This window comes from Orbicella faveolata, unplaced genomic scaffold (assembly GCF_042242905.1).
Source record: "Orbicella faveolata isolate gen_17 unplaced genomic scaffold, um_ofav_v1 contig_34, whole genome shotgun sequence".
Taxonomy (NCBI): domain Eukaryota; kingdom Metazoa; phylum Cnidaria; class Anthozoa; order Scleractinia; family Merulinidae; genus Orbicella; species Orbicella faveolata.
Genome location: NW_028301563.1, coordinates 12,418,607 through 12,490,695, shown reverse-complemented (window position 1 = coordinate 12,490,695; position 72,089 = coordinate 12,418,607). Strand labels below are relative to the sequence as shown.

The window sequence follows — 72,089 nt, the reverse complement described above, 5'->3', positions numbered from 1 at the left end:
CCTAGTCATACAAAGTCATAGACAGCCCTAGTCATACAAAGTCATACACAGCCCTAGTCATACAAAGTCATACACAGCCCTAGTCATACAAAGTCAAACACAGCCCTAGTCATACAAAGTCATACACAGCCCTAGTCATACAAAGTCATACACAGCCCTAGTCATACAAAGTCATACACAGCCCTAGTCATACAAAGTCAAACACAGCCCTAGTCATACAAAGTCATACACAGCCCTAGTCATACAAAGTCATACACAGCCCTAGTCATACAAAGTCATACACAGTCCTAGTCATACAAAGTCATACACAGTCCTAGTCATACAAAGTCAAACACAGCCCTAGTCATACAAAGTCATACACAGCCCTAGTCATACAAAGTCATACACAGCCCTAGTCATACAAAGTCATACACAGTCCTAGTCATACAAAGTCATACACAGCCCTAGTCATACAAAGTCATAGACAGCCCTAGTCATACAAAGTCATACACAGCCCTAGTCATACAAAGTCAAACACAGCCCTAGTCATACAAAGTCATACACAGCCCTAGTCATACAAAGTCATACACAGCCCTAGTCATACAAAGTCATACACAGCCCTAGTCATACAAAGTCAAACACAGCCCTAGTCATACAAAGTCATACACAGCCCTAGTCATACAAAGTCATACACAGCCCTAGTCATACAAAGTCATACACAGTCCTAGTCATACAAAGTCATACACAGCCCTAGTCATACAAAGTCATAGACAGCCCTAGTCATACAAAGTCATACACAGCCCTAGTCATACAAAGTCATACACAGCCCTAGTCATACAAAGTCAAACACAGCCCTAGTCATACAAAGTCATACACAGCCCTAGTCATACAAAGTCATACACAGCCCCAGTAATACAAAGTCATACACAGCCCTAGTCATACAAAGTCATACACAGCCCTAGTCATACAAAGTCAAACACAGCCCTAGTCATACAAAGTCATACACAGCCCTAGTCATACAAAGTCATACACAGCCCTAGTCATACAAAGTCATACACAGTCCTAGTCATACAAAGTCATACACAGCCCTAGTCATACAAAGTCATAGACAGCCCTAGTCATACAAAGTCATACACAGCCCTAGTCATACAAAGTCATACACAGCCCTAGTCATACAAAGTCAAACACAGCCCTAGTCATACAAAGTCATACACAGCCCTAGTCATACAAAGTCATACACAGCCCTAGTCATACAAAGTCATACACAGCCCTAGTCATACAAAGTCAAACACAGCCCTAGTCATACAAAGTCATACACAGTCCTAGTCATACAAAGTCATACACAGCCCTAGTCATACAAAGTCATACACAGTCCTAGTCATACAAAGTCATACACAGTCCTAGTCATACAAAGTCAAACACAGCCCTAGTCATACAAAGTCATACACAGCCCTAGTCATACAAAGTCATACACAGCCCTAGTCATACAAAGTCATACACAGTCCTAGTCATACAAAGTCATACACAGTCCTAGTCATACAAAGTCAAACACAGCCCTAGTCATACAAAGTCATACACAGCCCTAGTCATACAAAGTCATACACAGCCCTAGTCATACAAAGTCATACACAGCCCTAGTCATACAAAGTCATACACAGTCCTAGTCATACAAAGTCATACACAGTCCTAGTCATACAAAGTCAAACACAGCCCTAGTCATACAAAGTCATACACAGCCCTAGTCATACAAAGTCATACACAGTCCTAGTCATACAAAGTCATACACAGTCCTAGTCATACAAAGTCAAACACAGCCCTAGTCATACAAAGTCATACACAACCCTAGTCATACAAAGTCATACACAGTCCTAGTCATACAAAGTCATACACAACCCTAGTCATACAAAGTCATACACAGCCCTAGTCATACAAAGTCATACACAGTCCTAGTCATACAAAGTCATACACAGTCCTAGTCATACAAAGTCAAACACAGCCCTAGTCATACAAAGTCATCTACAGCCCTAGTCATACAAAGTCATACACAGTCCTAGTCATACAAAGTCATACACAGTCCTAGTCATACAAAGTCAAACACAGCCCTAGTCATACAAAGTCATACACAACCCTAGTCATACAAAGTCATACACAGTCCTAGTCATACAAAGTCATACACAGCCCTAGTCATACAAAGTCTTACACAGCCCTAGTCATACAAAGTCATACACAGCCCTAGTCATACAAAGTCATACACAACCCTAGTCATACAAAGTCATACACAGTCCTAGTCATACAAAGTCATACACAGTCCTAGTCATACAAAGTCATACACAGTCCTAGTCATACAAAGTCATACACAGTCCTAGTCATACAAAGTCATACACAGTCCTAGTCATACAAAGTCATACACAGTCCTAGTCATACAAAGTCATACACAGTCCTAGTCATACAAAGTCATACACAACCCTAGTCATACAAAGTCATACACAACCCTAGTCATACAAAGTCATACACAGTCCTAGTCATACAAAGTCATACACAGTCCTAGTCATACAAAGTCATACACAGCCCTAGTCATACAAAGTCATACACAGTCCTAGTCATACAAAGTCATACACAGTCCTAGTCATACAAAGTCATACACAGTCCTAGTCATACAAAGTCATACACAGTCCTAGTCATACAAAGTCATACACAGTCCTAGTCATACAAAGTCATACACAGTCCTAGTCATACAAAGTCATACACAGCCCTAGTCATACAAAGTCATACACAACCCTAGTCATACAAAGTCATACACAACCCTAGTCATACAAAGTCATACACAGTCCTAGTCATACAAAGTCATACACAGTCCTAGTCATACAAAGTCATACACAGTCCTAGTCATACAAAGTCATACACAGTCCTAGTCATACAAAGTCATACACAGTCCTAGTCATACAAAGTCATACACAACCCTAGTCATACAAAGTCATACACAACCCTAGTCATACAAAGTCATACACAGTCCTAGTCATACAAAGTCATACACAGTCCTAGTCATACAAAGTCATACACAGCCCTAGTCATACAAAGTCATACACAACCCTAGTCATACAAAGTCATACACAGTCCTAGTCATACAAAGTCATACACAGTCCTAGTCATACAAAGTCATACACAGTCCTAGTCATACAAAGTCATACACAGTCCTAGTCATACAAAGTCATACACAGTCCTAGTCATACAAAGTCATACACAACCCTAGTCATACAAAGTCATACACAACCCTAGTCATACAAAGTCATACACAGTCCTAGTCATACAAAGTCATACACAGCCCTAGTCATACAAAGTCATACACAGTCCTAGTCATACAAAGTCATACACAGTCCTAGTCATACAAAGTCATACACAGTCCTAGTCATACAAAGTCATACACAGCCCTAGTCATACAAAGTCATACATAGCCCTAGTCATACAAAGTCATACACAGTCCTAGTCATACAAAGTCATACACAGTCCTAGTCATACAAAGTCATACACAGCCCTAGTCATACAAAGTCATACACAGTCCTAGTCATACAAAGTCATACACAGCCCTAGTCATACAAAGTCATAGACAGCCCTAGTCATACAAAGTCATACACAGCCCTAGTCATACAAAGTCATACACAGCCCTAGTCATACAAAGTCAAACACAGCCCTAGTCATACAAAGTCATACACAGCCCTAGTCATACAAAGTCATACACAGCCCTAGTCATACAAAGTCATACACAGCCCTAGTCATACAAAGTCAAACACAGCCCTAGTCATACAAAGTCATACACAGCCCTAGTCATACAAAGTCATACACAGCCCTAGTCATACAAAGTCATACACAGTCCTAGTCATACAAAGTCATACACAGCCCTAGTCATACAAAGTCATAGACAGCCCTAGTCATACAAAGTCATACACAGCCCTAGTCATACAAAGTCATACACAGCCCTAGTCATACAAAGTCAAACACAGCCCTAGTCATACAAAGTCATACACAGCCCTAGTCATACAAAGTCATACACAGCCCCAGTAATACAAAGTCATACACAGCCCTAGTCATACAAAGTCATACACAGCCCTAGTCATACAAAGTCAAACACAGCCCTAGTCATACAAAGTCATACACAGCCCTAGTCATACAAAGTCATACACAGCCCTAGTCATACAAAGTCATACACAGTCCTAGTCATACAAAGTCATACACAGCCCTAGTCATACAAAGTCATAGACAGCCCTAGTCATACAAAGTCATACACAGCCCTAGTCATACAAAGTCATACACAGCCCTAGTCATACAAAGTCAAACACAGCCCTAGTCATACAAAGTCATACACAGCCCTAGTCATACAAAGTCATACACAGCCCTAGTCATACAAAGTCATACACAGCCCTAGTCATACAAAGTCAAACACAGCCCTAGTCATACAAAGTCATACACAGTCCTAGTCATACAAAGTCATACACAGCCCTAGTCATACAAAGTCATACACAGTCCTAGTCATACAAAGTCATACACAGTCCTAGTCATACAAAGTCAAACACAGCCCTAGTCATACAAAGTCATACACAGCCCTAGTCATACAAAGTCATACACAGCCCTAGTCATACAAAGTCATACACAGTCCTAGTCATACAAAGTCATACACAGCCCTAGTCATACAAAGTCATAGACAGCCCTAGTCATACAAAGTCATACACAGCCCTAGTCATACAAAGTCATACACAGCCCTAGTCATACAAAGTCAAACACAGCCCTAGTCATACAAAGTCATACACAGCCCTAGTCATACAAAGTCATACACAGCCCTAGTCATACAAAGTCATACACAGCCCTAGTCATACAAAGTCAAACACAGCCCTAGTCATACAAAGTCATACACAGCCCTAGTCATACAAAGTCATACACAGCCCTAGTCATACAAAGTCATACACAGTCCTAGTCATACAAAGTCATACACAGCCCTAGTCATACAAAGTCATAGACAGCCCTAGTCATACAAAGTCATACACAGCCCTAGTCATACAAAGTCATACACAGCCCTAGTCATACAAAGTCAAACACAGCCCTAGTCATACAAAGTCATACACAGCCCTAGTCATACAAAGTCATACACAGCCCCAGTAATACAAAGTCATACACAGCCCTAGTCATACAAAGTCATACACAGCCCTAGTCATACAAAGTCAAACACAGCCCTAGTCATACAAAGTCATACACAGCCCTAGTCATACAAAGTCATACACAGCCCTAGTCATACAAAGTCATACACAGTCCTAGTCATACAAAGTCATACACAGCCCTAGTCATACAAAGTCATAGACAGCCCTAGTCATACAAAGTCATACACAGCCCTAGTCATACAAAGTCATACACAGCCCTAGTCATACAAAGTCAAACACAGCCCTAGTCATACAAAGTCATACACAGCCCTAGTCATACAAAGTCATACACAGCCCTAGTCATACAAAGTCATACACAGCCCTAGTCATACAAAGTCAAACACAGCCCTAGTCATACAAAGTCATACACAGTCCTAGTCATACAAAGTCATACACAGCCCTAGTCATACAAAGTCATACACAGTCCTAGTCATACAAAGTCATACACAGTCCTAGTCATACAAAGTCAAACACAGCCCTAGTCATACAAAGTCATACACAGCCCTAGTCATACAAAGTCATACACAGCCCTAGTCATACAAAGTCATACACAGTCCTAGTCATACAAAGTCATACACAGTCCTAGTCATACAAAGTCAAACACAGCCCTAGTCATACAAAGTCATACACAGCCCTAGTCATACAAAGTCATACACAGCCCTAGTCATACAAAGTCATACACAGCCCTAGTCATACAAAGTCATACACAGTCCTAGTCATACAAAGTCATACACAGTCCTAGTCATACAAAGTCAAACACAGCCCTAGTCATACAAAGTCATACACAGCCCTAGTCATACAAAGTCATACACAGTCCTAGTCATACAAAGTCATACACAGTCCTAGTCATACAAAGTCAAACACAGCCCTAGTCATACAAAGTCATACACAACCCTAGTCATACAAAGTCATACACAGTCCTAGTCATACAAAGTCATACACAACCCTAGTCATACAAAGTCATACACAGCCCTAGTCATACAAAGTCATACACAGTCCTAGTCATACAAAGTCATACACAGTCCTAGTCATACAAAGTCAAACACAGCCCTAGTCATACAAAGTCATCTACAGCCCTAGTCATACAAAGTCATACACAGTCCTAGTCATACAAAGTCATACACAGTCCTAGTCATACAAAGTCAAACACAGCCCTAGTCATACAAAGTCATACACAACCCTAGTCATACAAAGTCATACACAGTCCTAGTCATACAAAGTCATACACAGCCCTAGTCATACAAAGTCTTACACAGCCCTAGTCATACAAAGTCATACACAGCCCTAGTCATACAAAGTCATACACAACCCTAGTCATACAAAGTCATACACAGTCCTAGTCATACAAAGTCATACACAGTCCTAGTCATACAAAGTCATACACAGTCCTAGTCATACAAAGTCATACACAGTCCTAGTCATACAAAGTCATACACAGTCCTAGTCATACAAAGTCATACACAGTCCTAGTCATACAAAGTCATACACAGTCCTAGTCATACAAAGTCATACACAGTCCTAGTCATACAAAGTCATACACAACCCTAGTCATACAAAGTCATACACAACCCTAGTCATACAAAGTCATACACAGTCCTAGTCATACAAAGTCATACACAGTCCTAGTCATACAAAGTCATACACAGCCCTAGTCATACAAAGTCATACACAGTCCTAGTCATACAAAGTCATACACAGTCCTAGTCATACAAAGTCATACACAGTCCTAGTCATACAAAGTCATACACAGTCCTAGTCATACAAAGTCATACACAGTCCTAGTCATACAAAGTCATACACAGTCCTAGTCATACAAAGTCATACACAGCCCTAGTCATACAAAGTCATACACAACCCTAGTCATACAAAGTCATACACAACCCTAGTCATACAAAGTCATACACAGTCCTAGTCATACAAAGTCATACACAGTCCTAGTCATACAAAGTCATACACAGTCCTAGTCATACAAAGTCATACACAGTCCTAGTCATACAAAGTCATACACAGTCCTAGTCATACAAAGTCATACACAACCCTAGTCATACAAAGTCATACACAACCCTAGTCATACAAAGTCATACACAGTCCTAGTCATACAAAGTCATACACAGTCCTAGTCATACAAAGTCATACACAGCCCTAGTCATACAAAGTCATACACAACCCTAGTCATACAAAGTCATACACAGTCCTAGTCATACAAAGTCATACACAGTCCTAGTCATACAAAGTCATACACAGTCCTAGTCATACAAAGTCATACACAGTCCTAGTCATACAAAGTCATACACAGTCCTAGTCATACAAAGTCATACACAACCCTAGTCATACAAAGTCATACACAACCCTAGTCATACAAAGTCATACACAGTCCTAGTCATACAAAGTCATACACAGCCCTAGTCATACAAAGTCATACACAGTCCTAGTCATACAAAGTCATACACAGTCCTAGTCATACAAAGTCATACACAGTCCTAGTCATACAAAGTCATACACAGCCCTAGTCATACAAAGTCATACACAGCCCTAGTCATACAAAGTCATACACAGTCCTAGTCATACAAAGTCATACACAGTCCTAGTCATACAAAGTCATACACAACCCTAGTCATACAAAGTCATACACAGTCCTAGTCATACAAAGTCATACACAGCCCTAGTCATACAAAGTCATACACAGTCCTAGTCATACAAAGTCATACACAGTCCTAGTCATACAAAGTCATACACAGTCCTAGTCATACAAAGTCATACACAGCCCTAGTCATACAAAGTCATACACAGTCCTAGTCATACAAAGTCATACACAGTCCTAGTCATACAAAGTCATACACAGTCCTAGTCATACAAAGTCATACACAGCCCTAGTCATACAAAGTCATACACAACCCTAGTCATACAAAGTCATACACAGTCCTAGTCATACAAAGTCATACACAGCCCTAGTCATACAAAGTCATACACAGTCCTAGTCATACAAAGTCATACACAGTCCTAGTCATACAAAGTCATACACAGTCCTAGTCATACAAAGTCATACACAACCCTAGTCATACAAAGGCCTAATCTGGGACCTTAAGTCGCTGTAACTTAAGGCGACTTTGGGCGACTTAAGCAAAATTGGCAGAAAAAACATTGCGACTTTAGGCGATTTAAGGCAATTTTAGGTGACTTAAGGCGACTTAAGGCGACTTAAGGCGACTTAAGGCGACTTAAGGTGACTTAAGGCGATTTAAGGCGACTTAAGGTGACCTGGGGAGACTTTATTTCACTCGAGTGCTGTAAATTCAAACTTAGCAACACTCTCTCCATATATCTCTTGCATTAAACCAATATTGTACCAATACTGGTACATAATTTTTGGGAGGCGCGGTGGCCTCATGGTTAGTACGCTCGTCCCCGGATCGAGCGGTCCAGGTTCGAGCCCTGGCCAGGGACATTGTGTTGTGTTCTTGGGCAAGACACTTTACTCTCACAGTGCCTCTCTCCACCCAGCTGTATAAATGGGTACCGGCAAACTTAATGCTGGGGGTAACCCTGTGATGGACTAGCATCCCATCCAGGGGGGAGTAGAAATACTCCTAGTCGCTTCATGCTACAGAAATCAGGGTAAGCTCCGGCCTGATGGGCCACTTGGCTCGTAAGCAGACTTTACCTTTACCTACTGGTACATAATTAAGTAACCACAGTCTCAAATATCCAGGGCTGGGTTGTTCAAAGCCTGATTAAACTAACCCAGCATTGGAGGGAATTTTGATTACTTTCATTTTTTGTAACTTTTCGGTCCGGTTTTCTGTTTATGTTGTTTGCCTTTCAGTTTTGAGTTTGATTCATTTTAAAACTACACAACCATAAGCAGTGAAAGATATTTCTCTTCAAAAAAAATATATTACCTGGGTTAGCGCTAACCGGTTTTCGAACAACCCGGGCCAGATTTCAAACCATTAAGAAAAATACTATTAAAGAAAGGATTATGACAACACTGAACAGTTACCACTATAAGAATAATAATAACAATAGACACCAGCAAGGTAGCATGAATATTACTGAAGATATCACATTAAAAAAATCAAACAAAACTAACAAAAATATATTCACAGTCATACACAGTCCTAGTCATACAAAGTCATACACAGTCCTAGTCATACAAAGTCATACACAGCCCTAGTCATACAAAGTCATACACAACCCTAGTCATACAAAGTCATACACAGTCCTAGTCATACAAAGTCATACACAGTCCTAGTCATACAAAGTCATACACAGTCCTAGTCATACAAAGTCATACACAGTCCTAGTCATACAAAGTCATACACAGTCCTAGTCATACAAAGTCATACACAACCCTAGTCATACAAAGTCATACACAACCCTAGTCATACAAAGTCATACACAGTCCTAGTCATACAAAGTCATACACAGCCCTAGTCATACAAAGTCATACACAGTCCTAGTCATACAAAGTCATACACAGTCCTAGTCATACAAAGTCATACACAGTCCTAGTCATACAAAGTCATACACAGCCCTAGTCATACAAAGTCATACACAGCCCTAGTCATACAAAGTCATACACAGTCCTAGTCATACAAAGTCATACACAGTCCTAGTCATACAAAGTCATACACAACCCTAGTCATACAAAGTCATACACAGTCCTAGTCATACAAAGTCATACACAGCCCTAGTCATACAAAGTCATACACAGTCCTAGTCATACAAAGTCATACACAGCCCTAGTCATACAAAGTCATACACAGTCCTAGTCATACAAAGTCATACACAACCCTAGTCATACAAAGTCATACACAGTCCTAGTCATACAAAGTCATACACAGTCCTAGTCATACAAAGTCATACACAGTCCTAGTCATACAAAGTCATACACAGCCCTAGTCATACAAAGTCATACACAGTCCTAGTCATACAAAGTCATACACAACCCTAGTCATACAAAGGCCTAATCTGGGACCTTAAGTCGCTGTAACTTAAGGCGACTTTGGGCGACTTAAGCAAAATTGGCAGAAAAAACATTGCGACTTTAGGCGATTTAAGGCAATTTTAGGTGACTTAAGGCGACTTAAGGCGACTTAAGGCGACTTAAGGCGACTTAAGGTGACTTAAGGCGATTTAAGGCGACTTAAGGTGACCTGGGGAGACTTTATTTCACTCGAGTGCTGTAAATTCAAACTTAGCAACACTCTCTCCATATATCTCTTGCATTAAACCAATATTGTACCAATACTGGTACATAATTTTTGGGAGGCGCGGTGGCCTCATGGTTAGTACGCTCGTCCCCGGATCGAGCGGTCCAGGTTCGAGCCCTGGCCAGGGACATTGTGTTGTGTTCTTGGGCAAGACACTTTACTCTCACAGTGCCTCTCTCCACCCAGCTGTATAAATGGGTACCGGCAAACTTAATGCTGGGGGTAACCCTGTGATGGACTAGCATCCCATCCAGGGGGGAGTAGAAATACTCCTAGTCGCTTCATGCTACAGAAATCAGGGTAAGCTCCGGCCTGATGGGCCACTTGGCTCGTAAGCAGACTTTACCTTTACCTACTGGTACATAATTAAGTAACCACAGTCTCAAATATCCAGGGCTGGGTTGTTCAAAGCCTGATTAAACTAACCCAGCATTGGAGGGAATTTTGATTACTTTCATTTTTTGTAACTTTTCGGTCCGGTTTTCTGTTTATGTTGTTTGCCTTTCAGTTTTGAGTTTGATTCATTTTAAAACTACACAACCATAAGCAGTGAAAGATATTTCTCTTCAAAAAAAATATATTACCTGGGTTAGCGCTAACCGGTTTTCGAACAACCCGGGCCAGATTTCAAACCATTAAGAAAAATACTATTAAAGAAAGGATTATGACAACACTGAACAGTTACCACTATAAGAATAATAATAACAATAGACACCAGCAAGGTAGCATGAATATTACTGAAGATATCACATTAAAAAAATCAAACAAAACTAACAAAAATATATTCACAGTCACAAAAAATTTAAATTTAAGATATCTTGATTTAATTTGAAGTGTTTGTATATTTTCCATCAATTATTCAAACAACAGGGAAATTTAAATTAATTTGGCTCCTTTACATGCATTTATTTTACAATGCTTCCCGAATTATAAAAATGGTTATCTTGGTAGACTTATCTGCCATTTTTGGCATCTCCACTGTCAATTTCAGTCCTTTTCAGGGACCCAATCGATCTGATGCTCTCCTGCCTCAGTCAGACAAAATATTCCAATACCATAATGAGTAGCGTATGCTAAGTTCCTTCGTAAGAACACATCCTGTCAAATTTCACCAACTACCTGTCAGGTTCCAGAAAACTTTGATGACCCTGGCAGTTTATACAGTGAATCGATTCTTTTTAGAAGGTTTTGTTGATCAGACCACCAGGAAATACACCTTCCAAACTTTCACTAGTTTCCACCTGAGAAATTACAAATGCCCAGAACGACATTTTCACAACGAAATACTAGAAATTGATACATCGATTCCAGACATGCTGTTCTCCGCCATTTTGATTTTCACTAAACCCTTGCACCGCTAACTGGTTTCCATGCTTCAAAGAGACAAGATATCTGTGCCACGAAAACTCGAGTTCTCTTGCTAAGTGTTCGGGTGATTTCAAATCACCCGATAATAAATTACTGTCTTCAAATATTTCGGAGGGTATTAGTTTGGCGTTTAGTTGTTTTTTTTTTTTCTTGTCTTTTGTAAACGCCTGTCGGAGTAATCATACTCGCGTGAGCGCGAGTCGGTCGCGTGAGCTCGCGTGCTTAGTCACGGGGCCAAACTAAGTCACGTGTTCCAAACATACCCCTGGCGGCCATGTTTACTGAGAGTTGATCACAGAGAATTTTCTGTACCATAGCTTTCGATAGTAACAGTAGCGCAGTCCACGTAAAGTGTATAAGATTATGTGAATACCTGGCTTCATCATGTGTACGAAAAGGATAGATAAACATTATGCTGCAAGTTGGTTCGTCCAATTACGAAATTCAAACGTTTACAGTTGGTCGAATGTGGAAGTAAAATGCAAACAATGATTTTTGCTGGAGAAATGGCCCACTTTTGTCACTCTTTTACACTGGGTAAGTAAAGTATTTAAAGTGTAAACTCAATTCGGTTCAATTGACTTTGGATGACCATATTTTTACTGCTCAGTGTAAAAGTGACTAGAAAGAATTGAGCCTTAACCCAGAAATCTTTGTGTTTTTTTTTTTCTTTTCATCTAGAGGATCTGGAACACCTCTCACTGTTGTTGTTTATTAATTATACACTGTAGGTCTTCGGAAGATTTGATTCAGAAATATCGTACAAAAATTGATCAGCTTAAATGAAGTTATTGCAGTATAGTCATTTGTTATATCCTTCCACATCTAATATATTTCCTGATGACAGCACAGAGTGTCATCTTAATTATTAACTCTTTTACAATGAAATACAAGAAAAAAAAAAAAAAAGAAAACTTAATAGAAATAAAAAGCCATCTGTGAGAGAGTATACATCGGATTGTCATTCCTATTTAAGTATTGTCCACATGTAGAAATTATTCCTGCTAACATGGGGGCTAGAGAGGTGCAAGACTATAATAATATTAGGTTTTTTATGTATAAGGGAGCCACGGCCTTGTTATTGTCAGGTCCTCAGCTTCTTAAAGGACCCTAGTCAGCCTCTGCTATTTTCGATGCCATCAAAATTATTGATATTGCATGGTGAGGCAAAGTCTTGTTGCTTTACTGTAAGTTTTGTTCCTGAAAGTATGTCCCTTTATCTTTAGTAGCTTCACAGTGATTTTCTTTGCTTTGACATGCTCCAAATAAAGCATAAAAGCCAACCTCTTGTATGTAAACAAAAACAAAGGTGTGGCTGACTAGGGCCCTTTAAGAGGGGTTTAGATGGTTCCAATGCATTGGAAACGAGTGTTAAAGTGCCACTGAAACGAAATTCTCTCTTGTTTTCACTTGATTTATTCAAGTTTATTCTTCATATTGTCCATACCTGCTAGTTTTCTACCTTGTAATTTCTGTCCAGTCTTGACAGGAAATACATATCATGAACGTTGGAGGGCGCCAAAGAGTGTAGATTCACCAAAATAAATGCTACAGATTAGAACAGTACTCGATTGGAGATTTCGAAGACGAGTGTGGCAACTTTTATATCACGTCCTAAAGCCTAAACACGATAATTCGTCGTCTGTTTTCAGCCTGGTTCTGAGATTTGGATTCTCACGTTTATCTAAGGGCCATTACACAAGGTTCGAATATATCCTCGGCAACTTTACTGCAGTAAAAGCCGTAGGCGCATCAGCCATCCGCACAATCACGAAGTTATTAACAGTCCACAAGCTTTGAGTGGAGTACTTCTTTGTACACAGAGGGCATCTTTTTATGATACTAATAAGTGAGAGTTCTTGTGGTAGACAAAATGTATCTTTGAAAATTGTGATCCGCAGCAGGGTTTGCTTTATCGCCGCACACGTATCAGTGTAAACAAAGCGGGAATTTCGCTTCTCTTTTACACGTATCTCCCAATTGCAATATTTCACGGCCGATGGATTACTTTGAGTTCTTTAGCACATACGTATGTCTATGATCTTCATTTAATAGTATCCAAGTTCAAAGCAATTCGTTAAACGTCACTAGTTTACACTCCTTTCGAAGGTTTATTAAACAGAATTTGAACTAATTTGCATATATCACCTTTCGCCGCCGACATTGTCACGCTTTCTCTTGTTTCCTGAAAACATACCTGTAGGGTCATGGCAGCTTAGTTTACCTTTATAGTTTAAATTCGCTCCCTCGTGTAAAAGAAGAGGGTTTCTTAAATTGTTGCTGTTTTGATAACTTGTAGGATGTAGCAGATACAACTGAACTAAAGGTCACTGTAGCACAATCTCATCCGCAGTGAAACTCACAAAGCGTCCGGTTTCCTCGAAGCGAAGCGACTCGAAACTCGAAGCGTTGTTGCTGCGATTCGTGCAGCAGCAGTCCGGATAATATTTTCAAAAGCCGCTTTCTCTTGTTTTCATGTCTTTTTTACTTTATGAGTGTAGATATTGTTTAATTGAGTGGTGGCCATTTCACCAAGAGTCCCGATCGTTTTGCGATCTAAGAACTCCCACTCGTTTGCTTCCTTACATAAAATATCCTGCAAATATCCAATTAATAGACTGGAAAGCCCCAGGATCGACTCTCCACCTCTTCATGTCTAAGGCTACTGTTATTATCTGCTTTACAGCTCTGAGATGTCCTTAAGATGTTTTTTGGGGGGCTTAGAACAGTATTCTCTTCTCCCAAAATCACTCTAAATTTTCAGAGCGGCATGAGAGTAATACAACCAGTGACGTCACTAGGTTGTTTTGGCCGCGCTAAGATGGCCGCCAATTTTGGGCTTAACCAGCCAACTTTGAACGGCTGAAAAAGCAGTTTTCGCTTACCGTATGCGAAAAAAAAGCCTGCAGTGTTTCCAAGTAAGGTTGAAACTTTATTACTAAGCAAATATCTCACATACGAAAATTTCGTTTCAAAAAATTAAAAGCACAACTATCGAGGTTACCTCTGCTGCACCCTGCCCCCCCCCCCCCCCCCTGTTCCATATCCAGTACCCATTTATACATCTGGGTGAAGAGAGGCACTATGAGAGTATGAACACAATGCAATGATCGACTATAGGGGTCCATTGCACCAACCATTGGGTTATCGTGCTTCCTCCTCCATAGGGTCAGAGTGGAGTTTACCCTAACATGACAGTTACGAGTCTAATAGCCTTCTACAGGGGCAATTTGAGTGTGTTGAAACCTTTTTAACATTGCGTAACCGATAGCAACTTAAGGCAACTTTAGGCAACTTTAGGCGACTTAGGGCGACTTAAGGTGACTTAGGGCGACTTAAGGCGGCTTTAGGCGACTTTAGGTCCCAGAGGAGGCCTATACAAAGTCATACACAGCCCTAGTCATACAAAGTCATACACAGTCCTAGTCATACAAAGTCATACACAGCCCTAGTCATACAAAGTCATACACAGCCTCTACAACTATCTATACACGATATCCATACAGAGTCATAGATAGCCCCGCATATTTCCCCCCGCACGAGGCCATGCTATTAAATCTTTGCTGATGTAGTCGTTCTGGATACAACTTTGCGTAAAGAAGGCGTCACGCTAGACTCAACTTGACTCAAAAAGATTAAAGAGGTAGTTAAACTTAGTGAGGCCTTATGTGTCCCATGGCGCCATGAGGACAGATGATGATGAAACTTAGTAAGTGGTGAACGTTTTAGTCCTTCTGGTGTAAATTGGAGGAGATTTTGCCTCTGAAAAACTGCAATATTTCCGCCCAAGAGCGTAAATGAGTTCATAAGTTAACTGTAAAATATTGAATCTTTAAACCCGCATTACACAAAAACGAAGTATTTAATAGATCGCGTTCAAATGTCTCGAGTCAGTTAATTGTGCAATGATCTTTCAATATTCAGAGTAATACTTTTGCAGTTCGATCAGAAGCTGAAGGGCTTATCCTAATAATTCAAATATTATTTAAACAGAGATTCCTCTACAAAGCCTTTCATAACCACACAAAGCCACAAACAGCCCCATATAGCCATCCGTCAGCACACACACTACAAGCTATTACCTAGTACTACACAGTCACATACATGATCCTATATTACTACTCTAACCACAAAACTTTTATTTACCTCCAGATGCACTATCGTCTAGGTTATTAGAAGCCGTATATAAAATGTAACGAAGTGTCCAAGTGGGTTACGCTCTCCTACCGCTATACCTCTGTCTCAAACATAGCGTTCGCTATAGTTGAAATCTGCTGTCGAAGGACAACTCATACTTCATTTCCGGTGATCACAGTATTGCTATTCCTCCCGGAGACAGAATGCTAGTCCATCGTAGCTTACTCCCTCCCCCAACTGCATTTTGTCAGATAATCTTAACAATTTACCGGGGACCATTTATACACCTGAGCGGAGAGAGGCCTTGTGAGAGTGAAGAGTCTAGCCTGCGTCGCAGACAGTCTGAACCGCCGGTATAGTCCGTCTGCGCAACGGCTCCCAAAAGCTTGTTCTGATATCCCGCAGTTTGTGTATCCATTTTTGATTGGCTAGTTTCTTACGCACTTTCTGATTGGATAATTCTTGCGAAAGCGATCACGTTACTGTCACGTAATGCTAAAAATAATTGTGTGCGGGTTTCCCAAGAACATTTGTACATCATTAAAGGTCAGATCTTCTTCGAGTTGGAAATAAGATGTCTGCAATAACAGAAGAAGATTGGCAAAAAGCGTTCAAATCCGTGAGAGAGCAGTTTGAAATCGATAATCTTCTACCTGAACAGGAAAACTCGCTTCGCGAATTTCTTGGAGGTCAAAATATTTTTGTAAATTTGCCGACGGGCTACGGTAAATCTTTGATTTTCCAGTGCCTTCCGATCGCTGCCGATGCTCTGTTCGAAAAGCCTCGTGGTTCCAGTGTTCACGTTGTAATATCGCCATTGCGATCGCTTATGGAAGACCATATTCTCTGGCGAAGCCGGACAGAGATAAATATGAAAACCGTGATAAGAAGCAGCATAACTTGCAACAGTTAATCACACAGCCGGGCCCGGCGTAATAATACAAAATGCAAGTAACCAACATGTTAGCGGAATATTTCAAACTTTGTCTCTCCAGAGCTAACATTTAGAGAGCTTAAAACATATCCTGCAGTACAAATGAGCCAAAAAAGACTAGCACGAAGCAAAAACAGGTGTCAAACTCTTACAAATTACACGCGGATAACAGCGGAAATCACACAGACCTATGACCTCTAACGGCTCTACTCTTGCAACGTCCTCCTAAAAACACAGGATTATTGCTTAGCAAAATATTCAAAGATCCCCCTATCGTATCATACAAAAGGGGCAGATCCTTAGAGATATACTAGTTCGAGGAAAATTTTCAAAGCGGCTATTTATTAATACACGTGGATAGGAGTTTTGTAGGCCTGTCACTCTATTGTTAGCATTGCGTGATATATTTCGCAAGAATATGACCAATCACAAGGCGCGTAAGAAACTAGCCAATCAGAAACGGATACACAGATCCGTGTATCCATGCGGGATATCAGAATAAGCTTTTTGGGAGCCGTTTCACAGACGGACTATATCGGGGATCTTATGACACGTCCGGCTGCAACGCAGGCTAGAAGAGTCTTGCCCAGGAAAAACACAATGACTCCGGCCAGGCCTCGCACCAGGACCGCTCGATCCGAGTCCAGCACACTAGAGCTTCTCGTCACCTTTCCATACTCCGCCCGTTATCACTATAACACCACTGGACGTTCCATTAATATTTACTGTTTCTCTATGTAATCTTGAAGTGCCCATAACCTACTTTTTACCTTGTAACTTGAATCTACACTATAAATCAATTTAATTCACTAAGCTCCTGGAGCTGAAAGCTTCGGGTACAAAATCAAAGTTTACGTACTTCTAACTTTAGTAGCTTTAAGTATCACGGTAACACTCGACGTGCCCGGAAGATAACAGTCATCCGCGAATATTCCTGTTAATTCTTAGCGAATTCAAATTCTAAAAATGTTTCAGAGAATTAAAAAAAAATGTTCAAAAGGCGACACCTTTTCCAGGATTTCGGTTTATAAAAATCATATCAATTTATTCATGGGTGAAGGTCCTGGGCGACCTTGACGATCGTTAAATGAATTGATCAGTCTTTCGATCAATTTACTTGGACACGTTCCTGCTCAAGTTTTACTTGTACTACAGGGTTAATTGGAGACTCCTACAAAAATTAAACAGGTTAAGTTTTAGGACATATTTACAGGTTAACTTTTTGAAGATATAAAATACCATACTGCTTCAAAATTTCTTTTCAAAAACTAATTTTATACTTGATTCTGTTTCTCACTTGGAGTAATATAATTGTCTTTTACATTATCACATGTAGGTCTTTTTTGAAAATGTTTGACCTTTTCCGAAACACTGAGTGTAAATTTAAATTCTTAGCGACAGCTACACTATACAATATATTCTTAAACTGAAAAGTATTAATACTTTGCGTGAAAAATATATTATCAAAGCACCCGTCTTTTGGAATGTTTTGCAAAGACTTTGTGTAGCACTGGAAGCTAAAACGGACTATTTAAAAAACTGGGAACCGTAAAACTGTAAGCTACTTCTGAAAGATAACATCTCAGCATTCCAAGACTGAGGTCATACAGTGGAATCCCGCTACTATCACTACAACTACATAATAATGTGGTCGTATTCGAGGGATTCTTAAAAAAAAACAAAACAAACAAACAAACAAAAAAAAAAACAAGAAAATGACTGACTAAGCGTTTTCTTCTGGTCAAAAAAAGTGCCCGTAATAATGAGTTGATCGCACTGACGGAGAGGTCTTGAGGCGGGCTTCAACTGACGTTGATGTTACAAGTTACGCTCAGTTTTAAACTAATTTCCTAGTTGTATAATACCTGTGCTACACAATGTGCATGTAAAGGTAACATAAAGTTCTTCAAACGCATTTTTTCCTTCAGTTTTAAGAAGTTGCAACAGTTCATTGTTTCCTCAGGAGTTTCTTGAGTCATGTATCGCCACAGTGAAGCGGTCTAGCCTTGTTAACCTGTGAGAGAAAACAGTGTATGTAACAAATAAAGAAGTGGTAGAAAATATAAGTTACAACAAAGATTTGCCACTAACGACTGTACATATTTTGTATAAAGAAGATTTCATTTGAGCGGACGAATAACTTGTTGACAGTCCAAATTAAACCAAAACTTCTCAGCAATAATAAAGAAAAAGATACTAGCCATCAGAACCGATACTGTTCACACAGGATTGGCAAATCTTTGATACAGGGAGTCGCTTGTAAAACGAGTGTTATCCCTAGATCGTTGAACTTTGCTTCCAGTTCAAGAAAAACTATGAAAAATGTTGATAACGGGGGCCAGTTGATCAAAGGGCAGATAACGCTATCCACCGGTTAAATCACTATCCAGTGGATAACTGTTGTTTATGTTTGTATTTTCAAATGAAAAATTAACATAATCGTCTTCGTATATACAGAAAGTACATTGGACTTGTTTTCGTTCCTCTGATAAACGTTTCAGCACATTGGCGCCGGAAAACTAAGCGCCTCACATCTTCCACATAAATTTCTTTTCCACGACAAGACTTCTCCCACGTATGAAATTTATAACTTCTTTGCAGGAGTGGTGTAAATTATTTCCGGTTAACCTCTACATGCGACTACCCTTAAATGTCTTGTGTAAAATGAATTGATATTGGACCTTAAGAGCAAACTACGCCACCATTGAAAGTCTTACCATGAACTATTCGCCACATTTTTTGAACAAGAGCTTCGCACTGTTTCCCCCAGCTGAAAGTATCTTCGTAACTTGTTCGCAGTCTTTGAATCTCTTGCAGCCGCTCTGCTCGGTCTTTCAGGCGGACGGCTGTGATTGCCTTGGCCCACTCTTTAGGCTCGGCTGACTCCACCACAAATGGCTTGCCTAATGGTAACGAACGCAGTGCATCTCCAAAACCCGAGTTTCCACTCACAAGAATGGGAAGACCAGCAGACAAGGCTTCCAGCGCAGTCAGTCCAAAACCCTCCGTCCTGGACGGCATGATAGCAAGGTCGACCTCGCAAAACAACTCCTTCAATCTCTCCTTGCTTTGCACAAATTTCCTGACGACCAGTTGATCTTTAGAGATTCCACAGTGCAGCAAGTTGTCCGCGACGTCCTCCTCTTTTCCATCTCGTGCGCCCACAAATATCAAACGGTATGAGTTATCCTTCAGTTCAACTATTGCTTTAGCAGCAATGTCATATCCTTTGAGACTGAAGTCTTCTTGATCACCGCGGCCAAAGGTCAGCACCCTAAAGTTCTTGCTCTCCTCAGTGGTTTTCCTTGCGACTGAAAATTCTCTGAAAATACCAGGAGTCAGCTGAATGACATCTTGGTGTTCTTTGCAAGATCCCAGGTAAGCAGTGTAGGCGTCCTTCAACTTGGGTCCAACAGCTACAACAAGATTTGCTAACTTGCACAAGTCTACCTCTGTTCTGTGCTTCTCTTCACCTTTGGAAATCGCCTTTGAATAATTCTTATACATTCCCAGTTCTTCAGGTGCAGTATGCACTACCTGGACCCACTTACAACTGTGCGATTTTTTAATGACCTGGACTTGTTTACCAAGCTTCGCTCCATGACCCAGAACGATGTCAATGGCAAGGTCTTCTGGTGGGACAATCAAACATTCAAGGGAGTCGTAGCCCACGAGTCTCTCTGCTTCTCTAATGGCAATGTTGTGGCTCTTAGCGTCTATCCTTTCTTCCTCAGAGCAGGCTGACGGCGGGACCAATAGAGTGACTTCTACTTCCATGTGTTCTGCCAGCTGGAAGGCAAGCTTTCTGTTTACGGTTGACAAGCCTCCTTTTTTCGACCTCCACTCACTGCCTAAGAGAGTTACTTTTAAAACTCTCTCGGACGTCCCTGGATTATCTTGTGCTGGCTCGCCCTGAGATGTTCCGGTCACAGAGGAAAGACATAAATCCTGCAAGAAAATGAAAACGTCTTAATAAAAATGCATCGCAGCCAATTGTCTCGGTATATATTGTAAGCGGACATGAAATGCACTTATCTTGCAATGTAAGTATGCATCACTTTTTTTTTCAACTTGGTTTATTGGGCTGCTCGTCACGAAAACCAAAGAGAACACAAGGTAAAAGTTAACTGCGGAATTTTCACCGATGGTTTTATCCGTAGCTTGCCAGATGTGAAGAAGACAGGGAAATCCTATGACCGTTGATGGCGGTCTTAACAGATCTATAGCTGTTTGAATAACTGTCACATTCTTCCTTTCGAATGCTGCGCTAATGGCAAGTAATGTTGACGACTATTAAGGACGGTGCCTACTCATAGCAAAGGTTTTTGCGCCAGGTTAAGACCACGCGGAAAAAGTAGATCTTTGCAAGGGCTATTGGAAACCACAAAGAAAAATTGGGGTAGCCACGCATTTTTTTTTTCGAGATAATTAGCCTTGAATCTCAACAAAAATGCTGACATCAGCATTTTCCTGAAAAAAGAACGAAAGGATACTTCTTCACAGATTTCCATAGAATTCGCCTTTACATACAGAAAAGCAAACACAATTAAAAAGATCTTTAAACTACATGGCAAATGGTAACAAAAAAACATTTTTGATATGTTTTTAATAACAAAATCGTTGCAAAAGCGCTTTTAGCGTGTCTGACAGCCTCCCTCTGGTTCAGCTAAAATACAGTCTAAATACCTTTTGCTCACAACCAGAAACTAATCACGTGTTGAACAGACTTGCCACTTCCATTTCACAACATAAAATGTGAGGGTAACCACGCGTTTTTTAAAGTTTTTTGAAAACTTTTACGGTGCCCGTTACATTTTTTTCCTGTCACCTCCTCAGTAAGTAAGACATTTGCGTATCTCGCACTTGTTTTGCGCGCGCACTACGCCATCTGCAGGTACATGTTTACAGTTGAATTTCCGTATAATTTTCGACAGATAAAAACTAGGTTTTCCGCTGGAAGACGTAAACACTTAGTGGTTAGCGATATGCTGCTATTCTGGTGTTCCTGGTTTAAGTACAGGTTCATTAAACTAGACTTGGTCACAGCAGGAAAATTTTGCTTTCATTTTAGGCGTGTACGTGATAGCGTAGTTGATTGTGTCAATGTCAGCCCCAGCGCGCGCGTGGAGCTAAACCATGGCTTGGGTGATGCGCAGAACGTGTGCGCACTAAGAAAAGTAGGCACCGTCCTTAAACAATTATTCCACGAACGCGCGTTGGATATGAGATATTAGGCTGATTTAGGAACACGACGGGAACGTCAGATGAGGACTGCAGGGCGCGCGAAATAACCTGGATTCTGTTCTAATTTGACCGTGTTTGGGTATTTGTACTACGCACGACGTGGTAAAGTTACGGTCCCGTTCTCTTGCTAAATCAGCGTATTAGCCACGAGGCGCGTAGCGCCAAGTTGGCTATAATCGTCCCATATCCAGCAAGCGCGCGTGGATTAATTGATTTATTCGAAACGCCACCAAAATATAGAAAGCTTAAGTAAAATAAAAAACGCCCAAAAAATCCCGCGTACGCTTACCGTGTTTGTAGAGCATGGTATAATAGCTTATAACTCATGATGGCGAAGCCAATAAAAACTCTCGAATTGAATTATCCAACGATCCAGTTTTTAATAATACCTGATATAGGTAGATAATACCTTTTGCGTTTAATTTGTAACACCCATGCTGAACTACGATGTCAACCACTGGTGTTATTACTTGTGAAATACATTACTTTTTATTCATAAATCATACCTGGCTTGTTCTCTGTGGGTACCACTTTTCCAAACCACGAACTGTGAGTACTTTGCCACTGACGCTTTTCATGCAGATCAAACGTCCTCCTTGTTTTATTTCAAGGAGATGCAAACAATCTTCGTGTGTGCACAAGGTTTGGCTGTGATTTGCACAAACTTGACGTCCCTGCAGACAGTAGGGGCATGCAACACAGAACTCGTACCGCAGATTACCAAGGTACTGAAACTGCTTCAACAAATCTTGTAAAGTGTCTTCCACAAACGATCGCACACTTCTTGCTGTTTCTGGCGATGTCGAAACTGGAACTGCTTCCTCTTCAGCTCTTTGCTTGAGGGAAATCTTGATGAACTTCTTTTTGCAAATCAGAATCATATCATGTATTATTTGTCGACCAACAACAAACCAAGCTCCATCCCGGTACAGGTTTGGGGGTTGTACGGATCCAATCTTGGAACACCAAGATATCGATCTTGAAACAAACTGAGAGAAGAATCCATGCGGAACAAAACCATCCACAAAATGAAGATACAACGGGCAAGGATCGGTGGGCGATGGCTCCAGTTTACCAAGGTCTTCTGGTGGCGACTTAAGCTGAGCGGGTACAAAGTACTTCACATCGCTTGGCGAAGCTGAGAACTTTGCGATCAAACCAAATCGCTCCATCATGTGTAAGATGTCTTCCTTGACAAGGCCTTGCTGAATGAATTTGGAAAAGACACGATCAACAAGTTCCATGCTGAGGACACCGCTTGTCTCTACCTCCAGCCAATACTTAGATTCTGCGGGATCCTAACAGCAAACAAAACATGCTTACGTTGCACAATTCCTTTTTGATGAAGCAAAGGGAGATTTGTGAAAACCAAGCTCAACATGTCACGAACATGTGACAAGAGAAAATCTGAGTCCCCGACGGCATTTGAACCCATTACCTCCAAGTTATCAGCTGAGTGCTATATATCTGACCTATGGCGAAACTCATGGTTAGCGAGGCCATAATTATACTACAATTCTGAGGGATTATTTTTACAACCCTGCTGGACCTTGCGTTCTGTAATTTGTCTCATGAATGTTCACTAGCATCGGTAAAAGACCAAGAGAAAAGAAACGGAAATCGCCTCTCGTAAAAAGTTATGTCACTGAGGTATGATGCATCTTAAGACCTCAGCCCGCATTTTACAGGTCCGTCTTTCATAATCTACCTTAATCTTGCTAAATTTAACTATCCCGGCAGCTTTTTGGTTTTACCACGTCTAAGCTATTACTTTTTGAGACTTACTTTCTTTGAACGTAGTTTTAATCTATGGTAAAAAGCTACTTCAGTGACTCACACCGCTAATGCCCTTGCCTTCACACAGAGGAACAGACCTCATTTAAAAGCTGTCCCCAATAAAAATATACGTAGGTCCATATGACCAAGAGTTTGTTTGGGGAATACGCTAGGCGTTTCGTATAGAAGATAGGCTTTTTAAGTGCAAAGCATAACGTCTTCGTACCGCTTTGTTGAAGGGTGGTATGGTTATCAGCATCTTGAATAGCTCAATTAACCATTGCGCCTTCAGTATGACAGTACTGCGGTGCTTTACAATCATTCCGAGGTCATGATAAAAATGCAACATGGCGTAGAACTGGTCTTCATCCTCGATAAAGCACACTTCTTTGGCATACGTTTGAAGTTGTTCCACATTCATGTAATAGACATTTTCAGCTACCAAAGCTTCAACGAACTTTTCGAAGTTGAACCACCTAAAGAACAATCAAACAAAATAAATAAATAATCAGCTTAAAACGGTATTCAAGTATTAATCATTTCCCCCATAAAATTCTTAAAAACAAAGTCAAACATAACATCTTACAACCATATTACCAACATTTACCTGGCACTTACTAGTGACTTATTTATTGCCAATTTACTTTATTCCTCGGTATTTAGTGATTTACTGCGCTTATTTAGTTACAGTTAGTTACATTTTCCATTTTTGGCCTTATTTTGTCTCCTTACTCCCCCCCATCCCCCTTAAGCTGTAATGCTAATCAACTTCTTTACATAAAATAATTAATACTATTTCATTTCACTCAACTCGATTAGCTTTTTTTTTTGTTTGTTTGTTTTTTTTTTTTTGTAACCAAGGGTTCTCATAGTTTGGTAATAAAGTTTATGTTGTATTCAAATCTCCTAACCGGAAAAAAAAGATGACATTCCAAAATATGGGCTTCGAAGATTCCATGAAAGGGATAATTGATAGTTCCCATGGGAAAATTTCACAGAAAAAAATCTTGGGAAATGCTATATGTTATCAAGATGACAAACAAATGGAAAATTCCCATCGAAAGATTTTTACGGATATTTTCCCCGTAAAATTCGAAAGAAAGTACATGAAAAATCCCCATGTAATACTTGGAAATTTTAAGTTTAATCAAATGTAATTCATGGCTCGTCAAAAATCCTAGTTTCTCGATAAGAACGCGCACTTCGTCTTTCATAAATTCATTGGAGGGTATTTTGTTGCTTCTCTAAACTGATGTAGCCTAAATAATCTCTTCGATGTTTCAATGAATGCACTTACCAATAAAGTATATATGTTCGAAAACCTCTTTCCTAGGAGAGTGTCATATTTTCTAAATTAAATGTCGGTTCTCTAAGATAGAGTTGTAAATAAGCCCTTCCAGCATTTTTTTTTTTTTTTTTTTTTTCGAGGTATAGTACTACGTTAAGCTACAATGGTTGTGGCTGTCCAAAATGATAAACAAAAACCCTTGCTAATAAACTCAACGCTAAAAAAATGCAGCAAAAACTGAATGTCGGGTCAACCTACAAGGCCAATTTTGAAATGAACGCCACGACGTTTAACCGAGAAAATAAGGTATCTACAAAGTAATGAACAGATTGAGGGAAAATGGAAACACTAGTTGTGCTGTGATAAAATGACGGCAGACAGACGGACACTAAGTACACTTAACTGTACACTACCCCTGTGTAAAACTACGAAGTAAATGAAAGGGCATAAAATGAGATGTATAAAAAGAAAGAGACATTCACAAGCAATTAAGTTGTAAAGAAACCCAAAAAGGTTTTAATGGGAGATCAAAGAAATTAAATCCTTTTAAAAGGCCTCTTGTGCAACTGCTGTTATTGCAAAGGTGTGAAGATCTCTTTCTCTTGTCATATCACTTTACTTGACTGGTGTCTTCTCCCCCATGTATGGCTCCTGTCTCAAAACATCCATGATTTTGGTTCGAAGAGCATGAATTCCATCACCACTGGCAACATCAGTGTCACTCCCCTGCCCTGAAATTACAAATAGTAACAAGACGCTCAGCATCCACTCAGATCCCAGGCGAATGGCAGTTGTTACAGAGAAGCTCTTATCACCTGTGTCTTTTTTTACACGTTTGCTGATTTGTGCTTATTTTCGCCACAATTCAAGAGCATGGCTCAGGAAAGATACTGTTAAACGTTTACAAACAATGTACGCTAAATGGTCCTTACACCGAGGACCCAACCATGAACCTTTTGAGATATCTTAGGCAGAGGATGTAAACAATGTAAACCTCTCCAAGGCTATCTCTATCGCAATATATACTCCCGATGTATTAAAACTGTTCCCTCCATACAAAACAACGTCAATTCTATAAAAGGCATGGCTAGTATTTGATAAAATCCCGCAGGTTTTACCAATTTACTTTACTGATGGTTTTTATACATAAACCAAATGCAGCCTTGAACGTATGTTAGCTAAAAGTCTTGTAGAGCTTGTCTTTTCACAGTAAGCTGAATCAGCGGTCCAGCAAAAGAAAAAAAAATCCTTTACCTGCAAACCATTTCTTGATCTTGCATAACCATGAGTTATCGCCCAGCGTGTTGTCAATGCTGAAATATGGCCGGATAACATGCTTCTCGTATTCCTTACCAGATATTCCTTGCTGTATTTTTGATGTCGTGGCCTCGATATCCTCGAATGGTTTATCAGCATGTGTGCCAACAATGAACACTGGAGGTCGGAGATATGGCAGCATGCCGCCTGAGTTGCCAATCATTTCATCTCCTGTTGGTCTGATACTGTGGATTGTTACTAGCCATGACAGCAGATTCTCCAGATTTGTCTCGTTGTTTGGGTTTTCCAATAATTTATCACGTGTTCCTTGTCTAACACAGGGCTGGGCTGGGGCGTCTAGTGACTTGCTGAGGTTGTGCACCAGGACATACACTCCACGTGATGACAGGAACACAGGGTGAGAAGCGTAGTACAGGTGCTGTCCGGCAAAATCCCACAAATCTACAGTAACTATAGTTTCTCTCTCCTCATCAGCCTTTTTAACATCACCATGCACGCCTTTAAGCATGTTGTTCAACCGCCGATACGCATGTTTTAGGACCTCTTCTGTAGGTGAGACTATATCCATCATCAATGTCGAATCTTTACCAGAACTTACACCGCTGTCATCTGTGACGTCACCGACGGTATTTTTTGCTACAGTTTGTACTCGCATTTTACTCTCTCGCGAGGAAATGGTTGAGTTCTTGAGAGCGCCAACACTTTGAGCAACCTAAAATGGAGTTTTTTGAAGAGGTAGCATTGTCGTCTTATTAGGACCTGCTTATTGCAGTATCTATATTTATATCTGAGAAATAGCGTAGGAGAACTGAAAAAGTCCCCACAGGGACTCACTTTGCATAATAAATAAGTTAGCCTTATCTATCTCAGTTATCTTAGCGGATACTGAATTCAGTAGCTAAGTAGATAAGTAGCTATCAAGAAATTAAAACGACACTTAATAATTAATGTCTTGTCTCTTGGCCGGCCAGTGTCAGTACTGTTATACACTGCTCACTCCTCAACCTCTTCTACATGTACAGTGTAAGGAACTAATGATCGTTAGCCACCAAAATCAGAATTTTTTGGTAGCTTTGAGTATCTTTATCAATTAATCTTAAGCATACCACTTACTTTAAAACTAGAGTGGCCCCAGACTTAAACGTACAAACCTGATTTATTTCCGAGCTGTTTGTCCCCACCTCCATTGTTGATTCTTCTCCTGTCAGTTCTGGATCTGATTCCATTTCCGAGTCTTCCTTTGCTTCGTTGAGGATCCAGTGATATTGTTTTTCAGCTAACATTCTTGATATGTCTTCAGAAAATTCCGCCAAACTTGGTTTATTCTCGCTAGTGGAATTCCAGTTTTTTACCTGATCGACTTTAATCTCGCAGACAGAAGGATCAACTTCGATTCCCTCAGTGCTCTGTTCTTTAGGGTTAAATGGTAAACCTAAGAGTGACTTCTTCAAACTTGTTTTGCCAGCACGATCCTGACCAACCAATAATACTCTACCACGGTAAACATTTACAAATCCATCCTTCAGCGCTTTTTCATAGAGCAGCTTTGTAACATCTCCTTGCGCTTGTATTTCTACAGGAGCTGTAGGTGTAATTGTAAGAACATGCTATGATTTTTCTTATTGCGCAGGCTGTATATCAGAAAGGAATTAACAAGGTGAAATTGGTTATTGTTGCATATTTTGATCACAGAGGTTTGAAAAAGTAAGTAACAAAGAAGCACAATATGCGATCATAATTGCGTATCTTATTCGCTTCCACATCAGAATACGTTAAATAATAAATGGTCTATAAGCAAAAATTGTAAATTTCTAACATGGCTCCAAGGCTTAGGGGACTAAAACAAAAGAAATAACAATCAGATTGAAATACGAATAAGCTGTTTCTTTTGTTTTAGTCCCTTAAGGTTCGGCGGGATAATTTATTAGGATTGGCCCATTACCAATAAATTTAAGAAGTATGTAGTCAAGTTAGCTTAATGTTACTAGGTCATGATGCACCAGGGCACGGCATAAGGTAACTAGCTATGCTTTAAGCTAACCTGTAATGTCTATTGACATCCTTTGTGGCTTCAAATCCATTAGCCTCATGAGATTTCCAATTTCTTCATATGTCAGGGGATTACCTGTCACGGACAGCTTCTTAAGATGGTTTAAATCAACGATATATTGACAGAGTCTTTTAATTTTGTTATTACTCAATCCCAGCTCTTCTAGTTTTTCCAGATTTGTCATATTTGCCGATAGTGTTGAAAGTTCATTGTTATTCAAAAACAAGTGGGTCAGGTTGATCAGGGCGACAACAACTTCCGGAAACTGTGTTAGCTTGTTGTGGTTCAAATTCAGCTTTGTAAGGTTTGACAGGTTGCTTGTACTAAGTGGTAACTTTGCGAGCTCATTGTGTGAAAGATTCAGTATTTCCACCTCCGTCAGTTTTGTGACAGCATCTGAAATCCTTAACAATCTCTTCCCTTCCAGATTTAAAGCCTTGCTATCTTTACGAATTGTCTTCCTTAAAGTATGTTCCATGTCCAACAGTTCCGCTACAAAAAAATAATAATTCCTCATTCAGTTGTTTCAGATTAAGGTTTCTTTTGTCAATTTAGGACTCAGCTCTCTCTGATGTGCAGTATCAAAACTGCAAAACCAAAACATGCACTGTCAATAATGCCTCAGTACTATTTAAATCCTTACTGGACACGAGGAAACCATGTCAGCGGTTTAAGCTTAAGCAGCAGAATATTAAAAGCAATTGCGCCGCACCAGCAATGTGGTGTTCGCCAAAGATATGGAACAGCGACCCAGGACAAGTGTCAGACTTTACAATGCTTTTCACATCCGGGCCTTACAACAATGACTCCTTGCCATCAATCCAAAGAATATCTGAAGGAATTGGAGAAATGGTACAAGCAAAGCAGTCTTAGAAGACTCTGGTGAGGTTAAGGACGCAGGATAAGGATGCGTTTAACACTACACTTTTCGCCAACTCACAAAAGAGCTGGAGCACAGACATAAGTCAAGGGTGGTACAACTTTAAAAGTCACAGGTTAGGCTGTACTGAAATTTTATAATTTGGCTAGTGACATACCTTGCATACAGTGGCTACGTCCGCATTACGAGCGGCAGTCAAAAACAAGCTGCCCTTAAAATAGTCTTTTTCTTCGGAGTTAACAAAAATAGAGAGAATGGCAAAGTTGCTTTGGCCTCTTCTCAAACTTCACTCGAGAACCTTAAGTTTAAGGTACCAGTATACTCCAAAATTGACCATTTTTCAGAAAAATTGTTTTTCGCTTTTTCCGATAAATCTTATTGCGATCTTTCATTTAAAAAAAAAATTATATGAAAAAAGATTGACTCTAAGCAGTTATGAACGAAAAACCCTTCTTTGCATTACCTCTAACTGATAGCTTTCAACGGGTTGTCACGAGAAGTACATAAAAAGTTGCGTGACAGATTGCCGCGTAGTACGATTGCCTACATTTGTGTTTGGTAGTCGACGAGCTGTTCTGAGTGTTCTCCGTTTGTAGATTGTTGATTTGAGCTTAAATATGTCGTCGATGTCTTCACTTGTCCATTTGCAAGTGCGAAGAAATTACTACATAGCAAAATGCCAGGGCAGAAATGTTTCCAAAACAATCGATCAGAATTGGACCGATGCTTTAGTTGGCCAGCGACAAAGGCTCCTGCTACGAGCAGGAGCAGTTTCTTGCACTGGACGAGGAAGATATTTGACATTCTCTTAGCATTACTTCCTTGGCGCCGTCCGAAGAGGTCACGGTAACATCTCAACTCAATCGGTATCTCGTGGGTTTCCTTTATGTTGCTTACGAGTGCGCTCTTTCATTGCCTACGGCATCTCCAAGCAAATGCGTTATACAGATCGAAAAGAAGAAACAGAACCGAAAAATATTTTCTTACTAGCCTGGGTACACGAGCGATGGGATTCAGATCTTGCAAAGGATATATCCCGCTGGAGGCAACATTTAAAGGGGTAACCCGAAAACACTGGCCCCCGGTCCGCGGATCCTCACTACGGACCGGGTCCGCGGACTACCTATGGACCAGTCCACGTACTACCCCTACTGACCCCCTCTAAGGACCACCCCCAAAATAGAATAAAAACAAAATCGTGTCGGCGAAATTTCAAACGTTACATTGTGCAAATATAAATGACTTGGGTTCAGGCTCGGGCGCAAGTTATATCATTACACATTGCCATTTCCTTCGGTGTGGCCATTCAGTATATGAAAGACCGGGAAGCCTCCGGGTAGCCTCAAGAAAACCTCTGGGAAGCCTCGAAATTTGTGCTCTTTCCCCTCTGCCAGTTTGTTTAGCCCATTCTCCCGTGGGTTCGTTAACTCGTTCCAGGCTTCACAATCTGCTCAGCGGAATTACAGATACAAACAAGCTTAAATAACTCAAAAACGCATCTTACATAGCCAGATTGAGCTATGAATGGAAGGTTACAACTTTCGTTCGTTTTGCCATCGGCATCTCCTTACACTGAAAACAGCTTTTAGGCATTTTTTTTTTGGGGGGGGGGGGGGAGGGGGGTGTTAAAACCCAAGTCTCTTACATTTGCACAGTTTAACACTCGAAATTTCGCCGACACGATGAATCTATTAGACAACCCATAAGTGAAATCTATATTTATTATCTTTACACTATTTTGGGGTGGTCGGTAGAGGGGGTCCGTAGGGGTAGTCCGTAGACCGGTCCGTAGGGTAGTTAGCGGACCCCAGTCCGTAGTGGGGGTCCGCGGACCGGGGTCAGTGTTTTTGGGTTACCCACATTTGAGCCCGCTTTGTAATTGATACGAACTCCATTGGTAAAGTAAAATGAGCCTTCACTTTATTGATCAAGGCGTCATTATTTTCACACCTTTTGTGTAATTATCTCATTGCACCGCAAGAACGCCTTCAAGTATATTTTCCTTCGTATCTCAAAAAAAAAAATTCAGCGAGTAAAGCACACCTTTTGAGTTCGTTTCCAGCGAGTTTTTAAGGTCTTTCGCTGAAATTTGGAGAGAATGTTGTCCGATAATCAGGCAAGAAAAAAAAAAACAGGTGTCGGGAAATTTTTAGTTTTCGCTTCTTTCAAAAGTTATGACTATTTTAGTGAAGACAATGCATGTTTTATCAACTTTCAAAGTTTAACTGCGTGTCAAAAACAAACCCGACAAAAAAATTCTCGACTCCGTTTTTTAAGAAAGGTGTCAAGAAGACATAGCGATGTTAATCCTGTCCTCTCGCTCAAACCCGATCGGAAACGAACTTGATTAGTGAACCTCTGTACTTTGGGAAATAGAGCGCCATATTCGCTATATATTTTTTTATATTATCTTAATAAATATACTTTCGTAATCTACAATTCTTAAACTTTCAGAAAATATATACTTTACTGGAGTTTTCGTCAAATGTCCGACCGTAAAGCGGCGCAAACGAATGATGGTTGTTTGGGGTATACTGATACCTTAAGTTGACGAGGAGCAACATATTTTGCTCAGAATAGCACAACTAAATGCTATCTGGCGACACTCGGCGAGTTAAGAGCGAGTCGCCGGACACGCCGGGGAAAGCTGATTTTCGGCGCCAAATTAAAAGCTTGGAGACACAAAATTTTGCATATTTTTCACTTTTTACAATCTGCTGTGGCTTTCGAAGTTATAGTTTTCTTTATGTTAATATTCGACGCTGTCTCTAGTGAGAAAAGTTTCCCGACTTCAAAGCCTTTCCTGTTAACAAACATTGACATCGACAATGGTTTTCCCCGGCCCTACTGAATCCTGATTGGTCAATTCAAATTAATAAAATAAATCACTTTATTACAGTGTGAAAGTCTTTAGCACTCCTATGCTAATTAACGACACTGAAATGAGTAAACAAATATTGTGAATTGAACTGAAATATGTTAAAAATCCAAACTGGCGGGAGACTGAGCAGTTGGCTATTTACAAAGCGTGGAAGAGTTGAATCTGGGACCACCAAACACAAATCCATCTAGTGGAAGGGAGGAGATTTGAACTCGGGACCTCCGTATTACAAAAAAGTGCCAACTTACTTCACGCCAACTTCACGTCCTGAACTAATAACAAATGAGCAGAAACAAGTTTTAACCTATTTGAAAGCGAATTGGTGTCCTGACTGACTATTAAGGAAGTGTCTCAACAATAAAACAAACCCAGACAGTCACAGGAGAGGTCACTGGGGTTTGCGGTGCTTCCTTATGTTAAGGGTGCATCTGATCGTTTGGGTTGCGTCCTCCAAAAATTTCACATTTGACTATCTTATAGACCGCTAAGAACATTACCTCATAAAACGCCCAAGGACCGACCAACAATCAACCAAGTCCTAGGGATCGTATACAAAGTGAGGTGCTATAACTGTTTCTTCGCCTAGATTATGGAGAATACTCGTAAGCGCTCGTGGAGCTCGCAAGGAGCAAAACATGCGAGCAACAGCGAATCAGCAAATAAACAACGTACTGAGTCCAGGGATAAACAACTGATAGATGCCCGGGTCTTCGAACGAGGTGTGACCAAATACCACAAGAGGAGTTACGTGTCGGAGTTAGGGCCACGATGACGTTAACGAGGGTAAAACATTCCCTCGCGCTTACGCATCTCTAATTCAAATTAAAAACGACAGCACAAAGGTTTGTAGCACAAGCAGTAACGAACCTTTTAACATTGTAGCCATGATGAAGGTGAACAAAAGTTACCAAAAATTTAGTAAAACAAAACCAGATCGTTTTATAACTCACCTACTGTTAAGAACAACTTTTCCACATTCTCACCGGTTAATGCTGACACTTCCATAAATAGATCCACATCATTGTCATGTGCACAAGACTGACCATCCTACACAGTCAAATTCAAGAAACAAAACCCTGTTCAATGAGCTGAACCTGTAGTTTCAGTAGCCTAGGAGGGAAACTGGATTTACACAGGTACACTGTACACAGATAACCATAGCGCGCCGTTTGTAATGATCAATTATTTATTCTACTTTTGGTCGTTTATATTTTCGTGATAACTTGTTTATTTATGATTATTCATTACTGACCATCCATTCACAAACAGGTAACGAGTCCTGCAATCTGATTGGTTTTCAGCGCGGTCCGGATTTTTCTAAATCTCTACCCACGGTCTTAAACTTTTGTCCTCCACTTTACAAGATAAGGAAAAATAAATAAGCTATTTAACGGCTTACAGTCGGTCCGTATGGTGAAAATCTGTGACCTCGGCCTTGAAAATGCTGCCCCACGCCGAAAATGCTGTCCTTTGCTACTTGAATAACGATCAATAGATTATAAGAAAAAACTCTTCCCTGATGATGTTGTATCAGTTCTTCAACAGATATGGCTTCTCTAATTGCTCTTGTAACGGCTGTACACAACCTCGCATTCTGACCTGATCCGTACGCCATATTTACTCAACCGCGGAGATCAAACTCTACGCAAACACTAAGCGCCTTCTTTATGTTACAATACTGCTGGGCGACATTTGAGCCCATCGAGTTGACACTAAGGTTATTTCAAATAACCAATTTCATAAAATTAAATTTGGCTATTTGAAATAATAGCGTTAACATCGTTCAAAACGTAAAAAGGACAGGCCAAAGGGTTTTTAGTTGTAAGATGCCCCAAAACAAAGGTTCAGGGGATACGATGGTAAAAGTTTCAACACTGAAACGAAATAATGGTTTAATTCGTCAAATAAATATCCGAGTAACGACCTCAGTAACGCCACAATGGTGTTATCTAATAATTAATATAAGCAACACAAAACTGGTTCTGACAAATAACCAAATAACGCAAGATTGGTTTTATCAAATAACTAAATAACGCAACATTGGTTTTATCAAAAAACAAAACCATATAAGAATGGTTTTATGACAAACCAATACATAGATGAATCGTTTTATGAAATAACCAAATGTTGTACGTTGGGTTTTAACAAATAACCAATTGTAGTAAAACCGTTTTTTGTGTGAAAAGGGACGGTCAGTAGTGAATTATGATAAAAAGAAAACCAACACTAATTTAAAAAAAAAAACAACGGATAAACACTGAGATCAATCGAAAAACGACCGAAAAGTAAAATAAATGAAAAATTTACAAACGGTGCCTCATAGATAACTGGAAGCGAACAAAATAAAACTCTGAGCAACGTCTAGCAAGTCATAGAGTTTATTGTGTGGAAGACCAAGAGGTGCGTGATGAAAATGAGAACTCTCTGTCTATATTTGCCGTGGCAGATCGCAGGTAGAAATCCTGTAATGGAACTTGATACCGATTAGCTAGGAAACTTATTAGATTAAAAAAATCAGACCGATGTAATGCAATGTATGTGCAAATTAATATAACGGATTTCCTCAAGAACTTGTATCCCTACGGTGTGACAGAACTGGATTTGATAATATAACTGCAGATTTTACACCTGACGTAAAGCTATGGCTACAAACACAAGTTACCTCAAACGTCACCTTCCTGTCGCTAACAAGATCTGCTTTGTTTCCTGCAAGTGCTTTGAAAATATTTGGACTGAACTTCCTCCGACATTCGTCAAGGCATTCCCTTGCAATTCGAAGTGAATGTTGCTGTGTTATGTCATACACAATAATAACAGCATCTGCACTGAACACGCCAACAGTATAGCCAAATCTTCTAATGCCAGAAGTGTCTCTTATTGCAAGGTACACTGCTCTGTCATGATCGAGATAAGCTGGCCTTAACCAAGTGCAAACTAGAAACAGTTAAATTAAAGTGGAAAAGATCTAATAAGTCAATATTTATTCAACTCGTTATATAAAATATGGTGGGGTCAGAATATCTCATTAGTCGAGCTCGGAAGATATACTGAAGGAATATCGGCTCAAGATCGCGACAGTACAGACCGAGCGCAGTGAGGTCCATACCAAAAAATGAAAGACCGATATTTTCCTAGTATGGTACCAAGCAAACTTGGTTAATAAACGATTTACTAAAAATGTCATAATTACTCGGGCTTCCGTAGGAAAGCCCGAGTCTTAAAATGCTAGCGTTTTGGTCGCCAAAAGGGGGGTCATGGTCCCAGGCGTTCCATGCGTAGACCACGGAAACTGGAGACGAGAAAGGCGAGATTGCTCGTTCTTCGTGACAGAATGCGGTGTTTTGCGAAGAAAGTTTTGGCAAGAATCGCGCCTTATACATTCATTTCACATACAAAGATGTCGATCGTTTTCAGAAAGGGTCGGTCCACGAATTATATTGCTTGAAAACCAGCCAGGTAAGCAAAGTTCACGCTCGAAACGTTCTCGTGAGATAACAACTGAGCCGATTGCGGTATGAGTTCAATCTACGAAACACTGGCAAAAAATAGGTAGTCAATGACGGTATGTGGCTACTGCTGTTATTATTTAGAACATTGCAGTAAAGCAAATCATATTGCAATAAAACGAGCTAAACAGGAAAACGTTTTTGGACTCGTAGCTCATTAAAAACATGCGATTTGTTTCTTGCACCGCGCAAAATATATCGATCTCCAAAGTTGTAAAGATAAGACTTCCGGTAACTTGAATTAAATATCTTACCTCCAAGTTAGTTGGCTTTCTAGTAGGGTGCAAGAAAAAAAAATAACGTGTGAATTTAGAGGCACATTGTGCGGGAGAATTAAACCCTCGATTGTGCGGGGAATTGTGCGGGATTATTGACGAACCAATGTTCTTGCCAAGTCCTAAGGAAAATCTGCATTGACGTTAGTTTAGCCAGTTATTTCACCAGTAGTTCAAATATATTTAGCAGTCTTAGCAATCGCCAATTCTTTAAGAAAAACTTTGTCTGACTGCAAAAGAAAATCATGTTGCGTGACATGAACTAGACGAGCATGAAACCAAAATAAATAGCAAAACAGAATGCCGCATCTTCCTTTATAAATGAGAGTCCTTTTTAAAAATACTCCTGCCTTGTTTCAATAAAAATATGTAGCTTGAATATTTCTTCATAAACTGCGTTAAGGGTCGCAAATTCTGGGAAGTTATCCGCAAAATACCTCGGGCAAAATACACAACTTGAAAGTTTATGCAAATTATGTGCAATGCAATTTGAGCCTAGTCACAGGACTGTTGTTTTCGCGAAGGAGTTTATCATGATTCGTTTTGGCTCTCTCGAAAGGGATTATTCGCTCTCCAAAGGAGATATGACTTTTGAAAAGGGTTTAAGATCCCAACACGGCAAAGATGTTCAGCTACACAATTTACCCGGATCGCCACGACCAGCAAACAAACTTCGTACAATTTCTGCTAGCATGAGCAAAGTAATCGCCATAAATTGTAAAAAGACCTCGAAAATTCTTTGCAAACAACTTCCCAATCAATGCGTAGACAGCTGTGCTTCATTCGTGAACCAAAATGGTTTAAACTCACAACTTGCGACAGGATGAGGAGGATACTCAACGAAGCAACTTGAATAGTAAATATCTAAGCGGAACTCTTGTGCTAAAATATCCTGATTCTTTAATTTGCTTTTCACAGTAAATGGCTTGAACCCAGGAGTATCAGTAGTTCGTATAGTGTGATCGTCCGGGTGAGTGTAGTTCTGAAAAGAACTGTTGTTGGTGACTGACGTTTCGACAACCTGAGGGGAAGTCATCTTCAGACTCAAGTGAATAGTGTTTGTCAGTCGATGATCTTTTAAGTATGGTCCGTTGAACGTGATTGGTCAGTATAGTCATGATGGTATTGGCTGAAAGACTCGTGTAAAGTTTGTCATCAGTCATTGGTGGGTTTCGATCCGTCTATTGTTAGTCAAGTAGGTCGGTTTTGGTCCGTGTATTGTTAAGTCGGTCTGTTAGAAGTCCGTTTGTCGGTTTCGTTTCTGTCGTGGATAAGTCGTTTGTAAGGCGCCGGTAGTTGTTGACATCTGTTAAGAGGCGTTTGTTCTAGGTTAGTGTACCAGCTTTCCAGAGTCAGTCGTTGAAAATAGTTTGTACTGTAGGTTAAGCACTGAGCAGAGTCCCAGTCAATGTTGTGGTTTGTCAGTTGATGATGTACAGCAATGTGATTGTTGGCATCACCATTTCTCGTGGCTCGTTTGTGTTCAGTCAGTCTCGTGTTAAGATTTCTGCCAGTCTCACCAATGTAGGAAGCCTGGCAGTCGGAGCATTTGAAGCCTGATGACAAACTTTACACGAGTCTTTCAGCCAATACCATCATGGCTATACTGACCAATCACGTTCAACGGACCAGACTTAAAAGATCATCGACTGACAAACACTATTCACTTGACTCTGAAGATGACTTCCGCTCAGATTGTCGAAACGTCAGTCACCAACAACAGTTCTTTTCAGAACTACACTCACCCGGACGATCACACTATACGAACTAATTTGCTTTTATTATGTCCAATACGCGTTTTCGTATGGTACGATTTGATACTGTGGTACGAAGCCCGAGCAAACGCTCTTAGAGCGTCCAGTTGTTTAGAAAAAACCTCGAAAGGTAATATAGACACTAAACGACTGAAAATCAAAGGCCCTTTGGGCAGCCTCGTGTCACTTGTTTTAGAGTGCGAGGAAATCCACTACCAAACTAAACAAGTGCAATTTAAGCGGACTTCACGGCAGAATGTCCTGTCACTTAATTCTTCGTAGCCGGCTACGCAGTACGCAGAAACTCATTAATTCAAACTGAAGTATATAATTTATTCATGTTACAAATAAATTGCGCATAACCGTAGTCACCCATTTTCAGTGAAGGGCTCGATGTGGCAGGGTATTCTGCAGTTACTCCTGCAAGTGTAACGCTAGCTAAAGTAAACAGGAGCGCATTTTCACTTCCAGTAGTTTTACGAACACAATTCGATCTGACACAATCTGGCCCTTATTGACAGTTATTTTTTGTTTTGTTTTGTTTTGTTTTACACCTGTTTGCTTATTTTCAGAAAGTGCGCATTATATGATAGTTTTAATCGGCTCATTTCCATCTCTAGACTTTTTTTCATGTTAGAGTGGTATTTAGTTTTTTGAGACTTCAGCTTTTACGACCCTTTATCAACTCGTGAGACAATCTCAGTTAGTGCAGAGCGTAATTGATAGCTCTGGTACAGAAGTCCCATAAGTACTCACCCCTGCTCGGTTCACTTCCGGTTTGTGTCTACCTTGGTAGTCTGCTACGGCTTTTCCCCTTTGCAGTGTGTATGTTTCAAGGTTGTATTTTCATTCAAGGTCCAAAACTTACGCACAAATTAATTACTACTGGTGTTTTACGTTGATTTTCGTTCATTTTAAATTCAATAATACGCTGAAGCAGCAAATGTGACAATTTAGCTCTTCACGCCAACTTTGAAACTTGATACTTTTGTTTTCCTCGCAAAGGCATGTAATATGAAACCCTTGTTTTCTCCAAAACATACGGAAGATGTCCTTGTTTTTTGGAGATAAATGAAAGAAAGTTAAATATCTGATGTGGTGATGAAGAAACGGAACAGAAACGATGTTGTTTTACTAAAAATGCAAATTTTTACCGATGAACAAGAACTAATTTAAATGTAAAAAAAATGTAAATGTAAATGTACTTTGTTTACCCACGGAGCACCAAGGAGTTCACAAGAACTCGTTCAGAAATGTCCGTGCATTCAAGGATCGAATTATCAGATAGTCACGAAATACCACTTTCTTTTTCTGTTGCCACTTTGTTGTTAACAATAAAACAATTCAAAATAAACACACAACGATATTGATGGCTGAGAAGCATTTCAACGAAAAGTATTGAAGATAAACAGCGCTACTTGGCCGATATGAATGAGTCTCCCCAAAGACTGATTAAATCAATTTGCGCTTTCATTAGGTGCCACGGCGTCTGCAGCAATATTTGAGCATTTTCCTGGTTTCTTTTGTTACAAATTTACAATTTACGGAGTATTAAAGCCACTAACTTGGGAACTTTTTGGTCTCTCTTACAGACACAATTAAGGCAAGAAATAAACAAGCCGCTAAGGAGAAGCAATGCATTTGAACCCTGACAAGCACACTATTGTAGATCGAAAACAGCAGATGATATTTGTTGAACCGACCTGTGTGTAATTCTAAAAGCTACGCAGCCACAGTAACGTTTCAGTTTTGCAATAAAAAGGGACAATTAGCGTTACCTGAAAAATAACTGCCGTCCTTGGACACATGACATGATATATAAAACACCGCGTGGAACGATAGTGTATAACACTAGCGATGCTAGAACGCATGCGTCCGTATGCAATGTGTCCTTCACCTAATATAGAAGCCACGAACGCTAACTAATCTACGCATGCGTTTAGGACAAATTAGTTTTGTTCTAAGGAGAATGGTACCACAAGGAGAGCAAGGGGTTACCTGAAACAAATATATAGCTTTGCGATGTTCAAAGCTAAGTGACGGCGATGAAATGTGTTTTACGTAGAGTACACATGTACCTTTCCCACCCTACCCCCATTACTTCCTTGCCTCTAGACTAATTAATTAATTGAAATTAATTAATTAAACAAACATTAAAGTTTACACCTTAGCGCCATAGTCCCTTAGTTCCTTAGCGGCAGGCAGCTCCCATAACCATCCCAAAAGTGCACTCTGCACTAAAAAGGGTTTTCTAAAATAGATTCCATTTCAGGGACCTTTACGTGGCTCTGTAATGAAAGCCAACTTTAAGCTTAAATATGTTGTTATTTGCTCGAATTCATTTCACGGATTCAAATGATACAGAAGAGTCAAAAACCAGTCAACGCGAATCAGTTCCGTGTGATTTGTCTAGAGTGATTTGACCTGCTTCTGAGTTTAACCCAAGTAGCGTGATGCGATGATATGCTTTCATGCTGTTAACAGAATGTCAAGAAAACAGAATACAATCAGAATTGCGAAAAATCCTTACACAGAAATCTTCATTAGGATCGGAATGGGAAGAATCCTTACACAGGAATACAGCAAAAACCCTCCATATCCTCGTGTCCACGTGACTCTGGTCACGTAAGCGCGAGGCAAAACGGGGAAAAGTTGGAAGAAAACGATTAACAAGCTCTGACATGTAAGTTATTTCCTATAAACAGATAAGCCATAAGCGAAAATATGGAACAGCAATAAAGCAATCTAATTGGTTAGTTTTGGTTATTAGCCTTGACTGGACTAACTTGGTCATGTAATAATTAAACTTACTCAATTTAAATAATGTTGTTTAGAACTAAACATGCATCTCACCTTCAGTAGTGGGCAAAGTATCAGGACTGAAACCAGCTGGTCCTTCAAAATATCTATTAAACAAACATGTTTTTCCAACAGAAGAACCACCTGTTCAGGAACAATTTAAAAGCTAAATTCAAAACTTAAAGGACAAAGGAGGCTAGATATCTTATCAAATTTTACTTAATCACTAAAAATTACGGAAATTACTAAGATTTGTAGAAAACAGCAAAAGAAAGAGAGCTTTTCCTATAGCTACCAAAATGGAGGAGCAAAGCGAAAAGCCATGGCAGTTATTCAAAGTGCCCAACAGTTTCACAGTTCACCGGGCAGGTACCGGGCTACTGTAGTTTACACTGCATCACAGTTCCCATAAACAAGATTACTCTCCTTAGAGTTGGACACTAGTCCACAACAGGTAACTGCTTCCCCAAAGGCAGTTATCCAAAGTGCCCAACAGTTCCACAGTTCACCAGGCAGACTGGTACACATGTATATATGTTGTAGTTAAAAATGCTTTCTTTTTTGGTCAGGATGATTCAAACTAGTCTAATTTTCATCAAAGGGGTTGGGGGAGTCTGGAAACCAATAACTTATTAGGCCATTAAATATTCAAAAATTTGTAACGATTGCTTGCATAGCCAAGTGAAGATGAAAGTGGACTACAAAGTCAGAGATTGGGTGAATCTAGGTGAGTACAAAGTAAAAGAGTGGGGGTTAAAATGGGATCCTGGCTGGGTAGGGTACTGGGTGGACTTCCATATAAAAACGATGAGGATCTTGGTACCTCTTAGGGGTTCTTTTCACAGTTTTCAATGAACAGCGTTAACCCTGTCCTTTTTATTATTGGTGTCCCCTTAGGGGTAGGGTAGGGTTAGGGACAGTCAGGGAGGTGGGTGGTGGGCATGTTATTCTTTTGAAGAAACCCCCAAACATGAAGAAAAAAATTAAGTTATTTGCAAAATCTAAGCTAAGTTCAAACAAAATAACCTGGCTTAAGGTGGCTCAAAAGAGTTTCTAGCACTTACATTTGGATGGGTCGTTATAACCACTCTTTATCACTTGATGCAATAATCATGGTATCAAAAAACTGCTTAATCATTGGTGAACACGATGTTATCATTTTCGTGACACAATAGGTTACCATAGCAACAGTATGACGTCCTAAAAACACCCTTAATTACTGCTTTAGGGGCTTATAATTCAAAAACGGCATATATTATCACCTTTTGATAAGCATAATAAGACGCAACTTTTGGCAAAGTTTAAAAAAATTCTGTACATGGGGTTCAGAACCACCTTACATTTTCGAAAAATTAAGGTGGCTCTGAACCCCATGTACAGAATTTTTTTAAACTTTGCCAAAAGTTGCGTCTCATCATGCTTACCAAAAGTTGATAATATAAAAAAATTTCACCGTGCCGTTTTTGAATTATAAACCCCTAAAGCAGTAATTAAGGGTTTTTTGAGGAGGTCATACTGTTGCTATGGTAACCTATTGTGACACGAAAATGATAACAACGTGTTCACCAGTGATTGGGCAGTTTTTAGGTACCATGATTGTAGCATCAAGTTATAAAGAGTGGTTATAACGACCCATCAAAATCTAAGTGTTGGAAACCGTTTAGAGCCACCTTAAGACATTCTTACCTAAAATACATTATGTTTAAACTACAACATATACATGTACACCCTTGCATCCAGTCCTCCTTGTATCAAGAGGTGTTGTGACGGCAAACTATCTTGCCTAAGAACAACAAAATGTCCCTGATGGCCACTTAACATGGACCATCCAGCCCCAACTCACTCACTATCAGCCACCTGATCACCACCCGTGTTACTTTCAAGAATGAAAAACATCTTTTGTTGAGCATTTTTGTTTTTCTACTGGCTCAATTTTTAGCTTCCTTTGCTTAATTAGTAGATAATAACTAGGGTATCTAAAAGATAATAATGCTGCGGCACATTCTATTGATAGCAGGTGACATATTTTACACAGTGATTCATCTACAACTTCATGCATGATGACACATGGATGGCAAGGTGTGACAAGGGATCGTGACAAAAAAGCACATAGTAATCTGACCCATGTTTGAACATAAAAAGATACACATCAATCTCCCCTTTACCAGATCTCGAAAATCGAAAGATGTGGAAGTTGTAGGAGCAGAAATCTAACTTATAAATTCTGTATTGATACGCATTAAATGTCTCAAGAATGTTGACAGACTGTGTCGAGGACGCGTCCATCGCGATGTGTGAAAATGCTAAAGCTTTAGCTTAAATTCATGTTTGGATGAAAAGAAATAGATCGCAGCATATATGAAATTAGCGTGTTCTACGGTTTTCGTTTGTTTTAATTCTTCTGCGAGCTTTAGGAGCGACGATTTCTCTTCATTTAAGAATTCGGCCAAGTAGGCGAGACTGCTAAGAAATGACATACTTAAAGTTTAAAATTAAGATGTCACAATTAATCGTCCAGATTTACAAACTTTCACATACTGCATGCATTAAGAACAAAAGCAAGAGTTGTGAAAGCAGGCACAATCTCCTTCACATCGTTTTACAGGTAAATCAGAGCAAAACACAACCACTTATCTTTCTCACTGGAATCCACGCGAAAAAGCGTCCTCCTGTAGTTCGTAGCGCAACGCACTCTGGTAAAAAGTGGCGCAGTGCATTCTGGTTAAATGCGATGCATTCTGGTAAAAAGTGATGAATTCGAGAATTTGGATCCCCTTTTACATATTCTTCTTAAATCCTGTTTATGTTGCTGCTCGCTTGCTACGCTCGCTCCGCAGCAATGATATATGATACAACAAAGAGTACAACTGAACCCTAACTCATACAACCTTAACCCTTTCAGATTAAACTAAATGACTTAATTTGAAAGTTACATTGTGTAATATATAAAGATCCTACAAACTTAACAACATAATTACAACTAACACCATGAGCACTCACCCAATAGAGGTACATCATATAATCCCCTGACTTCCTCCATTAGACAGCGCAAGCGTCAGAATTTATCCTTAGGATAAAACTGTTGTACAGCTGCAACTGTTAAGTAATTTCACCTAGAAGTACAATGCAAACAGTGGTATTCTCTATTTATATACTTGCAAAATTCATTGCTACTTCCAAACGAATGGATCCAATGAAAAGACACTATTCAGGTCACATGAATGAGCTGCAAACCTCAATACAAATTATGCAGTCCATAAATTTTAATACAAAAAACCCCGCCTGTATCATTTTGAAAACAGAATGACACTAACTGATTACGTCTTTTGATTGTTTGCTTTTAAGCTTGAACAACAAAGATTGCATATTAATAAATTTCACAAGTTTTATTTAACGATCATGTTCGAACTCACCACTAAAAACACCTATTCAGGCTGGCTGCCTAAATTATGTTTACCACTAAGTCTAACTGTTGATGACAGCGCAACTCTAACAACCCTGTTGTTATAACAACCTTCAGGTTGTCGGTACCTCTTCTTATAGTTTGGCCTCTCATGAACAAAGTTCAGTCTTTGTCTTTTATACATGTAACATAGTTACAGTCAACCTGTGTTAAGCAGACCCTCTATTAAGCGGACTCCCTCTATTAAGTGGACACCAGCTTGAGGTCCCTTAATTATCTTCCAACATTTACTGTAAAATAAACCTGCATCCAGGGACACCTCTGTTAAGTGGACGCAGAGACCAATATTTAACTAAGCCATTTTGTTTCACAAAACCTGCAATAAGCGGACACTTCAAGGGCTTTTTACTTCTAAAAGCTCAGCTCACTCCTTTAACATTGTTCAGCGATGTTGTTTTAAACTTAAGTAGATTATTCCAGATTGATGCATTGACTGACTGAACATTGTGCTTTGAGCAGTCTTTGATCTTCCACCGTGTTACACTGTGTTACAAACGGGTTAATAATAAACTACAGTATATAGTTACACTAATATATATTAGAACCTGTTTAGAGTGGACACCCTGTATTAAGCGGACGCTAGTGAGTGTCCCATGGTGTCTGCTTAATACAGGTTTCACTGTAGCTATATAGCAAAGCCATGCTATCAAACTCGGTAACTGTAAGACTAGTGTGTATCAATATAATGCACATTTTATGGTACAAGCAACATCAAACTCTTCCATCATTCCTATTGGCAATTAATTTATTGAACAATGCCACAATTGTTCGAAGGCTGGATAACACTTAATCCACAAGATAAATCCCTATCCAGTGGATAGCATGGTTTGTTTTAATTTGCTGACACTGATCTGCTGGATAGTGATTTATCCACTGGATAGCATTATCAAACAACCCGGGCCAGATGAACTGGAGAAGTTCAGAGAGTGCTCAACAAGCCAGGGTTACTCTCAGCCATACCTCAACTAACTCTGATTAGCTTCTTTCAAACTCTCCTACCTAACTTTCAAGCACATGCATTGTATGTCAATGACGCACACTGAAGTATGTATCAATTTTAAATCTTAACAGGCTGCCAACCTTAATTGTTTATGCCCTCAAACACACATGCTGGATCTCCAAATTCCCATTTACAGCCATTTCTCCCATTAATGGCTGCATTATATAAATCTGAAGTAAAGAGTAAGGGTGAGCTTACAGCCACAAACAAGCAGAAAATCGAGTGGGATCTCTAAAGAAGGCATGAAAAGAGACAATGGGATAATTATTATTCCCAACTGAAGGTAATGGAACATGAAGTGAAGTATTTTGTAAGGTCCTTTGTGGATATTTTTTGATACAAAAACACCATAATTATAACAACAGCTAAGGAAGGGGCAAGGTCTGGAAATTACAGGTAATGGGTAGTGAAAAGTTCGTGCCTCACTGTCTCCCCCTCCCCCCCCCCCCCCCAACCTACATGCTGGTTACCATCAATAATTTCCATCTTTTTTTAGTACAGCGTGGGTCAAGAGAGAAAAGATAAATTAATTAATACAATCAATTACAATCTTCCATGAAATATTTGCCTCACTTTTTTTGGAAACAGTTGGATTTCAAAATTTAAAACTGATGACTCAGCAGCATGTCTGACAGTGTGCATGATAATGTGTATGTATGCCATTAGGTATGGAAATCTGAATTTGACACGTAATATAAAAACTAATTATATAAATAGCTCATTTCCCGAAGGTGTAAGTACATTGTATGCCATTAGGTATGAAAATCTGAATTTGAATTTGAATATGATCACAGGCATATCTTTTAGTAGCAGCTGACAACATTGCTACTTCCCCCCTCCCCCCTGAATGGGAGACTAGTTTTTAAAAGAATATTCAATACCAAGCAATGTTAGGTTAGTTACCCAATTCACTGGTATCCAGTTATTACAACCATGTTTCGTACATTGATATTATACTGAGCAAGTTTTTTTTTTCTTTCTTCTTTTTTTTCACAAAAAAAGAAAAATTTAGTTTCAGCAGTAACCTTTTAAAATAAAGATTTTTTAACATATGTCTCATTAATTTTCTTAAAATATCTTATAAATTGCCACACATTAACTTTACATAAAGTCCAGTAGTTTTTTCACTATGACAGCTATTATGCTATAATTACTGGACTTTTTTCTTTTTCTTGTACAGTACATGGAAGCAACACAAATAACAAACATCTAGCAAATATGTCAGCAAGAGAGTGCAATGTGTGAAACAATCATTTGTATGTAAGCTGAAGGATACAATTCTGCTTCTGTTATGGAAATATATCTGAAGTTGTTACGTATGCTTGAAGTTAGCCACGATCAAATATACTCATTAAGTTTGTGATCAGATGTTCTATGATAACCAATAAGAAGTTAATGGCTGTGTAAGTAGAAAATCAACTAAGGAAAGGTCTAGTTCTGTAGAAACTAAAAGAAATAAAATCAAGGAATGTTTTACAATTGGTACTTATCCATCTGGTGGTGAGTGAAGGGCAAATAAGACAAAAAATCAACAAATAGCTAATATTCCTATCCTTTAGTGTCTGTCTAATTATTACGGTCCTAGATTATCAAATTTCAGTCATTTCAATCATTACTTTATGATTACCAATTTTATCAGCTGGCTATTCACAACTGCCATGATGGAGCTGAACTCAGGTCTGAAGAGAAACAACTTCAGCTAGTCTGGTGCCCCAACCACTCAGCCACTGTCACTACCTCCTATCTGACTCATAACCAGTCAGCTTGGCTTCCCTCCGGATTTCAAGTCTGGTGCCCCAAGCAATCAAATGCACTCTGCCTCCTATCTGACTCAATAACCTGAGCTTGTCTTCCCTGTGGTTTTTTCTGCCCTTGAACATGTTAAAATTTAACCTAGAGAGAGCAGCTGACAGACCTTGGCTCTGACACATGTACTGCACTGTTTGTTTTAATAACAAGCTGTCACATATTTATAAATTATTCTCACTGGTTGTTGGAATTCAAAATAAATAAAAAGACTGAGGTAATCCATGTTAAGTACAGTGACACCTGGAAGTAATGCACACAAAAAAGGGTGTCTCATAAACCACAGACCTAAGACCTAAGACTCCCTCCGAATCTCAAAAACTAAGACCTAACACCCCCTCTGTATCTCAAAAACTAAGACCTAAGACCCGCTCCAAATCTCAAAAACTAAGACCTAAGACCCCCTCCGAATCTCAAAACTTAAACTATGACCTAAGACCCCCTCCCAATCTCAAAAACTAAGACCTAAGACCCCCTCCGAATCTCAAAACTTAAACTATGATCTAAGACCCCCTCCAAATCTCAAAAACTAAGACCTAAGACCCCCTCCAAATTTCAAAAACTAAGACCTATGACCTCCTCTGAATCTCAAAAATTAAGACCTAAGACCCCCTCTGAATTTCAAAAGTAAGACCTAGGACCTCCTCCAAATCTCAAAAACTAAGACCTAAGACCCCCTCCAAATTTCAAAAACTAAGACATAAGACCCCCTCCGAATCACAAAAACTAAGACCTAAGACCCCCTCCGAATTTCTTATAGCTCCACTATGAAGTCACATTCAATTTATGCAAGCCGTTTGCGCGCGTAACTTTAGTCATTAAAATGCACGCCAGTTGATGTACATGAAATAGCAGACTGTTCACAGTACCAAAACTTGCCCATGTAGAAATGGAATTTTATTCCAGTTTAGTTGAGCTTTCCCTATTTATTTTTGTAGTTTAATATTCTTTATTTCATCTTGCACTCGTATCACTGGGTGGCTTTGTGAGAATCCAAGAACTATTAAATAACACTGTTTTGTTACTTGTGATCCAGACTGACATTAAGTTCAAATTAAAGCAAACCCAGGTCTTGAGATTCTATGGTTGTCTTAGGTCTTAGTTTTTAACTTGTACAATATTTATTTTTGAACTTGAAAAATATTATTTTCCAAGATGTAGTGGTGAAGTGATTTCACTCCATCCCTCCTTCACTCCTTCACTGGATCACTTCCTGTTAGACAATTGAAACCCCAGGAAGGGGGGGCTCACATATGAAAAGGTCATGGATGCTCGTTAGAAAATTTGAATTTAACTCCCAAATTAAAGAAGACTAATATGGGAGTTGCTCAAGCTTCATTAGACCCCTAAAAGATACCACTTTAAATGGAATAGGTTCGATTACTAGCCACTGTTCAAGAAAGGATCCCTCGTGCACTTGTAGACCCAACTCGCATACTCGAGAGATCAGCAGAAATCAAGCCTAAAACCAGAGGTTAAATGAGAGCGTTTCTTTTAATTGTTATTTCTTTGAGTGCACCCTAAAGGTTACTTTGACAGCTAAAAATGGTGACGTTTCGTCATCAACACCCTAAGTGAGACCAGAATCCTTGATTTGTACCCAGACGACGAGCATCCCCGACCTATTCATATAGGAGTTCCCCTCTACATTTCGAACATCTGCTATTTAAGGCCACTTTACAGTCACTTGCACCGTCTCAAGTTAGGTATTCTTTGAATTTCTGACGCAAGTCAATATCTTACCGCAGAAATGCTCTACACTGAATAAATTTTCGTACGAACATTTTTATAAATAAAAGCCACCTGTAACTATATAACTAGCTCATTTCCCACTCGATTGCCAATAAAGAAGACATTGAAAGTCACAAAATTGATGAGCTGTACATAATTTTCCCCATCCCCCAACATCCCCCCGCCCTCCCCCATGCCAGACAAATTATTTCGTCCAGGTTTGTTTGTTAATCTTAAACAAAAGTTTTGTTCTCAGTGTGGATCAACCCTAAGTAAGTTTTTAAGTTATAGCTTCATGTGTTTTTAAAGTAAACAACACACAATACAAGTAAGTTCTAACACTTGAGTAAGTTAAGCTTAACTTATGTAAATACCCAGCACCCAGGGGCATACCTGCCAACTCTCCGATTTTCCCTGGGGTCTCCAAGTTTTTCATCAAATCTCCCGGTCTCCCGGTTAGAGCACCAAATCTCCCGGGAAATACCTAACGTGGCTTTTTTCAATTTTTTTTCCATCAATTTCGTTATTTTCGAGAATCCAAACAGGAATATAAAACAAGAAGTGGATTTAGTGCTCTTATTTGAGCTGTTCTCAATCGAAAAACATCGGAAAACGGGAAACAGAGCAATGAAATCGATATATATTTAACGAGAATTGTAATTGGTCAGAAATCAACCAATCCAATCGCACAATACCTGGAAGGAAGTTGGGGCAGTTTTCGCATGCTGTTTACACTTGAAGGGAAGATTGCCAGCATGGATTTCGGTTCGCTGCAAAAAGAATTCTTAGGTGCCCTTCCCTCAGGCTTTGAGGGTCGTAGTGAGGAGACTTGCCTCGCAGAAAGTGAAGGAGATTCCTCTAGTTGACGTTCAGCCATCAGTCAACACTTGAGATAAGCTACTTTTGTGGGTTTTTTGAAAATTCAAGCGCTTTGAAATGTGAGCGGGTCAGAGCTGCAAGTCACGATGTCAAATAGTTTCAAATTAATAAAACTTCACTTCTGAAAAATTCATGAATTGGAAACTTTAGGCACTAGGCAAAGGATTTGAGGGCCTAATCAGTAATGTTTCCAATTCATGAATCCTGCAGAAGCACAGTTTATGAATATTATTTAAAATCAGATTTCCATATAAACTTTGTTATTTTTAGATCTGTTTTCCTTCTTAATTTTTCTGTTAGTAAAAACCCTGCTTTACAGCAGATATTGTGATGGAATATGTGGACTTTTCAGCATAGATCATAACGATAGCACTAAGATGTTGAAACAAGATGTAAAACTTTAGAATCACTGAGCAACTTAACATTTAAGATTATGAAAAATAAATGCTGTTCTAACCGAGAGACGTTGGGAACGTTCGGAAGGCCTTCGGGTGATTTTCGGAGAGTATTCGGGCATCGTTGAAAATGACATTCTTACAATGCAAAGATTTCTAGACGTCTCCAGATTTTTGTACCCTGGGGTTTGACAGGTATGCAGGGGTGATCATAACTGCACAAGGAAAATAACAAAATTCATCTGCAGTGACCAGATCTCAGCAACACGAGCTTATTACTTTAATAGCTTTTGTTTGATGAAGCTCGTGATCTCTAAGGCCTTCAAATAACAGCCTCGACATCTAACTTTGTTAAGATTTTGGAAAACAATTTGCTGCGTATGCTATTTAACAAATGTACGTTGTAAATACGAGCTGAGTTCACCAAGTATAAATACTTTTAAGACTTCAAGCACTTCTTACCTCGGGAAAGAACGTTGCAGGCTATTGACCATCACCATTTATGGCCGATTTTTGGAAAAAAATGGTCCTAGACTGCCAAACATTGACCAAACAGACATGTCACATCGCCTTCGTAGCATTTACTGCGCATGAATGAACAGCATTTCCGCAATCTCTCACTCGCCCCACCAGCACCCACTCCGTCGATTTTTTGCTCTCGCCCCAATTTTCTCGCGACCAGAGGGCGCAAAACGCAAAACGCCTTCAAAGGATTGGCGCGAGTCGAAAGCAAAACCTTAGTTTTATCACACCTCGCTATAAGTTGATTTGTTATTACATGGCCCTGGCTAAATGTTAAACTTCTTCGATTTTTGTATAATTTCTTCAATCTGCGCTTCATCTCGTCTGTGTATCAAAGCGTTCGAACTTTCAAATAAAAAGGACGGGGTTGCTTATCGTATCTTTTAGGGGTTAAAAAAGCGGTTTTGGTACCTCAATCTAATGGTGTTCAGCCTCAAAGGTCAACAGCGGGAGTTTTTGCCGTACCTTCCGCTGTATTGATCCGAAAATCATATAACAAGGGATGATGTGTTGTTTTAGAATTGGTACCTCTTAGGGGTGAAAAACATTTCAAGCCACGCCCACAAAACAGGATCTTAGTACCTCTTAAGAGCTCTTATCAAAATTTCAGAAGAGCACCCCCATCCTCTTTATATGGGAGTCCCCTCCCCCCCCCCCGGGAGGTTTGGATTTCCCTAAGCATAGCCAGGTCTAGAGACAGATTTACAATGATAATTGTTTTGACCAAAAACGCAGCAAAATTATCATGAGTGTCCATTTAATTGTTGATTTAAATAAATACAGAGGAACCTCCGGTTGTGACTGCCTCTCGTAATTGACCACCTCTCCTCGGCAACCAGCTTTCCAAAATACCAAAAGTTTCCCCATCAAATCACTATATTTGGAACCTCTTGTAAGTGACCACCTCTCGTAATCGACCGCGACCACTTTTGGAGCAAAAAGTCTGAAATCTTCTTTCGTTTTTAACCTCCCGTAAGGGACTTCTTGACAGATAATAGAGCGAAAATTGGATAATAAGGTGTTGTCACATTATTGCATTCCTGGGAAGTGCCAGATTTTTCCTCGAAATTGATTTTTCACATGAATAAAACATTGAATAACATTATGGCTACTGTTGCCTGGCAACAGTAGCCACGAAAATTTAAAGAAAAAATGCATGCTCACTGTATTCTATCAGTCTGTGTTCTATCAGTCTTAAAAGAGACAACCTAAATGTAAAATTTTGACCCAATATGGTCTAAAAAAAACAATTTTCAAAAGATGATGGAAGAAGATTATAGTAATAGTGATGCATGAAAAGTGCATTGTGAAGGACAACAAGATCAGTTAATTTAACAATCTCTAATTCCTTAAAAAGAGGCTCAGAGTGTTCATCTGGTTTCAAGAAAGTTATATGTATAGCCCTCTTTTGAACAATTACTAAAGGTTTAAGAGTAGAATTGTAAGTATTGCCCCAAATTGATAAGTCATAGGTGAGGAAGGGGTAAATAAGTGAATAATATAATTAATGTAATATTTTATTCCTGTTTACATAATATCTAATTTTAGATAATACTCCAATACCTCTTGAAACTTTCTTGCTCAATTTGTGTAAGTATGGTTTCCAGTTCAAATTGGAATAAAAAATAGGAGATCTGAATCACTGACAGGCATTTCTTCAATATGGTTTACATGAACTGTTCCTTCCTCTCCAGGTTCATTAAGTGCAATTTTAGCTTTCAACACCATTACAAGCAAGTGAAGAGTTACTGGTATTCTGAAGTCCTAATGGTGTATTGTGTTTCTCATCTGAATCACTGACAGGCATTTCTTCAATATGGTTTACATGAACTATTCCATCCTCTACAGGTTCATTAAGGTTACAGTATACCTTCAGGGGTGTCTCGCGCGCAAGCTATGTAGCGCGTGCAGTTTAAGCTGTAGATACCTAAACCCCTATGTCAAATTAAAGCTTATGGAGCTGGCTATCAAACTACACCAAGAATTTTGAAAGAAAATGAATTGTCGAATTTTTCACGACCACTAAATGCGAGCGCCCGAATCACCTTTCGAAAGCTACAAGTCAAAGCGAATTTCGTTTTTCGCCAATTTAATTTTTTCCTCGGTTTCAGGGCCCAAAGCGCTTAAAAAACGTGTCTGCGTTTTGGCATATTCGATTGCAGTAAAAAGTTACAGAACATTTTCGAAATAGGATTAAAAAAATGTGGAGTGATCGTACAAAAATCGCTCTCGAAGAAAGAGTATTTCCAAATTAACCATTCCCAGACACGCTTTTGTAGTTTATATTTTAAACTAGCCACTGTCCAAATTTAAGAGCAATTCAACAAATTCCCTTTGAGTTATAACTCTTTAAAGTGTCTGCTTCAAGTGAAAAAATTTATTCGAGAAAACAGCGCTAAGAAAAATTTTCTGCTTCGCAAACAAACTCCGCCCACAAATGCCTTCAACTGGGTTCTCAGATAACTAAGCCAATCAGTGCAGGGAAACTTTACTACCGTTAACCTCCTGGTGAAATTTACGCGCGAATCTCTACACAACTCTTGTGTTTCGCAATGCGCTCAAGGAACCGAAGGCAGAGAGATAATTTTTCTGTAGTTCGGTTTTTCTTGAAGTTGGTCTGGCAAAATGGGGAAGACTAAAAAGGATACGAACGCTAGAGTGGCTGAGCGAAGGAAACAAACAAAAGACAGCGCGGAGAGCAACTGTGTGAGAGCAACTGTGCATGGATAATATTTCAAATGGTCTCAATGAGTCCGACGATTCGTCGATATGGGACTCATCAGAAGAGTCTCTGTCAGCATCCCTGTTATTGCTGTCAAGTTCCGAAATTTGTACAGAACCTTTCTTTTCTCTTACCACGAATATTTGCCCGCCTTCTACGATAACTATAGCTTCATCCGCGTGGCGAACTTTCCCTTCTTCACTCATTGATGTATTTTCATTCGTTCTTCGCTGTTTTCACTTTTTCGAACCGGTCCATGGTTTAAACGTGGTCTATGTTTACTTATAACTTAATAGAGACAAGCCTAATATCAAAAAGGCTGGGTAATCAGAACAACAATGCTGATCAACTGAGTAGTCAATTCGTGACATCCATATAGGTAATTCCCGCGAAAATCGTCTCGGTTGATTGCATACGCGCCATAGGGCTGTCAATCAAGAGGTAAACTTTTACTTCCGGTAAAAACGTAAAACCGCCATTTCTCCGCCAATATTTAGCCTTTTTCAAATTTTTTTTTCAGAAATTAGAGATTATTCTTCGACCACTATTTTGACCCAAAAATCCAAATTTGAAGAAAATTGCCGACCCGAAGGTATACTGTAACCTTAAGTACAATTTCAGCTTTCAACACCATTGCAAGCAAATGAAGAGTTCCTTGTATTCTGAAGTTCTAATGGTGCATTGTGTTCCTCATCTGAATCACTGACAGGCATTTCTTCAATATTGTTTACAAGAACTGTTCCTTCCTCTCCAGGTTCATTAAGTTCAATTTCAGCTTTCAACACCATTACAAGCAAGTGAAGAGTTACTTGTATTCTGAAGTTCTAATGGTGTATTGTGTTCTTCATCTGAATCACTGACAGGCATTTCTTCAATATGGTCTACATGAACTGTTCCATCCTCTGCAGGTTCATCAAAACTGCAATCAGGCATGTCTTGTTGGTTTATCTGTACTCCAACTTTGCCATTGTCCAAAGATATAATAATCACTCTTCTAAATGCATTTTCATATGCATGTCTGTGGGCCAGTTTCTTGGCATATCCAAGCAATTCAAGTCTTTTAGTGGGGTTTTTTTCTGTGAACCATAAAATTTACAAGGAATTTGAAAGTTGAAAAGTCAGATATATAATCTTAATTTCCTCAAAAAGTTTCCAAAAGAAACCTACTAGCCCTGGGCTATCGGACACGAATTTCTTTCCACACGGAAGGTAAGTAAGGTAAGGTAAGTCTGCATACAAGCCAAGTGGCCCACCAGGTCAGAGCTTTATCCCTGTTTCTGTGGCATGAAGCAACTAGGAGTATTTCTACTCCCCCCTGGATGGGGTGCTAGTCCATTGCAGGGTTACCCCCAGCATTAAGTTTGCCGGTACCCATTTTTACACCTGGGTGGAGAGAGGCACTGTGAGAGTAAAGCGTCTTGCCCAAGAACACAACACAGGGCTCGAACCTGGACTGCTCGATCTGGAGACCAGTGCACTAACCATGAGGCCACCGTGCCTCCCACACGGAAGACTCTCACAATTGCTCTATTGACAGATTATGATACCATTGCTTAAGGACGTTCATGCGAACATTTTCCAGTCAATAGATTTTTTGAAATTTTTACTGCAGTCAGATAATGAGTTACCTGTGTCAGAAATGCCAAAAAAATCAGGGATCAGCAACTTCATTTCAGAGATGAAGCCTGTGGAAAACTACCGTGATTTTGAAAAATTGGCGCACACAATTCAGTATCGACTACAGGGGTTTATAGAACTTTAAAAATATCGAAGGTGAGTCAATGGAGGCAAATGATCTCGGACATATTTTGTAAAAGTGAGTCTGTTGCATAAATAATTCCAAATGTTGCCAACCTTTTCACAAAACTTAACCCTTCAAGGGGCATTTGAAACTGCTGCACAGGTAAACAAAGAGCTAAAAAGAACAGAATTTGATGATGCAGTTTGCAAAAAATCCAAACTTTTAATAGAAAGATTTTCTTCATTTTTTTGCTTAACATAGAAAATCGGTAGAGGAAATGATCTATCAAAGGAAAAATGGGGTCACTGAACATCCAAGATCATTAAGTCCATAGCAATGGCCATCTGCCATATTATTGTTCATTTTATTACTTAGCGCACACTTGATGCATGATGTGGTGTGTGAATTTTCCTGCGCAGTAAGGATGCGCAGAAACAATTCAGGTGAATGTCCTCAAGCTACTGTTTGAATTAAAAAATATCAGTGTTGACACTTTAACCCATCAATCTGTACTAACCTTGCCATATCATGTCTTGATCTCCACCATGCCCAGTGCCGTCACAAAAGAATTCACAATCTTTAATCTCCAGTCTAACCACACATCTATACAAAGAATTGTTCTTTTCCTGACTATCATTGTTATCAATTTTATTCTCCAGCCTCTCTAGCTGAAAAAAGTGCAACAGTAAAAACCTGTCAGATGAACAATAATATTTCTATTGCATGTTTCTGTTACATGAAGGGGAGTGGCTCCTCACACGAAGAGTTACAGTAAGTGCCTGCACTGATAACACATTGTGGTGACCCATATTACTCAAATGGGAGTGTTTAGACTTGACTGAGGTTCTCTCAGAAAACCCAAATTCACACAAATTCAGAAATCATACATCAGAATTTTAACATTAACAATGACTTTATTTTACAAATTCAGATAATTGACCTTAGTAGCCAGTAATTAGCAAAGTTATTATGTAGGTAATCTATCCTAAACAAAAGATTTAATGATGTTATTAATTTTAAAGTTCAAAGAAAAAAAAAAAATAAATAATCAGCACTTCTGAGTTACCATAACAAAATGAAGACAGGAAGATTTCATTACCTGAACAATTTTTGTTGACCATCCATTAAATCCAAAGTAATGATTAGCAAGCACTGTACACTTTGCCATGTACAAAGGGTGTCGAACAACTTCTGTGAACTTTTTCCGTTGACCAAACTGGACCTGTATAAACAATGCCAACTAATAAATTCTTAAAGCTAACTCAGATAACACCGAACACAGGCAAAAAACTCTGCATCGGACCTAGAGGCCGAATTACCAGCAGAGCACATCCTGGTTTCTGTAGCATTAAGTGCTCAGGAGTATTTTGACACCTCCCTGATGGGACAGTATGTCAATCAGAGGGTTTACCCACCCTCACCCCTTATGGCATTAAAATCACCTGTACCTATTTGTACAAGTAGATCTAATCTATGTAGAGGGAATCACTGTGAGAGTTAAGTGTCTTGCTCAAGGATACGACACAATGTCCCTGGCTAGGGCTCAAACGGAAATAACTTGATCTGAAATCCAGCACACAAGCCCTCTGGCCCGGGTTGTTCAAAATGTGGATAACGCTATCCACCAGATGAATCACTATCCGGTGGATATCGTGGTTGGTTTTGTTAACACTTATCCACTGCATATCAATTTACCTCGTGGATAGCACTATCCACCTTTCAAACAACCTGGGCCTGGCCTCCAAATTATGCAACAGTTGGTGAAGAACATTATTGCCATGAGAACTCTGCCACAAGGGAAAACTAAAACTGACCTTTAAAAATTGGCCTCCTAAAAGTCTCTTTCCATTTATTCTTTCTTTTGCCTTTTTTGCCGCCCTTGCTGAATAAAACTTGACAAAGGCGTATAGAGAACTGTAGTTCAACTCAGAACAATTCACAGTGGACTCCTCAGGAGCTGATGGCAAAAATGATAATTTTCATGTTATTAGATAATCACTCAGTTAAGTAATAATCAACTTTTTGACTTTAGTTTATCACATGCAGCCTTGATAAGATTCCTTCTCATGCATGGTGGTGAAGTAATCAGATTAAAAATGAATCATCCCAAGTTGGCTTGTTAAGACAGTTTAAAACAAATTCACATGTTGAATGTTTATAGTGGTCAATGCACTTACCTACACCTACAACCCTGGAAAAAACTGTCGAGATAGTATTGTCAATAATTGCATGTGATACTGTGATGTAATCAAACCACACTGTAGCCCCCCACCCCCCACTACCTCCATTCAAAGTTCTTGTGTTATTCCCATCCTCACCAAAAAAAAAACATGATTACAAACATTACAGGAGGGCAGGGGTATAGGCTCCATTTATTTAACGACATTTTGGAATCTACTCAGTACAAATGGAAAAATGATAATATTTTTTCAATATAGTTTTTGTCACAACTAGTTTAGACCATGGTTGTAGCTCATTTGGCTAAGGCAAAACACTTAAACTGACAGACTGGTAATGGGTTCTAGCAGAAGCATATCACCTAGACTAGGTGATAGGCTTCTGGTTCTAGCAATGTTATACTTATTATTCTTTAATGGGTTTATCATTTCCATTATTTAGCAGTTGCTGTAAGTCTAAGAGTGAAAACCTAAAAATTTTCTGACATTTAAGGTGGCTCTGAAATGCTTCCTTTAAGTTTCAAGTACTTATGCTGTCGAAATCACGTAATCAAGTAAGAAAATTAATAAGCTTACTGTATAGGGCCACCCCATTTAATGTCCATGCCTCCTCCCCCCCCCCCCCTCCCCTATTGAGGACTTTTGAATTTTACCCTCTCAGAAAAGTAAACTTTTTACTCCCCAATAAGGGAAGACCAAAGTTCAGACACACTCCCCCCTTCAGAATTTATTAAAAGATCAAAGGTGCCGACACTGTTGCCACCCCAAAATGGCCTTTAAAGACTCCCCCCCCCCCCCCCCCCTCACCCTCTGATTTCCTAGGTCATCAATAGAGGAGATCAGCGGATAAAAAATGGAATGGCCCATAGAATTGCTTCCAATTGGTCAACCTTTTTTTTACAATAACTGTCTAATTTCTTGCACACTGATTGGCTCATTTTTATCATCAATAAGAGTACAGACAGTCCGTTTTTTACGTGTCTGTCCTCTTATTGATGATAAATTGCATCATAACATTGTCAAAGTGGCTGTGTAGCCACTCGCCTGCGGCGTGTGGCTCCGCAGTAAACTATGACAATGTTATGACGAAATTTATCATCAATTATAATAAAGTTTCCATATAACGCGCGCTCTGATTGGCTGAAAGTGCGTGCTTTATCAGAGAACAGAGCACGGGTTGATGACGGTAAGTTGGCTTTCAAATTTTTGCGTCGGAATTTTGACAAATTTGCGCCAAATTAAACATCCCCTGTGATTCAGACAAACGCAGTGGAAACGAGCTATTTGTCTGTAGTAAATATGGCTTCCAGAGACCATTGTTAAAACTGTACTAAAATAACAAGTTTTGCTAGATTCCCGCCGACAAAACACGTAACGAAATAAACAAATTCTCAACCTAAACAGTGCTTCGATAAAAGACATTATATTTGTTACGAAGGCAGAAATTATACTTAAGAAGTAAAACAATGATAGAAAACAACAATTGAAGTGTCTCTGTTTATGATGAGAAGCTTTATTTTTGTAAAAATGCTCAATTGCTCAAACAACACTTACATGCAGTGTAGTAACGCTCGTTGTCCGGTCATCTCAGCGAAGTGAACCGACGAGTGCTCAGTGCGAAGCTTGCTCTGATATTCTCTTCTGTGCTCGGAGTAGAACCAGTGGGAGCCGTTTAGTCTTTCTAACTTTTACGCTAGTTCGGGCAATCTTGCTGCATGCGGCTACAAGCCGTAAATAACTGTAGCTCCTTTCAAATTCAACTCGGCATTTCGCATTTTCATCCACAAGCTTTGAGCTCCGCGTTTCGTAATTTCCACTGGAAAAGTGCACGTTTCCATGGGCCACGATACGGCCGGATTCCTCTGGACTATAACCCTTCACCTGCCTTTAGATCCGTATTTAAAAATTAACTTCAAAGCGAACTTTGAAAGCATCGTTCTTCTCTCAAAAGCCGCTCAAACTACTCGAAACTGAAAGCTTAGCTGAAGTAAAGTTAGTGATTGGCAGCTGTCGCTTCGTTAGCCAATCAAATTATTTGAACAATTCTAACAAGGATTGTGATTGGCTTATTTTAGCGTGCTTTATCAGAGAACAGTGCACGGGTGACGCCACTTTTGTTCGTTTGGAAAATAAAGTTTGGTTTGAAAATTCAGCCAAATGCGTGGGGAAATGATTAGATTCTTTATCATAAAACAAATAAAGAAGCCTCGAGTGTGCTCTGTTCTGCTGTAAAGCACTTAGGAAGCGGTCGAGCACTCAAGAAGTGGGGAAAAACACTCGACTTCGTCTCGTGTTTTCCCCTACACTTCTTTCGTGCTCTACCGCTTCCTGCGTGCTTTACAACAGAACAGAGCACAGTCGAGGCTTCTTTATTTGTTAAAGAGAGGACAGACACATAAAAAACTGACGTCAATTTGTTAAAGTATCCAAGTCTTCAGTGTTCACAGTTCTGACGTTAAAAAGAGTTCCTACAATCAGAAAATTAGAACAAGAAAACTAAGTTACCTTCTAAACTATCTGATGAATCGATCACTTGTACTTCATACACCAATCCAAACTGGGAGAATATTTCAAGCAGTTTCAGCTGAATCATTGAAAACGACAATTCTTATTGTTCAGTTGTACACCATTTTTGTCCATATTATATGGCAAAACATCTTATTATACACAAAGAAATCCTTACTTGTACCACTTCTTTCTCCAGCCGTCTTGAAATGTTGGTGACATAGAGATTAACTTCATTCTTATGAGGACGAAAAAACTCGATAAGTTCAACTGATGAGTCTGCCATGTTTGTTTTGAACTTCCCGCGCGCTCCCGCGTATCGTCCGACAACTCAGCGGTATTTTAGTTAGAGAAATTGTCTGGTGGTGTATCAATCATATAGTGGTTTTCTGTGTACCGAGGGCTTGAAGGAAAATAATTTTTAAGGTGATTTCTTAGTATTGCATTGCGCATCCCTACTGTGCACGATGTTCGCGTCATTAGCGTCTCAAACTCCCTCAAACGAAGCTCGATAGCAAAATAAATGCTCCTTTTCTCTTAAACGAGCACGGTGACCCCCACTTTTTATTTCATAATTTCAATGAGAACAATATAGTCAATAACTAAGAAAAAAAATAGCAGAAATCTATGGCTACTTTTTTGGCAAGTGAAATAAATACTATTAAAGATTGAAGCGTAGCCAGGATGAGACATAATTAAAATTAAAATAAAAACGTTCGCTGGCTAAAAAGTTTCAAAAAGAACATGAGCTTTCGGCTGTCAATCTACAGCCCGCGACGGATAAAAATGGAACGCAAAAGGATAAAATGCATGCAAAAAAGGCGAGATAAAAATAATAAGAAGAACAAAATCAAAGTAAAAATGTGTAAATTAGGTGACTATTTTTTTTTTTAAACAATCAAAGAAAGTCAAACCCTGCGTGATATAACACGCTGCATTGGAAAATAATCGAGCTTATTTGTTGCGCACGGAGATTACCAAAAGTCACCTAATTAACCGTATTTGTCAGCATTGTGGCATGAAAACAAACACGGTGACCCCCTCTTTTTACTACGTTTTTAATATCTCCTTGTCCTGTAACAACAGCATACCAAATTTGATCGGAAATCTATGGCGGGTTCTTTTACTAGGGAATCACCTTGAGCGCAAAATGACCCAGAATTGAAATTTAACCGGGGTTTTAATGTTTTTCAATGTCATTGTTTTGTGGAGTTTAGAGTAGTCAAAGTGAAATATATAGCACCAAAGAACACCAGTGAAAGTCACTCAAGGATGCCTCCAGGATCAGACTTTGAGCAGTCGGGCGCCATATTGCGATGGAGGGCTATGTGTACCTTTTACTACTGTATACAGAGTTGCTCATAGTCAATTGTTTCAAGAGTGTATAAAACGCAATATAAGGCCTTACGTCAGGTGAAACCCTAGGGAGACCAGAAACATCATGGCGGAGAACTCTCGAAATTGAGATGAGACAGCCCTTACATGACCAGAAATGTGGAAGGCGGCAAAAGATCGAAAAATGCAACTTCGTTTTCAGGGCCCTCTCTCTTCCTCGAGAAAACCCAAGGGAGGAAGAGAAAGGACCGTGTGAACAAGGTTAGAAAAGTTGCGAGCTTATGCCTCACAAAGGGCTAAGAGGACGAGTGAGTGATTACCCTCTATAGCATTTATAACTGAGGGCTATAACTGAACCAGACAAGAGTTACTCAGCCACCCATAGACTGCGAGGCTCTTCGTGGGAAAGAAAGTAGGAAAGGAAAAAAGGAAGAAGAGCCTGCCCGCATCACTCAGAGCCCAAGAAATCCCGCTGATGCGAAGCTGAGCGAGTTGTCAGAAATCAGTCAATCAGCGCTGGAACACCAAATATATATGGATTGACACATTCGTTGTCCACACGATCTGTGTCGCGCTAGAGGATATTTGGGTAGGGAATGGCGATGGCTAATGCAAAATAAAATTTGAAAAGGAAGAAAGCATATGCCAGAAAAATTCAAACGACTATTGCAAATGTTTTGAAGCGTCACTGAAAATCTTGTCCACAGAAAATGTGTTTCGTGCGGCAAGAAGGGGTTTCGGTATATTATTATTATTATTATTATTATTATTATTATTATTATTGTTCCCTCAAATGTAGATGCAAACGGTTTTCAAAGGATCCTTGCTAGCAAGTCTTTCAAGAAGTCTGGCTCTAATTTGTGCGACGCTCTTGCAACTCTGACCCGCCGGTTGCGCACAAAATACATTGATCCCGCGACTATTGAGCCGATTCTAGCAAGTCGTCTTATCCCACTGCATAAAGGTAACGGTGAAGTCAGACCAATAGGAGTGGGCGAAGTAATTAGAAGAATTATTGGAAAGTGCGTGACAAAGGTGACGAAACAAGACATATTAGAGTCGAGTGGCTCGCTTCAGGTTTGCGCTGGACACAAATCCGGCAGTGAGGCAGCAGTGCACGCAATGAACAGTTTATTCCAGCACAATGAAACCGATGCTGTACTGCTAGTGGATGCGTCAAACGCCTTCAATACACTAAACCGTGCCGCCGCCCTTCATAACATCAGGGTTCTTTGTCCAGCGTTAGCTATATTTGCAATCAATTCCTACCGGCCACCAGCACGACTATTTGTAACGGGGGGTAGAGAGCTAATTTCCGCGGAAGGTACTACGCAAGGCGATCCCTTAGCAATGTGCATGTATCCTCTTAGTCTACAGCCGCTCATCTCTCGTCTACAGACGGTGAGTGAAGCCAAACAATGCTGGTTTGCAGATGATGCGACAGGGTGTGGATCACTACAGAACATCAGGATGTGGTGGGATGAGCTGACGATGGCCGGACCGGACTTAGGATATTACCCTAATGCTGGAAAATGCTGGCTTGTTACGAAGTCTGATAAGGAGGAGACCGCTAGGAGCATCTTTGAAGAAACAGCAATCAACATCACCACAGAAGGACGGAAGCATCTGGGTGCGGCGTTGGGCTCCAGGTCTTATCTTGAGCAGTACGTTAACGGTAAAGTCGAAGAATGGGTGGGGCAGGTGACAAAATTGGCCGAGTTTGCTTTGTCGCAGCCCCAAGCTTGCTACGCAGCATTCACTTTTGGATCAAAACACCCCTGGACGTACTTTATGAGAACTCTGTCTGATATAGAAGATCTACTCGCTCCTTTGGAGTGCGCAATAGCTGATGCCCTAATACTGTCCATTACAGGTCACAATTGTACAGAAGCTGAACGTGAGCTATTGGCGCTGCCAGTGAGAATGGGAGGTATGGGCCTAATAAATCCGAGCCAAACAGCAGCTTTAGATTATGCAGCATCAGCCAACATCTCTGGTCCACTAGCCCATCAAATAAAATCACAGTCGCATAAGCCACCAGACGAAAGTGAAGTACACGCTGTGCAACGGGAGATGAGCCAAGTGAAGTATCAGTATCTGAAGGAAAAACTTGATGAGGTGAAGGGCTCGATTTCTGGAAAAACTTTGAGAGCTGTCGACCTTGCCACTCAGAAAGGTGCTTCTAGTTGGCTTACTGTTTTGCCAATTAGAGATATGAATTTTAATTTAAACAAGAGTGAGTTCCGAGACGCTGTGAAACTCAGGTACGACTGGGAAGTTCCTGATACTCCCTCTGTTTGTATTTGCGGGGACATATTCAATGTGGATCACGCTGTAATATGCAAAAGAGGCGGATTTATCATCCAACGCCATAATGAACTAAGGGATTTGGAGGCGGAACTGCTTAGCATGGTATGCAATGGTGTCGAAACCGAACCAGTTTTGCGAGACATCACAGGAGAAGAGTTGAATAGGGGAGCCAACACCGCCCCTGATGCGCGGCTGGATATAGTTGCTAGGGGATTCTGGGAGAGGCAGAGGTCGGCTTTTTTTGATGTCAGAGTATGCCATCCGAATGCAGACTCCTATAGAGATTTGGATCCAGACCAGATATTCAGGCAGCACGAAACAGAGAAGAAGCGCCAGTATGCCAGCCGCGTGTTAGAAGTAGAGCAAGCTACTTTCACGCCATTAGTTTTTAGCACGACGGGTGGAATGGCAGTGGAATGTAATCGATACCATAGTAGACTTGCTGAGTTAGTTGCTACAAAGTAGGGCGAAAGTTATGCGACTACCATGTCATGGATAAGGGCAAGAGTATCTTTTGCGCTGCTGAGATCAGCATTACTTTGTTTAAGAGGTTCGCGAGCTCCTAGGAGAGTCCACTTAGAACTGTCGGACATTGATTTAGATATCGAAAAAGGACATGCAAATATTCGTTAAGGCAATTGAGAATGCTATTTCTGGGGAACTATAGCCGAAGCCACGAACACTAAGCCAAGAAATGGACCTGGACATAGCTACAGTGTATTTTTAAAGTAGAGTTTTTGCCATTTAAATGTGTAGAGTATTTTTTACTATTCTTATTTAAATTTTTTCGACAAATGATAATAGACAAATTTATAAGGGTTGTAAAGAATGAGTGTAATTTGTAATTATTATTACCGAAAACTTAAGGAACAACAGAATTTCCTAATTTTTTACCAGATACATGTAAGATTCAAGTTTGTACGGAAAAGTGCTCAATAAGGTTTTTAATTAAAAATTTATTATTATTATTATTATTATTATTATTATTATTATTATTATAAGTTCCTGATACTCCCTCTGTTTGTGTTTCTGGGGACATATTCAATGTGGATCACGCTATGATATGCAAAAGAGGCGGATTTATCATCCAACGCCATAATGAACTAAGGGATTTGGAGGCGGAACTGCTTAGCATGGTATGCAATGGTGTCGAAACCGAACCAGTTTTGCAAGACATCATAGGAGAAGAGTTGAATACGGGAGCCAACGGCGCCCCTGATGCGCGGCTGGATATAGTTGCTAGGGGATTCTGGGAGAGGCAGAGGTCGGCTTTTTTTGATGTCAGAGTATGCCATCCGAATGCAGACTCCTATAGAGATTTGGATCCAGACCAGATATTCAGGCAGCACGAAACAGAGAAGAAGCGCCAGTATGCCAGCCGCGTGTTAGAAGTAGAGCAAGCTACTTTCACGCCATTAGTTTTTAGCACGACGGGTGGAATGGCAGTGGAATGTAATCGATACCATAGTAGACTTGCTGAGTTAGTTGCTACAAAGTAGGGCGAAAGTTATGCGACTACCATGTCATGGATAAGGGCAAGAGTATCTTTTGCGCTGCTGAGATCAACATTACTTTGTTTAAGAGGCTCGCGAGCTCCTAGGAGAGTCCACTTAGAACTGTCGGACATTGATTTAGATATCGAAAAAGGACATGCAAATATTCGTTAAGGCAATTGAGAATGCTATTTCTGGGGATCTCTAGCCGAAGCCACGAACACTGAGCCAGGAAGTGGACCTGCATATAGCTACAGTGTATTTTTAAAGTAGAGTTTTTGCCATTTAAATGTGTAGAGTATTTTTTACTATTCTTATTTAAATTTTTTCGACAAATGATAATAGACAAATTTATAAGGGTTGTAAAGAATGAGTGTAATTTGTAATTCGTTTGTAAGTTAATATTTCGCTGACATATATATTGTCCTAAGAATTTTTACAGTTGTAATTTTTTTTTATAAACCACTAATAAACATTATTATTATTATTACTATTGTTGTTGTTGTTGTTGTTATTATTGTTATTATTATTATTATTATCTAAGTTTAAAACAAGGGAATCAATGAAAAAATATCTTATCTATCACAAAGAGTCCAGCATAAACCGTGAGCAGGTAGTGAAAAGACAGAATACCGTAAATCACAACTGCTGCCACATTTTGGCTGAGCAAAATAGAATTGTCTTTCAGGATATTCAGCGATCATTGCTTGAACACTCCACCACCCCCACCCCCTCTCCCTCGCCACTAAACGCCTGTAACGCAGACTATCATGATCACGTTCAGACAGGAGCACAGTCATAATTCACTAGTCTAATCAGCCTATTCTATGACCCTGTCTTGAATGTCACCTTAGCCATGGGAAAGTCTATTGGAATAGGGGCGCTTAATTAAAAAAACCGCATTCATCTATGGAGTGCGTATTGGAGGAAGGGTGCTAAATCGAATCATTACGTTAGCCTTATTAGATCGAGCACGCTCACACTTATATCTTTTTATTCTTTACAAGTTTGTCAACTTTGCGAATTAGTCGCTGTCCAATCATCTCACAGTAAAGATTCTTTCATGAAACTAACAGCCCTCTGGCCGCGTTTAGTTTTGGGCCCAGGCTTCGCCTCGCCTTGTTTCGTCAGGGCTAGATACCAGTCAGGATTGAGCACGGATTGATACGAAGTGCACTCGGTCCCACAAATCTCTTTGAAGACACATTCTGGCCGAGATGAGGAGGTCTGTGGAATTTTTAAAAAAATGACCAAAAAAAAGTTAATGTAATAGGATTGAGTCGGAGCAAGATCAAGACTCAACGAGTATAAAGAAAAACAAAACTAGTATCTTCGAACCCTACCCTTATCAGTGATATTGTTTTTGAGTCTCTACCCGGTTATTCCAAACACTATTGTCCTCTAGACAATTCAATTCAAAACCAGACAGTTCTTACTTACTGTGGTATATAACTCTCCGTTTGCACTCATTGCAATGTACTTTCCTGCCGCTTTTCCTTTTATCCTGACCACACCGACCTCGACGAACTCCATTACAAGAAAAACTATTGACAAAGAAACACAAGAAATAGCAGCTGCTGCTGGGTCACAAATGTCAGTGTTTCACTGATTCCTGTTTGTGCATTATGGAGCAACTGGGACCTGTTGCCTAAGTATAGTGTTAGGTGGGTTCTGAATGGGATGCTAGTACTGCAGGTTTCTTTTAACAAAGTTACGACAACGACCACTACGCAACATGGCGACCATACTCTTGCTAATAGGTCGACCGAAACATGCAGCCTTGGTTTACAGCGTACATCTTTGATATTGGACATCCAGGTTATGGTCAATTGACGCCTATAAAAACAAGTACTGGTTTTCGATTGGATCGCAGGCTCAAGCTAAGTCAACGTCTTAAAACAGTTGGGCATTGATCTATGGCGGGAAAGTCAAAAACTTAAATTAATCATCTTGGTCAGTAACATGATGTTTGTCTAGCTAGTTTTCTGATTTTCTGATGACTTCGTGCAGAGCATCGATACATTTTAATGTTGTAACTGTATAACACAGCTACCAAACGACACCATCGCAGTGTAGACAATTGCACACAGGGAAACCCAATATTATAACAGGACTACCCAATTTACTTAAGATCGCCTTCCAAGTATTCCATTTTAAAAGAACAGCGCAATGTACGGCGAATGACAAAGAGTGAAAATCATCAACAACGAATTACGATTTTGATGTTCCACCAAATTATTTAAATTAACATTGAAAGCGGATAACTGGTCGACAATCAATTGGTCAAAAAATTAAGTTCATCACCGTAATTGTGTTTTTCTTTTTTGTGTCTGGCTTCACGTAGACAATGCTATATTTTCAATAACCGTCAGAACTCCTTTTCTTCTAGTTTCAAGACGTAGTACCTGACCTCAGTGAAGTTCACATCAAAAATACATTTTTTTCATTGACACTCGGCCTTTTCGAATGCAAATCTCGATTTCTTGAAACTGAAAAATGCTTAAAGCATGTAAATTTAAAGAAGTCATACTCCTAACTGACTATTATGCATTTCCTTTAATGTAAGTTTAGATGAATATTGCTCTATATAAAAGCGACAACCCGTCCTCGCTTGATGATTTTCTTTAATCTCCTCACCTGCCTACTTGACAATGTATCAACATCGTAAAGAGAAATTACAAAATGATCGCTCTCGGAAATAAACGGCTAAAAAAAAAATGCGAAGAAAACGTTTCACTTGAGTTTTGGCTGGGTTACAATTCCTAAGCACGAATGTAACACGCAGGCATTCTGTAAGTTATACGTTACATTATAATTAGCGAACTAAATTTCTCTACTCACTGTAAATATCATTTTCGTCCCGGCTTCCCTGTACGCCGTTCTCGTTTATTCTGAGGTAGAAGCCATGACTGCATTTTAAATGCTTCGGTGACGACGTGTTGGGAGTGAAATGAACCATGTCGTTTGTTGCTGTTGTTATAAGTGGATTTGCGATACACTGAAGATATTTTGCGTGTACTACAGTAATAGCCCACGTATAAGAACCTGGGTTTTAAGAAACTGTTAGGCTAAAATTTTCATTTTAAGCCCCCTCCACATAAGAACTATTAAGGCTAACATTTTAAGTTAGGTTCTTATCAGTGGGGTTGCTGTAAAAGTGTATAGGTAGAAACTACTGAATTAAGATCCTCATCTATTTTAAAGTACCTTGACATAACTTTTTTTTTCTTTCAAGCTTAAGTACCATGTTGTATGTCTATTGTGTTTGCCATCCAAATAATTCCCCAAGTATTTGCAAGTACTGTACCCTACTAGAGTATCAAAGAAAGCTTTCTGACCATCTCCAACCCTGTGATAATCACAAAATATTAAATGTAAAATATCAAAATATATCCCAATGAAATAAAAAACTGCAAAATATCAAAACAACGTAAGCTCCCAATGGGCAATGCCTCAGCTTCTCAACATGAGTTTCTTTGTTATGTTTTGTTAAGGACATATACTGTACCTGCACTGAACTGCCTATAGGCATTGCTCTATGATGCAAATAAATGATTTATACTGTATTGTGAGATGATATTTCTTATATATATAGTGTATTCAGATGAAATTCATATGAAAATATAAGAACCTATTTTAAGAACCTTGGTAGCCTAAATATGCTTTAAGTACAATTAATATAAGAACTTATTTAGGCTAAACTGAAAAATTCAGGTTCTTATATGTGGGCTATTACAGTAGTCTAACTTAATTGCACACCTCCATTAATCGTGACTGACGCCTACCAAGTTAAAAGAATTCGTTTTCACTCACCCTGCCAATTCCCTTTGCATCTTCTTTTTGTTTGGAACGGCACGTGATTTTTTTCCTCTACATCGTTTCTTTTGACCAGCGGTAGCTTATTGAAGAACAATTTCGCATCCTTGACGGTACCAAACTGACACTGACGTGCTTAGCATTTGAGACGCCACCTTAGACCTCAAAAGTGAGAATTCCCTGGTGCCGAGACGGGATATACCTTTTGCCTCTGTTTCAAAATGAGGTGCTCTTTGCCTCTGCTTCAAAATGAGGCTCGGCCCAAAAACTATGGCTATAGTCTATGAGCCCTCGACAAAAACTCTTTATATGACAACAGGGCACGATCGCACACACGACAGTTTTGAAAGGGGAATTTCTCCTTAAACGATACGTAAGGAAAAATATTTCCTGACCGCTCGTGAAGTATGAGCGAAAGTCAACTGGCTGCGCCTCGTTGACAAGGAGCTCATAGAAAACCTGGAGACATTGTCCAATTATTAACGCTTACTGATCGCCTTTGTGTACCATCAAATATTTTCTTATATTGCCATGAAAGTTCTAATTTAATTGTGTGACAGTTTATCCTATTTATAAGTTGCGTGATCCAGGGAATCTAGGAATAATAGAAATCGGAAGCACGTGCCTGACAGTCTCAATTAGTTCAGTCGATGATTACCAGTTAATTAGTACCAGATTGTAAACGCGTTCCATCTTATCAACAAAACATGTAAGCTTGCGTGTCGGGTAATATTCCGTGATCAAAGAAACTGTTTAGAAAAGGTTGTAAGCCAATCAAATTAGATTTCGCTAAGTTTTAAGCCAAAGAACTGATGTTTCAGTATTTGATTGAGCAAAATAGAATTGCTAAAAGCTTTTGAATGAACAAACAAAATTGCTAAAAGCTATGACACCAATTGTGTAATAAGGCATGCATGGCTCATACAACGTTTGTAGAGTGGGTGGGTTATGATGTTGTTTCATTTTCCCCTGACATTGTTTTGAAAGCCGGACAAGGGAAACCCCATGGGCTGGTTCGAGATTAAACCAGCCCTTCCACGACCAGCGTCAAACAGAGTGAGATCTGAGTACGAGATTAGGGCTGGTTAATTTGACCCGCTCGGGCCGAAAAAAAAGGACAAAGAGTACAAAAAAGATAAGAAAACAAGAAAGAGACGAGTTTGCTGGCTCAAGAGACAACCGCATTGCAGTCTAGCATAAAGAGTGGGTCCCCAATAGGTTTGGCGGGATGCGGGATTTGGCTTTTTTTCGCGGTGATATTTGGGATTTGAGCAGAAAACAGGGGCGGGAAGCGGGAATTACACTTACGAGCGGGAGCGGGATTTTGTGTTTTTCTGGGGTTGGGATGTGGGATTCGCAAGGGGAACAGAGCGGGATACGGGATTTCAATTCTTATATGACCACATAAATTGTTATTGACCAGCGCAAAAACCACAAGCTGGCAGAAACGAACCTTTTGTGTATATAGCTGTGTCAGGTTTCAAGTAATGAATAGCAACAACTCTGTACCCTGTCAGGTTCTGTCAAACGTATCCATTATCGCTTGACCACGTTAGTATCATGAGACTGTATGAGGTATTTGAGTCCTATTGCAATTATTTGTGTTGACCTCTGACATCAATGACATCTGTCCATTTCCAACATTTTCGACACTTGCGTCTGCAATCTTGGCCCCCAGATCCTTTCTAGTTTTTCTAGTCTTTTTACCTTTTTCAGAGCGCTTGCTTTGTTTTGGGCAGGATGGCCACACCGAATGGCGGTGATAGTGATTTACCGAACGAAGTATACAACATTACGAATTGCGTCACCATATATTACGAAAAGGATTTGCGAACAGGAATGCCTTCATTCGGAAAGAAAAGTTCTGAGCCCAGATTTCAAGGAAAGTGAAGACGCTGAAAGCTTTGAAAGAAACTGTCAAGTGTGTTTACAGGCCATCTCTTAAAGAGAGGGGTGAATAGGTTTTCGGATCGACGGATTTGGCCTTAAAAAGCGCTCGGATTGTGGATTTTTGCCGTAAATCGAGCGGATTCGCGGATTTTCAAAACACTGTGCGTGGATCAGCTGTGAATTTTGGCGCGGATTCCGGATTCTGCCTGTCTTGATGTTCCTGTCTTGATCTTGGGTTCTAAACGAACTTTGGATCATAGAACTTTCTTCAGCCTTGGTCGCTATGTTAATGAGTTCTTCCAAATTCTTATTTTTTTCGAACTAAGCTCATTTAAACTCAGGTGTGAGACTGTGTTATAGTCATCAAGCATGTTGCCTTCTTTACTATTTGTGCGAAATTACTAGTGACAATGGCATTCACATTTACCTTTCCGGATGCAATTGTGGTTTCGGATTTGAAGAAAAATATTGGCGGATCGACGGATTTGGCGAAAAAAAGGCACGGATCGGCGGATATGCATACCCCTATTCACCCCCCGCCTTGAATATGGTAATGAACAATCATTTTCTTTCACTGATACGTGGACAAAAGAAAGGAAAACAGTGAACCATTTACAGAAAGAAACGTTATAATTATTTGTTCTTACTTGTCTGCTAGCCATTGAATTCTTTTGTGATCTTTTATGCGATGTCTATTTTTAAAAGGTTTCTGTGTTAGTAATTAAATTAATTATTAATTTAACAAATTAATAATTAACGCAGAAACGTCTCTGAAAAGTGGCCGGGATCGGGATTTCCAGGTAAAAAATGGCGGGAAGGCGAGATTAGCAGGAAAAAATGGGCGGGAAAGCGGGATCTGAGAACTCTATTGTGGACCCTCTAAAGACTGTAACATAAGCAAAGAACAAAGATGTTTTCCGCATCAAATGACCTCATTTAGGGGTTTTTAGGAAATTTATGACAAACGGTAACTTTATACTTTTATACTATTATATATACTATTATATATATACTATTATATATACCAAAGAGTGCTCAGTAAATAAAGAAAGCTTCCACGAAAGACAAAGGCAAAAATGACTAAGGTGCAACTTTTAGAAAATTAGTTTCCCAAATCATTACAAAAGACGGTGATCTAGATCATATTCTCTTGATTATCATCATCATCATCATCATCATCATCATCATCATCATCAAGAAAACTATTAGACCAAATACAACAATTATATTTTTGCGTGAGTCTTATCTTTTATACTTTTCGCGTATCGTCAATTAAGGACCGAAATTACTTTCGCAAAACAGGCAGACAAATGATAAGATGTGACCAAAAAATGTATTTTTCTCCGTTTTCGTGAATGATTAATAAAATATCGTGTCAATTTTACCTGAGAAAATTTTATCATGACAATATTGCGTGATTTTTTCGAATTCTAACTGAATGAAAATATTGAGGGTGTTTACAGACAAACCAAGACAAACTCGGATTCTTGGTCAAATTGGAATTTAAGAATGTCGGTTTTTATGAAGAGAGCAGAATGGAAGTACCCGGAAGAAAATATGAACGAGATCTAGAAGAAGAGGTTGAAGAGAAAAACCAACAACAAACTCAACCCGATTATGAGACAGAGTTTGGGATGCCAGCCCAGACAAGTGGATGTTAGGATACACAAAGTAGGAGAGTATAAAATGCGATTTAAAGGCTACCAATGAAAATGTAAGGAAGTTTTCAAACTCACCCTCTACTTGCGTTGGATGA

The 72,089-nt window shown here is 39.6% G+C and overlaps 4 protein-coding genes and 1 pseudogene across 6 annotated transcripts; 2 read left to right on the top strand and 3 right to left on the bottom strand.

Moving 5' to 3' along the window:
* Nucleotides 1-17,521: 17,521 nt before the first annotated feature.
* On the bottom strand, nucleotides 17,522-50,908 carry LOC149104825 (uncharacterized). 3 transcript variants are annotated; one of them, XM_089270782.1, is made up of 13 exons: nucleotides 50,285-50,908; nucleotides 43,549-43,661; nucleotides 40,603-40,692; nucleotides 34,877-35,148; nucleotides 33,165-33,261; nucleotides 28,445-28,945; nucleotides 27,555-27,985; nucleotides 26,380-27,115; nucleotides 25,745-25,856; nucleotides 24,064-24,313; nucleotides 22,568-23,359; nucleotides 19,535-20,765; nucleotides 17,522-18,831 (listed from the first exon to the last, which is right to left on the bottom strand). In XM_089270782.1, the coding sequence occupies exons 2-13, from the start codon at nucleotides 43,586-43,588 to the stop codon at nucleotides 18,827-18,829; spliced, it is 4,557 nt and encodes a 1,518-aa protein (XP_089126908.1). In that variant the 5' UTR covers nucleotides 43,589-43,661; nucleotides 50,285-50,908; the 3' UTR covers nucleotides 17,522-18,826. The 3 variants fall into 3 exon arrangements, with proteins under 3 accessions (XP_089126908.1, XP_089126907.1, XP_089126909.1); XM_089270781.1 differs by lacking the exon at nucleotides 17,522-18,831 and having other exon boundaries at nucleotides 19,285-20,765; XM_089270783.1 differs by lacking the exons at nucleotides 17,522-18,831; nucleotides 28,445-28,945 and having other exon boundaries at nucleotides 19,286-20,765.
* Nucleotides 50,909-51,840: 932 nt separating this feature from the next.
* On the bottom strand, nucleotides 51,841-60,219 carry LOC149104824 (RAD52 motif-containing protein 1-like). The gene is made up of 6 exons (XM_089271059.1): nucleotides 59,668-60,219; nucleotides 59,490-59,568; nucleotides 56,622-56,764; nucleotides 55,907-56,029; nucleotides 55,325-55,475; nucleotides 51,841-54,142 (listed from the first exon to the last, which is right to left on the bottom strand). Exons 1-6 carry the CDS (start codon nucleotides 59,773-59,775, stop codon nucleotides 53,838-53,840), a joined length of 909 nt encoding a protein of 302 aa, XP_089127185.1. The 5' UTR covers nucleotides 59,776-60,219; the 3' UTR covers nucleotides 51,841-53,837.
* Nucleotides 60,220-61,616: 1,397 nt separating this feature from the next.
* Nucleotides 61,617-64,010, top strand: LOC149104823 (uncharacterized; annotated as a pseudogene).
* Nucleotides 64,011-64,141: 131 nt separating this feature from the next.
* On the top strand, nucleotides 64,142-65,022 carry LOC149104822 (uncharacterized). Its single transcript, XM_089271007.1, has one exon. It carries the CDS (start codon nucleotides 64,193-64,195, stop codon nucleotides 64,631-64,633), a length of 441 nt encoding a protein of 146 aa, XP_089127133.1. The 5' UTR covers nucleotides 64,142-64,192; the 3' UTR covers nucleotides 64,634-65,022.
* Nucleotides 65,023-65,604: 582 nt separating this feature from the next.
* On the bottom strand, nucleotides 65,605-67,586 carry LOC149104821 (fibroblast growth factor 2-like). The gene is made up of 3 exons (XM_089271013.1): nucleotides 67,469-67,586; nucleotides 66,068-66,171; nucleotides 65,605-65,854 (listed from the first exon to the last, which is right to left on the bottom strand). The coding sequence occupies exons 1-3, from the start codon at nucleotides 67,584-67,586 to the stop codon at nucleotides 65,672-65,674; spliced, it is 405 nt and encodes a 134-aa protein (XP_089127139.1). The 3' UTR covers nucleotides 65,605-65,671.
* Between the last annotated feature and the right edge of the window lie 4,503 nt (nucleotides 67,587-72,089).

Excerpts from the sequence above, each read along its gene's own strand:
- LOC149104825 (XM_089270781.1), bottom strand. The coding sequence starts at position 43,588 with ATGGAGGAAGTCAGGGGATTATATGATGTACCTCTATTGG. Across the intron at positions 27,986-28,444 it reads GATGTCAATAGACATTACAG|CTCCTGTAGAAATACAAGCG; the intron begins GTTAGCTTAAAG and ends TTACACCTACAG. Across the intron at positions 24,314-25,744 it reads GGGGAGAAGACACCAGTCAA|GTGGTTCAACTTCGAAAAGT; the intron begins GTAAAGTGATAT and ends ATTGTTCTTTAG.
- LOC149104824 (XM_089271059.1), bottom strand. The coding sequence starts at position 59,775 with ATGGCAGACTCATCAGTTGAACTTATCGAGTTTTTTCGTCCTCATAAG. Across the intron at positions 59,569-59,667 it reads TGGAGAAAGAAGTGGTACAA|CTGAAACTGCTTGAAATATT; the intron begins GTAAGGATTTCT and ends TCAATGATTCAG. Across the intron at positions 56,765-59,489 it reads TTCATCAGATAGTTTAGAAG|CTCCTGAGGAGTCCACTGTG; the intron begins GTAACTTAGTTT and ends TTTTGCCATCAG.
- LOC149104822 (XM_089271007.1), top strand. The coding sequence starts at position 64,193 with ATGATATGCAAAAGAGGCGGATTTATCATCCAACGCCATAATGAACTA.
- LOC149104821 (XM_089271013.1), bottom strand. The coding sequence starts at position 67,586 with ATGGTTCATTTCACTCCCAACACGTCGTCACCGAAGCATTTAAAATGC. Across the intron at positions 66,172-67,468 it reads GGACGAAAATGATATTTACA|TTTTTCTTGTAATGGAGTTC; the intron begins GTGAGTAGAGAA and ends CTTTGTCAATAG. Across the intron at positions 65,855-66,067 it reads ACGGAGAGTTATATACCACA|ACCTCCTCATCTCGGCCAGA; the intron begins GTAAGTAAGAAC and ends AAAATTCCACAG.